General features: G+C 55.0%; 4 protein-coding genes across 7 annotated transcripts; 1 reads left to right on the top strand and 3 right to left on the bottom strand.

Moving 5' to 3' along the window:
- The first annotated feature begins 9,501 nt into the window (after positions 1-9,501).
- MYLK2 (myosin light chain kinase 2) lies at positions 9,502-22,980 on the top strand. Its single transcript, XM_043602627.1, has 13 exons — positions 9,502-9,622; positions 9,719-9,818; positions 10,289-10,817; positions 11,737-12,038; positions 13,596-13,701; positions 14,291-14,384; positions 16,639-16,748; positions 16,833-16,974; positions 19,492-19,562; positions 19,703-19,831; positions 20,625-20,777; positions 20,960-21,092; positions 22,015-22,980. Exons 2-13 carry the CDS (start codon positions 9,767-9,769, stop codon positions 22,093-22,095), a joined length of 1,902 nt encoding a protein of 633 aa, XP_043458562.1. The 5' UTR covers positions 9,502-9,622; positions 9,719-9,766; the 3' UTR covers positions 22,096-22,980.
- An 8,750-nt stretch (positions 22,981-31,730) lies between these two features.
- On the bottom strand, positions 31,731-34,629 carry FOXS1 (forkhead box S1). Its single transcript, XM_043602623.1, has one exon. It carries the CDS (start codon positions 32,986-32,988, stop codon positions 31,996-31,998), a length of 993 nt encoding a protein of 330 aa, XP_043458558.1. The 5' UTR covers positions 32,989-34,629; the 3' UTR covers positions 31,731-31,995.
- A 112-nt stretch (positions 34,630-34,741) lies between these two features.
- LOC122496400 (interferon regulatory factor 4-like) lies at positions 34,742-47,513 on the bottom strand. 3 transcript variants are annotated; one of them, XM_043602622.1, is made up of 8 exons: positions 44,945-47,506; positions 40,381-40,570; positions 39,967-40,067; positions 38,343-38,448; positions 38,159-38,224; positions 36,970-37,338; positions 36,259-36,377; positions 34,742-35,779 (listed from the first exon to the last, which is right to left on the bottom strand). In XM_043602622.1, the coding sequence occupies exons 1-8, from the start codon at positions 45,173-45,175 to the stop codon at positions 35,645-35,647; spliced, it is 1,317 nt and encodes a 438-aa protein (XP_043458557.1). In that variant the 5' UTR covers positions 45,176-47,506; the 3' UTR covers positions 34,742-35,644. The 3 variants fall into 3 exon arrangements, 2 of the variants coding, with proteins under 2 accessions (XP_043458557.1, XP_043458556.1); XR_006300794.1 differs by having other exon boundaries at positions 35,669-35,779; positions 36,259-36,357; positions 44,945-47,513; XM_043602621.1 differs by lacking the exons at positions 34,742-35,779; positions 36,259-36,377; positions 36,970-37,338; positions 38,159-38,224; positions 38,343-38,448 and having other exon boundaries at positions 38,459-40,067; positions 44,945-47,508.
- Positions 47,514-47,570: 57 nt separating this feature from the next.
- On the bottom strand, positions 47,571-56,331 carry DUSP15 (dual specificity phosphatase 15). 2 transcript variants are annotated; one of them, XM_043602625.1, is made up of 7 exons: positions 56,198-56,331; positions 55,183-55,216; positions 53,501-53,583; positions 51,124-51,173; positions 50,314-50,388; positions 48,998-49,169; positions 47,571-48,139 (listed from the first exon to the last, which is right to left on the bottom strand). In XM_043602625.1, the coding sequence occupies exons 1-7, from the start codon at positions 56,207-56,209 to the stop codon at positions 47,867-47,869; spliced, it is 699 nt and encodes a 232-aa protein (XP_043458560.1). In that variant the 5' UTR covers positions 56,210-56,331; the 3' UTR covers positions 47,571-47,866. The 2 variants fall into 2 exon arrangements, with proteins under 2 accessions (XP_043458560.1, XP_043458559.1); XM_043602624.1 differs by lacking the exon at positions 56,198-56,331 and adding an exon at positions 55,939-56,123.
- Between the last annotated feature and the right edge of the window lie 6,741 nt (positions 56,332-63,072).

Below are 63,072 nucleotides of genomic sequence, written 5' to 3'. Positions count from 1 at the left end.
AATCTTACTTCTGTTGTTGACATGCTGGGTGATTTGTAATAAGTCACTCTCCTTTTCTGGACTTCAGTTTCCACATCTGTCAAAGGCGGAGATTGAACTGGAAAGATCAGTTAAGGCTCTTTCAGCTTGAGTATTTTCAGAATTTTTAACAGGCTGTCTGTTTTAACCACACCAGACCTACTTTCATATTCATATTTTTCTATAGCCACCTGCTCAACCACTGCAAAAGGGCACCTCTAGTGAGCTCTCCTGCCCCTGGATTGCCATTTGAACTTCAATGAAGTATGTTGGAGACCTGTGTGCTATCTTGTTGAGGACTTTCCAAGGGTTGTTCTGGAAGCGGAAATCTAGCCCAGATCACTCCAGGGGACTAATCCCTGAATAATGTCCTCTGACACACACACATATTTTCTGATGTTTCTCTTGACCTTGGAACTGGTTAAAGACTGCACAGAATGTTCACTGAATTCTTACAGACTACTGCGAGGAAGTCCCTCCCATCCTAGGCTTTTCCAAGATGTGAGGATAGCCAGTAGTGGTTTTTCTATTGAGGCAGTTTAAGGACATCACAGTGAAACCAATGATCTTGCCTTGCTGCTCTTCTGTTTCTCTCCACCATAATTCAGTTTTCACAGTGTTCGTGGTCAAGGGGATTTGGATTGTTTTGGGATAATTGTCACAGGCTTCAGGAAGAACACAAAATTATTTAGTGGAAAAAGTCCTAGATTAGGAATTGGGAGAGTGGCTTCTGGCTTTCTGACCTTGAGCATGTCATTTGAATTCTCTAGGCTCAATCTCCTCATCATAGAAGTTAGAATGATGTTTCTAGAAAGGACTTTCCTCCAGCTTTTCAGATGACAGTTTGCTCCCAGTTTTAACGTGACCCAAAGGCACTCTGAGCAGCAATGGTGACTGTCACATTGGGCACTTATTCATCCCTGTTGGCCAGTGTGACTCAGTGTGACCATGCAGGAGTCATATGCTCAGTATTAATTATCAGTGGGTATGTGTCACCAGGGGTTGCCAGAAGCCCCTGCTGTTTACCCAAAGCTAACAACCTGACAGGACAGGGCTAGCAGCTGCTGGTTAACAGCCAGCAAAGGGAGCAGGGAGACCTCTCAGGAGAGACTCCATGGGAGTTTGTGCAGGCAAGAAAGGAGAGGGGTTTGAGCTGAGCCTGTAGAAATCACCCTCACTGGCTGGAGGTTGATGTCTGCACTGTAGGCTCACTGATTCTCATTTGCCCATTAGCCTTTTTTCTCGTGGTGATTTGTTACTGCAGCGATAGAAAACCTGGCACAAGCGTCAGAAGGGGCTGCCGGTACCCACTGCCCTTCACTAAACAGCTTTGCCTTTTGTGCAGCTCCCTCCCTTGCAACATTCGCTGTACTGACAACTGGGTCTGAGCCTTTCTGCGTTTTCCTCACACACACACAGAACACTTCTATTACTCGGAGGCCTCATGAAAATGGGTAAGAATTAGGCCGGAAGCTCAGCAACTTGGGCTGGGGGACTTGTCCCCGGGATAGTGGTCCTCAGGGTGTGGTCTGTGGACCACAGACTGGCCTCATCAGGACTAGACGTGTGAATTCTCTAGCCGTTCTGCAGACGTCCTGAGTCAGACTCTGGATGTGGGGCCCCTCCGGGGGACTGAGGCACTCCCAGGCGGGAGGACAAGTGCCGGGAGAGAGACCTGTAGGTCCTGATAGACAACAGGTTTCCCAACTCAAAGGTCCCTATGGGCCAAGGAGCCAGTAGCCATTCTCTCCCGTGACCCTCAGTGCTGAGGCCAAACAAGAGGGGATCTGGAAGGCAAGAACACTCTTCCCCTCTGGATGCAACTTGGGGCGACACGTTTGTGAAATCCGTTCGTGTGACATAGGGGAGCTGCTGAGTTTGTTGAGTAGGTATTTATCTCCTTAGCCAAGGCTCCATTACCAGAATAAAGGAGAGCAGAAGGCTTGTCCACAGGGCCTTCCAACAAGTCATTTGACAGATGAGGAAACTGAGGCTCCAAGTTTAAGTTGGAGTGTCCCCAAAGTCACACTGCTAGTAGGTGGCAGTGTGGATCCGGGTCTGTCTGCCCCCGGGTGCTCTCTGCACCACCCCGGTTGCATCCCTTGAGTAGAGCCAGCTGCAGAGGATGGACATTCTCAGGAGCTCCTGGCTCTTTTTGGAACCGGGTGACACTTGACCAGACCCCCCTGGGTGAAGAAGAGATTGTGTCTGTCAACCTCCAGGGCCAGCAACTTCACTTAGGACCTGGGAGCAAGTGTCTTATGAAGGCTGCAGCTCGGGCCGGAGCCCTCACTCAGCTCTCGCACTTGACGCAGGAACCTCCAGCTAAGCATCCCAGAGGCCGGAGGCAGGCGCCCCCTCCTCGCTTTCACCCAGCAGGCATCTTCTCAGACCGTGCTGGATGCTTGGGTTCCCGTCAGGGAGGTGGCAGCTGCCAGTCAATTAAGTCACAAGCCTTAGCAGGACAGAATGGTGGCCAGGGTGGTCAAACTGCCAAGTGACCGCTGCCAGGAGGTGCTTTGCCCTGGCCCACTCCCCATCCTTCGTCTGGACCCCCCCTCACCATCCCAGGCAGGGCCCTCTTCTCACAGCGGTCGCTCAGAGCTTGCCAAGCACCCCCTGGATCTTATGGGAACCCAGTTTAGCAAATGGACCTCGAGTTTTATAAATAGCACAATGGTAGGCCGGGAAGCCATCCTGTGCAACGGGACAGAACATGCATTCCCCGCTTTTTGAGCCATTTCCTGGGATCATGTGGTGGGAGTGACTTCCTGTGCAAAGTTGAATTACTTTCAACTCCCAGGTCTGTACTCCGTACTTGGGTCTCGCTTCTACTCTTTTAGGTGTCTGCAATTGTCCCCCACCCCCACTGGCCCTGCCTTCCTGAAGTGGTGCTTCCAACTCTGCTCCTGGGACGTTTCCTGTTCTTGGAACAGCTGCACCAGCCTGGGGTACCCTCCTGCTACTTGATCCTATAGGGAGGTGTCCAGTGGCCCTGGGTAATTTTCAGATGACCTTGTTCCTCTGACGTCATTACATGGCTATTTTTGGCTTTGCTGTTTATTGCTGCAGAGTTGGGCTGAGATGGGGGAGAGCGAGAAAGTGAAGGTTTCCCATTGTCCCAGGGCCCCACCAAAGTGGGAACATTTACTCTTCAACACTTACCGAGCACCTACCGAATGTCAGGCCCTGGGCTACCAACCTGATGACATAGTCCAAACATTCTTCACTCACTCACTCACAAATTCTTTGTTCTGTGGGCATTTAGTGATACGGGTAGGAATTAAGCATGGGGGCCCTGGAGCCGTATGGCTTGGGTTTAAATTTCAGCACCACTGGAACACTGTCTCCGATACCTTGGGCAAATTACTCTTCTGTGCCTCAAGTTTCCTCTTGGAAATGGGAGTGATAGTAGTATCTACTTCATAAAGTTGCTATGAAGATCAAAGGAATTAATACGGCACATGGTAAATATACAATAAATATTCGTGGCTATTACTATTAACAATGGCACCACTTTTTGTACCAGATCCTTGGGATACAAAGTTGACTGACCTGAGCTGGATCTGGATCCAGACCCCCAGAGCCCCAGTTACTGGGACAGGGGGCACCGTGCATACAAGTCAGAAGGGAACGCCTGCCGTGTGCGCCATTGTATCCGAAGCTGTGTGTCTTTTAAGTTTATTTATTTTGAGAGAAAGTGCACAAGAGCAGGGGAGGGGCAGAGACAAAGGGAGAGCGAGAGGGATTCCCAAGCAGGCTCCACGCCTGGCGCGGAGGAACCCAACACGGGGCTCGATCTCATGACCGTGAGATCATGACCTGAGCTGAAATCAAGAGTCGGATGCTCAACCAACTGAGCCACCCAGGTGCCCCTGTACCCTAACTTGTAACGGCATTTCAAGGAAACGAGGTGAAGTTCTTGTCCTGGGAGAGCCTCAAAGCAATGGTTCTTAACCCTGACTGCACATCAGAATATTCTGGGGAGATTTAAAAAAAATACCAACATTCTGGGCTGCACCTCCCCAATATTATGATTTAATTGACCTGAACTCAGGAGGGGCTCAGGCTTCGGGAACTGTAAAAGCCCTCCAGATGCTTCCCACTTGCATCAGCGCTGAGAAGCATGGCCCAGGCTCTAGAGGCCTCTGAGAGCTCATCAGCTACACCAGTGGCGTTCTCTCAGGAGCGCCTCAAAGCGGGTCCTCTGACTTGGGGGTTCTCGGACTTGGGTGTGCATGCTGGTTATAGAGACAGAGCCCCGGGGCTCCCTGCTAAGGTGGCTTCGTCTAAAACCAACTCTGGAGCCTGGGTACTGAAAGCCTGTTGGAGCCAGGCCTTCAACTGAGAAGCCTTCCCTGACCATCAGTCCCAATCTGTGTTGTCTTTTTATCTCATATACAGCTCATACCCCTTTCTGTCTTGAATTGTAGAAACCCGTGTCCATATTGATATGTTTCAAATTATTTATTAAGCTGTTTAGAGTCACCAATGGTCACTTCGAAAAAAACTTGGAAAATCCCAAGAATGAAAACCATCTCTACTCCTATACCTATTAAATATGTATACTTACATCCCTCTAGACATTTTGCCATTTTATTTTTTTTAATTTTTTTAATGTTTTATTTATTTTTGACAGAGAGAGAGAGAGAGAGAAAGAGACAGAGCATGAGCAGGGGAGAGGCAGAGAGAAAGGGAGACACAGAATCCAAAGCAGGCTCCAGGCTCCGAGCTGTCAGCACAGAGCCCGACGCGGGGCTCGAACCCACAGACCACGAGATCATGACCTGAGCCGAAGTTGGACGCTCAACCGACTGAGCCACCCAGGCGCCCCTGCCATTTTCTTAATAAATGTTTTTAACAACAAAAAAGGATCCTACTTCATGAATGACTTTGCAATCAGTTTTCACTAAAAATGTGCTATGTGGTGATTCTATAGCTACTCTTCAACATCTGTGTTCCCAAAGTGGCCACTTTGGTCTTTGCCACAGAGTAGAGCATTCAGTATGTAATCTTAGCAATGAAACTACGGTTTTGAGATGGATCAGTGTGTCATTGGAGCTTCCAGAGGGATCTCTGTTCAGTCTGCCACACAGAGTGGCCATAGATGCTGCTTATCAGCCTCAGAAGGAAGAACAGAGTCTGCTGTAAGGACAGCCTCACCCAGGCCTCTCCCAGAGGCCTGAGAGGTACTCTCAGAGTGCCAGGCTTAGGGGCCCGAGGTGGGAGAGGGCAGGAGAAAACCGCCCTGAGAGGCTCCCATGTCAGGACCACAGGAAAGTTGGAGGGGAATTGGCCGTTCTCTTTGGAGTCAGAAAGGTTACTCAACTCCCTGGATTTTCCATCACAGCCAGGCAGGGAGAGGGTCAGGCTGGGAAACGTCTTCTCTGAGCAGGGCCTTTTAAAGCCTCTTGGCTGGGTCAATTTCCTTCCAGGAGCCAGGGGAGCAGTGCCCGGGTGAAGTTAACCCCTCGACTCCCAAGCAATTCTCCCAGGGATGGGTGAGCCTCGGAGCCCAGGCTTCTGGAATGCAGAGCCATCCAGGGCAAGAGGCCTAAGGAGCCGTGAACTCTGGCTGGAGAAACCTTCCTTCTGGCCTTGTTAAATCCAACAGGCATAATTGCATCCTGCTGACCTTAATTCCCCTGGCGGGTTTAATTGGTCCTGGCATTGCCCCACTTCCTGCCCTGCCCCTGTAGAGGCAGAGAGGGCGGCAGCCCAGCTGGTGCAGGCCAGGAAAGCCCCTTCTTAAGGGTGGGCAGGGTCTCTGGCAGCCCCCCGCTGGGCTGGGAGGCTTCCCCGCACCCCTCCCCTGTGCCTGCAAGAGAGCAAATGAGAAGAAGCCCGGGGACTCCCAGGGCGCAGCTGGCGGAGCTGAGCTTAACCCTGGGCGAGCTGCAGGCAATCCCGCGGACCCGGAACCAGGCCAGCCTCTCATCCCAGCGGGGGAAGGACTGTGGAGGAGCCTGTGGAGGAGCCGCAGGGACAGCTGAGCCATCTACCTGGGGCGTCCACAACATTATCACGCTGCCAGCACTGTGCCAAGTGCTCTACATATACCGTGTGCTCCCTAAAGCTCCCAGCCACCCTGGGAGAGGCAATGGGGCAGAGGGGTGATGCGCTGAGCCTTGGCTTAGATGGTTCAAACCCAACTCTGTGAGTCTGCCCTGTGACTCAGTTTTCCCGTCACATCTGTGAAATGGGGATAGAAGAACTGACATTTATACAGCACTTAGAATGTCTCCTCCCCGTGTTCTACAGGCTGTATATACCTCCCCCTATGAGGGAGGTGCTCAAACGCGACTGCCTTTGTCCAAGCCTCAGTGGCTGATCTCAGAGCTCCTAACCCTTGCCCTGGAGATGTGTTGTCACAAAGTTGCTTACCCCGGGGCCTCACCCTCTTACCAAGAGTTTAAGAGAGGCCAGTTATTTGGGAAGCATAACAGTAACAAATGTAGCAAATAAAGCCGCTTATGTTGTCCCAGCTCGGATTTTGGTCTCGACAGGAGGTGGTGCTGGATTCAAATTTGAACAGTTTGCAGCTACTCAATGGCTGTGTGACTTTTGGGAAGAGTCCCTTACCTTCTCTCGGCATCAGCTTCTGCATCTTTTTTTTTTTTTTTTTTTTTACGTTTATTTCGAGAGAGCCAGCGTGAGTGGGGGAGGGGCAGAGAGAGGGAGAGGGAGACAGAGAATCCCAAGCAGGTTCTCCGCGCTGTCAGCACAGAGCCCAGCGTGGGGCTCCAAACCACGAACCGTGAGATCGTGACCTGAGCGGAAACCAAGAGTCAGACGCTTAACCTACGGAGTCACGCAGGCGCCCCCCAGCTTTCGCACCTTTAAAATGGCCTGATCCTTGGCCCTGGAGTCCTTTGTGAGGATCCAGTGAGCTGCATAAAGCCCTTGGCAGAGTCAGGCCTGGCACTTAGTGTGCACCGACTCAGTAACTGATCAGTACCGACAACCAGTTAGTAACACGGGAATGTCAGCAAGGGCCATCATACTAGAGAGATCCCACAGACCCTGTCCAGAGCTCTGCTAGTCAGTCACTTACCAAACACTGACTTGGCAAGTACACTTTGTGCTGGGGACACACGTGAGCACCATAAAGCCCCTGCCCTCGGGGGGCTCCCAGAGACTATCAATGGTGGGATCAGCCTGGAGCTGAAGGAGGCCAAAGCAGGAGCGTCCAGCGTTTCAAGCTAAACCAGAACATGCGGTGGGAACGACCGAGTAGGGTGCCAGGGGCTCCCAATAACACACATGGAGAGGAAGCATTTCGGGGGCGCCTGGGTGGCTCAGTCGGTGAAGCGTCCGACTTCAGCTCGGGTCACGATCTCACGGTTCGTGAGTTCGGGCCCCGCGTCGGGCTCTGTGCTGACAGCCCAGAGCCTGGAGCCTGCTTCGGATTCTGTGTCTCCCTCTCTCTCTGCCCCTTTTCCTCTCTCTCTCTCTCTCTCAAAAATAAATAAACATTAAAAAAAAATTAAAAGGAAGCATTTCAACCTTCAGGACGCCATCAGACCACAAAGGGGATACCTGGCAGGGAGAGGAGGGCAAGACACAGGCTGGGGAAGTTTTAGGGAAGAAAGAGGACTTTGGGCTTTAAGGAAGGACATTTCTGGCTCCACTCCTTGCAGAGTGACTTTGGGCAAGTTACTCTTTTGATCCCCGTCTTCTATTCTAGGAAATAGGATGGAAGTGCCCCACAGAGTGATTACGAAGATGAAGTTTTCAGACAACATGGAGACAGCTAACCGCAGGCCCTCAAAAAAAAAAAAAAAAAAAAAAAAAGAGAGAGAGAGAGAGAGAGCTCCTTTCCTGGGTTCAGATCCTAATGCAGCCCCTGACAAGCCATATGGCTTTGGATAAGCGACTTCACTGCTCCGTGCCTCAGTTTCCCCATCTGAAGAGTACCTAGCTCATTGGGTTGTTGTGAATATCACACGAGTGGATCTTTATAAGAGCACTGGGAACAAGGCCGTGGGACACTGTTGAGTACTAGACAGGCGTTCGTGAGGATTTTTGCTTCCCAGAAGAGGCAGACTTTCACCTGGACCTCGAAGGAGGGAAACGGAGGACAGGTGGGCCAGGAAGGGCAAAAGTCACCAAGACTGGAGGAGGAACTCCAACTTCGGTCTTTATTAGTTTCTGCCAACAACCCCAACATTTGCTCGCTTAAAAAAAAAAAAATCACTCATTTTGACTGGTATTCCGTTCACATACTTCACGGTCCAAATAGAAAAAGTGAAAGGGTGTGCAGTGATGTCTCCCTCCTACCTCTGATCCCCCGTTTCTTCCTTACGGCCCCAAAGACATTCTTACCTGAATACAGTGAAAGTTTGTGTGTTATCACAGAGATCACCCTCTTTTGCCCCGATGATAGCATATTCTGCACATGGCTTTAATCGCGCCCCCCACCCCCATTTTGGAGATGGCTTCGTATCATTTCGTTCACAGCATCCTCCATCTTTTTCACCGCTCCGTGATCTCCCCCTTGCTTAGACGTGCTGCTTGCTTCGGTCATTTCCGCCCCCTTCCCTCCAAGGGCAGGGGTGGTTTCCTCCACGTGGGAGAGCACGGGTGGAGGGACAGGATGGTCGCCACAGCGAGGACCTGAACCCAGACGCCCACTCCAGGGCTATTTCCGGGACACTCAGCTCAGCCAGTTCTCAAGGTCCCCCTCAGAGACAGGCTCTGGGCAGGCAGCCCCTGGATGATGGAAGGCTCTTTGGATACCTCTCCTCATCCCATCTCAGCTTGATTACCTCGGGCCTGAGTGGCCCCCAGGTCACCACCGCACTGGAGGACCCTTGCAAAAGGCTCTCCTGCAGCCTCCTCCTTCCAAACAGGCTTCGGGGGAGAACGAATCTGCTTGGTGGGGTGGCCCTGAGCACTGACCGTCTCCCACTGCTGCTTGGGGCAGCCTCTGTCTCTCGGGGAGCCCAAGAAAAACATATCTTCAAAAGAAAAGGCTTTTAGGCCCATGGGCATATTGAACAAATGTCCCCGAGACAATTTCTTACTCAAAGATGCCCCAAGTAGGTCTGGATGCCAGGGGCAGGGATCATGGGCGCAGAGCTGGGCAGGGGGGTCAGGGTGAATAGCCCCAGGCCTGCATGGCTCTAACCAGCTTCTGGGAAACCCCAGGAGACGTGGCACGCAGGTGGGCAGAGCCAGGGCCCGACCTGAGCATAGCCTTGTCCTCCAGCCCCGCCCGAGACCCCCTGGTGTGCCAGGCCCCCTTCCTGATCCTGTCCAAGCCGGTGACACCAGGCAAGGCCTGGGAAAAGGCTGCTCCCTCAGGGCCCCAGATGCCCCCCTCCCTTTTCTCTTCCTGCTTCTCCCAACACTACTCTCCCCCCAGTCGGTCTGTGGGAAGAATGCCGTGTCCTCTGAACGGGGGCCAAGAGTGACAGGTGGTGGCAGTCCGAGCTGCATGGCCCCTGGTGTAAGAGATCCTCTCCTCCGTCCCCGCCTCCCCTGCCCGCGCCCCTGCCTCCGCCTCTGCCCACCCAGCCCAATCCCTTACAACTGCCCCAGGACTGCTTCTGGGCAGCCGCTGCAAGTCAGACGGCCCTCAAGTTGCCCCTCTCTGCTCCAGGTACCTTTCTCCCCTCAGTCAGCTGGCCCTGGCTCCTCTCAGCCAGACAAGAGGAGGAATCTGACAGCCTGACACACCTCACTCTTCTTTCTGCAGCTAGAAAGACTTGAGTTAGACAAGCAGAAGCACACGCCTCCCTACCTCATGGCGACAGCAAACGGAGCAGTCGAGCTGGGAATCCAGAGCCCATCGACAGGTGCCAAGCTGGGGCAGGAGACAGAGGGAGGAGCCTGGGAAGGGGCGTTTGAATCCAGGGCTGGGCCCGTTCCTCAGTGGGAGTTCTGTGCCCCAGGCCTTTTTGTATGGCGTATGAAAGACCCAGAAATTACAACTATCTCTGGGTGATGTTGGGCTGGGTTGAGGGCCCGCATGAAGCCCTCCCTGGAAAGAACGGGAAAATGGGAAGCCCCCATGCATGGCATCTAAACATCCTGGGCAAGCGACGGTGGGGGCATCAAGGCGCATTAGAGGACCAGAAGTCTCCCAAAAGGGCCTCCCAGATCCCAGCAGCCCATTTCTAGAGCCCATCAGATGGCCCCAGAGGCTCAGTGGGACCAGCATTTGCAAATCGCTGCCTAGGTAGGGACCTGGGCCCAGAGCTGGTCTCTGGCCAGCCTGGCTGGGGGTGGTGGGTGGATCCTGACTGGTGTCTCACTTCCTTTGCAGACAAGGCACCTAAAGGTACAGCAGGTGAGGGACCCCCGGCTACGGAGAAAGAGCCTGGTCCACCAGATCCAAAGAAAGGTCCTGGGCCGCCAGATGGGAAGAAAGAACCTGGCCCCTCAAACCCAAAGGAAGAAACCGGTCCCCCGGATGCAAAGAAAAAACCTGGGCCCCCAGACCCAAAGAAAGAACCTGTTCCACCCACCCTGAAGAAAGACGCCAAAGCCGATGCTCTAGAGAAAGGGGACGGGTCCCCGGCCCAACCCTCAACGAGCAGCCAGGGCCCCGAGGGAGAAGGCGACCTGGGTGGGGGCCCCGCGGAAGGCAGCGCTGGGCAGGCAGCAGCCCTGCCCCAGCAGACCGAGACAGCGGAGGCCAGTGTCAAGAAGCCCAAGGCCAAGCAGGAGACCTCAGGCAGCCAGGGCCCCGGAGAGCCCAAGGTACACAAGAAGGCAGCCGAGGGCCAAGCAGGGGCCAGGAGGGGCTCCCCCGCCTTTCTGCACAGCCCGAGCTGTCCTGCCATCATCTCCAGGTGAATGCCCCCTGTCTGGCAGTGGGGACGGGTCTGAGGCTCTGGCCCCAGAGGTCATGCGTAGCTCCTCTGTTTTGGGCTTTGTTGCCACCATGTTCAGCGCTAGATTGGGCGGTTCTGAGACAGTCTAGCATCTGTCCTGGGCATTGGCTCTACTACCTTGTGCCCCTGCAGAAACCAGGACGTGGTGAGCGTTCATAGACACCAGGAATGTCAACACAGAGAGGTCCTCAAAGACCTCTTCTCAAGCATCTGGAGTCCAGAGTTCCCCTTCCTCCATGAACTTGGTTCTAGCCAAGGGCAAGACTGAGATATCGGGGCGGGGGTGGGTGGGTGGGGAAGATAACTTACCTTCTTACTATAATGCGAAAAGATGACTAATAATCGGATTGATAGATCATTACTAATACTTTCATAAGCATGACATAGCACCAGTCTTAGGCAATCTCTGTTAGACTTACCTGAATGCTAACCACATGAATGATATTAGAGATGTATTGTAAACCACAGTAGTAACACCGTATCAGTCAGAATTATATATTAATATCAGTTAATACCTTGATATCATTGATACGTGATCTATTGAATTACCACGGTCTTTGTGAATCAAGAGCCACACACTGTCTCTAATTGTAGCCACATAACAATTAACCAAAACAACAATCCTATTAGTCGATATTAATGATCTGTTAGTGCATTGATAGTCAAGATAGTGACCACAGACATTTATGGTATTATTAATGTCCCTTGACTTCATTCAAAGTGAATTTGGATGCATCACCCCATGCATTTGAGGGAGCGGTGGGGGGTTGTATTGGCTCCAGATTGCAGAAGAGGCTCTGGAAGCATCGAGACCTCCCGGAGGCCAAAGCACAGCTCTGACTGCTAAAGGCATCATCTCTGCATCGTCATGTTCTAGGCCCGAGAAGCTGCCAGCTGAGAAACCCCCAAATGAGGCATCAGAGCTCATCTTTGAAGGGGTGCCTGTGACCCCCGGCCCCGCGGATCCCGGGCCAGCCACGGTGGCAGAAGGAGGGAAGGACATCCCGGCAGGCAGCCAGAAGGAAGCAGGAGAGAAGGCTCCAGGCCAGGATGGCCAGGCTAAGGTGCAAGGGGACACCTCAAGGGGGATCGAGTTCCAGGCTGTTCCCTCGGAGAAATCGGAGGTGGGGCAGGCCCTTGGTCCCACAGCCAAGGAAGAGGACTGCTTCCAGATTTTGGGTAGGCCAGGGGCAGGTTGGGGACTGGGGAGGGAGAGGGGCTCCCCAGATGGCCCCACGTCTCCCAGTTTGGAGCACTGAGTGTCGTATAACTCTAAGAAGTACAAGTTCCTGGTCCCTTCGGATGGAGAAACCGAGGCTTGGGGAAGGGGAAACGTAGCGAGTGCCCCAAATCCACAGCCAGGACAGGATCTGTGCCTGTCCAAACAGCCCCACTCCAGAGCTCACTTCTTGCACTCTCTTCTACTTTGTCTACAATGGGGTTGCGGGGCGGGGGGGGGGGGGGGGGGGAATTAGGCAGGTTTTGGAGCAGCACCAACTCTCTGGACAGTGGAATTTAAAGTCAGTCTGTAGAAGAGCTCAAAGGCCAAGCTTTGGTAGTTCAACTGCATCCTGGAGGGGGTAGGGAGGGTCATGAGAGCCATAGAGGGTTCATGAACTGAGGAGCACAGGTGTATGTGTATGGGAGCAGTGACCAAGGAAGCTGGGCACGTGAGATGGGGCAGGACCGTGGAGTGGCCTTAACTGATGGTCAGACAAGGAGCTGGGGGTTAGTGGTCTATTAAGGAGGAGACATAGAGCATGAGTGGGCTTGGGGATCAGCTGAGTAGGGAAAAGGCTTGGGCAGGGGTGCAGCAGGGGTGGGGGTGGGGTGAGATGGGGTCAGGAGAGCCCAGAGTGTCCTGACACCCCCCTCCTCCAGGCTGAGGTGCCATGGAAGCCCAGTCAGCCCGCCTGGTCAGCGGCACAGTGCCACCCAGACAGGGTGGGAGGGCCTGGCGGCTGGGCAGCGGCCAGGAGCACTGCCTCCTCCCCCAAGCAGCAGCAGAGCCTCTGCCCCGCCCCCTTCAGAAATCACATCCTCAGGGTGACGGGACCTGAACAACCTCCAAGGGCCGTCAAATGTATCACCAGCCCGGCTTCCCTGCTGCCTCTTGCTATTTATAAAGAGGTTTCCATTCCCGATGACTCAGCCTGTGGGCCGCCAGGGCCCGCTGTTCCCCGTCGTCACCGCTAGGTGGCAGCCTCTCCCTACCAAACACCGCCTTCCCTGTCTCCTCCCGCCCTCGCCCTGCCCTTGGGCGGTGCCCAGCTCGGGGCAGCTTGTGGTGTTATTAGAGGGGATGGTAGGCAGGTCCAATCACCTACCCCATCATTCAGACATAGTAACGCTGATCTGGCGCTCCGCCATTATCGTCCCCACCCCACCCCGCCTTTTTTTTTCTTTTCTTTAATGGAAATGCAGATAGCTTGGGATGGAGACTTCCTACTTTATAATGTGGGAGGGCCCAAGAAATCCAATCAGCTGGTCCCATTGTTGTGCCAGGAGAAGCTGAGCCCCCTCTGACAGAGTCCCAAGGCCATTTTGTGTGTTGGTGGCAGAGCTGAAACTGGAAACTGGGCCCCCTAGCCCCTATCCTGGAGCCAGCTGTCCCCCAGGTATCATCACTTGGTGAACTTTGCTGGATGGGGCCCAGGCCAGGCAGGAGGGGGTGGTGCGGGGGTACATCCTCAGCAGCTCCTGCCACCGACTGATGGCTCTGTTCTGCCTCCCCAGATGACTGTCCGCCACCCCCAGCCCCCTTTCCCCACCGCATCGTGGAGCTGAGGCCTGGGAACATCCACAGTCAATTCAGCCTGAACTCCAAGGAGGCGCTGGGCGGGTGAGAGCTGGGACCCGGAGCCCCTGGCCCACAGGCAGGAGCACATCGAGCACCCAGGGCCTCACGTCTTTCATGTACAAGGCCCCCACACACCCCGATTGGACATGATCTCTGTGGACACAATTACTTCTACGTGGTTAATAACCCCCATCGTACGCAAGCTGTCACATGCACTCACGCCCCCGTCTCTCACACAGATACACCATCGGCCATTCAGTGTTGCCCATAGGAGATGAATGGTATTTTCCTGGCTGTTTCAGTTTTAGGCACCACCCTGACCCCCGCAAGGTGCTTCATAAAAAAACCCGCAGGTGACTTGCCCAGGGCCCCAGGACCCATGCTTACCACAAGCCTGTGAGCTGTCACGCCAGGGGCCATCCTCTGGATGAGCCAAACTGTCCTGTGCCCGTGGTTTTTGTGGCTCAGCTACTGTCCCTGCAGTGGAGCTCATAGCTTCCGAACGGAGCCAGGCTGGCTGGGACAAGCGTACCGTCACAGAGGGGGATCCAGACGGGAACGGAACACAAGCCCCCTACCTCAGCCCAGTGTCCCCGGGAACCCCTTCACTCCCAACCTCTTCTCTCTTCAGCGGCAAGTTTGGAGCAGTCTGTACCTGCACGGAGAAAGCCACAGGCCTCAAGCTGGCAGCCAAGGTCATCAAGAAACAGACGCCCAAAGACAAGGTAGTAGGGGCTGGCTGCATGGGAGTGTGAGGGGGTCCTTGGAGTGGGGAGTGGGTACCTCTCACCTCCCTCTACCCGTATGTCTGCACCAGGGGTTTGCTGTGTGGACCTTGATGTAGCTGAAGGGGCCACTCAGATAGACAGATGGACAGGCAAACAACCCTGCCACAGGGCCTGAAGCCCCTACCCGTAAACAAGACGCCTCAGTTAGTGAACTTATCCTTGCGACTTCCCCTTCTAGGCACAGGACATTCAGGCCTTCTGTTTGGTTCAATTCAGCAAACACTCATGAGTGTGGGCTCTGGGCCAGGCCCTGTGCTGGGCCCTGGGGGTCCCCAAGGGAAGTGAATGTGGTTTCTGCCTTCAGGGAATGCCGAGGTAATCAGGCCCTGTCTAGAGCTGTGCCTCCACACCCAGCCCGGCCCGGTTCAGAGGAGGCCGAGGGCAGTGTTTATTTAAGGAATGAGTGAATGAGTGGATGAATGAATGAATGAATGAGTGAATGTGGGCAGAGGCTCACGTGAAGTGAGGGAGGGAGTCAGGTGTGTGAGGAGGTGATGACCGTCTAGCAACCTGTTGTGGTGAGGGCTAGAACTCACGTAAGCTAGGGCGGGGGGTCAGGAAGGGGCTGTGGAGAAGGCTCCTGATTCAGCTGGCGGGTCTCTCTAGAACAAAGGCTTGAAGCAGAAGCTGAATCCGGTGGCGGGGCAGGGGAGAGAGTTTCAACCAGAGGGGAACCGTGAGGGGGAAGGCCTGAAGGCCAGAAATGGCAGAGACCTGCTGGGGACCCTTGGGTTGAGGCAGGGGAGCCAAGAAGTGAGCTGGTGGGCATTCGAGGCAGAGACCCAGCACCTGCAGAGGCCTGGAGCCTGGGAAGAGCATGAGAAGGAGCCCCAGAGGCCTGCAGCCCTGCCCCTCTGTCACGGCTCTAGGCACGCTGGGAAGGCGTGTAGTTTCTCCCTGACTCTGCCTTTCTCCAACTCCCCTACTCGACTGCCGGGTCTCCAGGCCTCTGTCATAGACCCGGCTCGGCCTGGACGCTCAAGACACATGTGCTGTGGACATTAATTGGAGTCAGCTCTTGACTGCTTTCTTCCTGAGTGCTTTTTCTGTGCCATTCGCTGTGCCAGGTGCCAGGGACACGGTGGTGAAGTCCGTGGGTCCCTGTCCTCATGGGCTGACAAGCTAGAGAGGAGGAGCAGACAACTAAAAACAAGCACAAAGCATGGCGTCCGGCACTGAGACGCGCTAGCAGGAAAAGTAAAGCGAGACAGGGTACAGGGAGTGGGGGGCCAAGGGGGCCATAAAGACAGGGTGGCGAGGTCAAGGCCTCTCTGGGGAAGTGACGAGCGCGGTGAGATACGAATGAAGGAGTAGAATCGCAAGGAAAATGGGAAAAATGTGGGCAGTGACGTGACGCTGGGGGGCAAGGGGGCGGGCAGGGGGAGAGGCTTGATTTGTGGCATCTGGCAATTTCCCTGGTGTCAATACTCCTACCATGGCTGATATCAGGCTACCGGTGTGACAGGTGGCTTTCAGCCTCTCTGAAAGTGACAGTTTAGCAGCCTCGACTAGGAAGGCAGTGATGGAGCAGGCGAGGAGGCACTGACTGGGTTTGTAATCCAAGAGGGTTTCCTGATGGCGGGTGTGAGGGAGTAAGAACGCGGGGAAATCTGAGATAGCCTCTAACTTTCTGTCCTGCGCACCTGGGCCAGGGGTCATGCCCTGTTGCTAACAGGCAAGCTGAGGGCAGCTCAGTTGTGGGGAGGGGGCCACATCGAGGGTTTCATTTGGACCTGAGAGACTCCGCATGTCACTTGGACATCCAAGGGGAATGGCAGTTAGGCATTTGCAGCTGTTGGTGCCTGGAGTTCAAGGGTGCAGTCAGAGGTGGAAGTACGTATTTGGGGATCAATTACATTTGGATAGAACGGCAGGTACTGGGGCTTGAGGAGGATGCCCGGGGAGAGTGGTGAGCGTAGGACTGGCCCTCGGGCACCCCCGTGTTCAGGCGGGAGGAGAAGGGGAAGATCTGGCAAAGGAATGGTGTCCCAGCAGGAATGACCAGGGTTAAGGACACAGTCTCGGGAGTGGGGAGAGATAGGAGGCAGGGAGGCCAGCAGGGAGGAGGCCGGGCAGTGGTCCGGACCTGACTGGTCCAGCCTGACAGGTCCAGCCAAGGGCAGAGGGGTGGAGGGTGGAGGACAGGGAGTGGTGACACTCAGGTGGGGCCCCTGGCTTCCCTGGTCCCCAGGAAATGGTGATGCTTGAGATCGAGGTTATGAACCAGCTGAATCACCGCAACCTGATCCAGCTCTACGCGGCCATTGAGACCTCGCACGAGATCGTCCTGTTCATGGAGTAGTGAGTGCTGGCAGTGGGGCAGGGGACCGGGTGGGGGTGCCAGCCGGCCCGGAAGCAAGCTTGTAGAGGGGTCTGTGCACACAGCATCGAGGGCGGCGAGCTCTTCGAGAGGATTGTGGATGAGGACTATCAGCTGACTGAGGTGGACACCATGGTGTTTGTCAGGCAGATCTGTGATGGAATCCTCTTCATGCACAAGATGCGGGTTCTGCACCTGGACCTCAAGGTACTGGAGCTGGGGCCTCCTGGGAGGGGTCAGGAGCAGCATCCGACCACCTGAAACCTGGTGGCAACCAGCTATCCCTCCGCCCCTCCCGTGGGTCCTTCTCTTCCTCCCTCCATCCTTGTATCTATACATCCCGAAGGGTTTATTGAGTCTTCACTAAGTACCAGGAGCCAGGGCTACAAGACAGAGTGAAGAGACTTGGTCCTAGCTCTCAGGGCGTCTAGTCTAGTGCTAAGTACACATCTCTTACAGTCCTGGGAGCCCCAAGCGCACGGTCTCACGCAATGAACTTGCTAAGTGTTGCTAATGCGTCCGCCTCAGTGCTGGCCCCTTGTAGGCGCCGCGAGTGTTTATTGATTCATCCCACAAGTATTTGTGGAGGGCCTACTCTCTGCCAGGCAGTGTTCTAGGTGGTGGAGATCAGGAGTGAACAAAGCAGATAAAAACGCCTGCCCTCCGGGAACTTATGTTCCAGAAGGGGAGTCAGAAAAACAAATCAATTACATATAGCATCAGCACAGCAACACGCACGTGATAGGCACTAACAAAAACGTTCAGTGAGAGGATATTCACATCCCTCGTCTGACCCTGCTCAGTAACTTGCAGGTAGGGGGGTCAGGGACAGAGCGAATCGGGTTTATGCATCACTCCAGCTGTGGTCAACTGGAGCTCGGCGATGCCGGCCGTGGTGCAGAGTAAGCAGGGGCAGCGTTAGTGCTGGGTGTCACGTTTGCAGGATAATCGGCAGGGCTGGTGGAGAATACGGAGCATGACCACTGCGGTGGGTTAGCACCCGCTGGCCTCGTGGATAGTCCTTTCGCTCATTCACTCGACAAATATGTATCGAGTACCTGTGCCGTGCTAGGCTGCTTCTGTGCTGCTGTGCACGGTGCTGGGCACGGGCGTTACCATAGGGATGGCGAAGGACACGCCCCTTTCCCCCCGGGAGCCTACAGGTTAGTGGGGGAAACGGACCTTCCTCAAATAGATCATCTGAAACCGGAAAAGCGTTGTGAAAAGTACATGAGAGTAACGGGGAGACGTACGAGGTGAACTTGGAGGAGCATGCAAAGGCCAGAGCAGGCCCGGGGCTGGCCAGCACCTGTACCGCGGGCTCACTTGGGGTCAGAGCTGTTTGGGGAGTATGCGCCTTCCGACAGCCTGCGGGGCGGTGTGCTGTGAGCATCCGCCCTGACAAGTGAAGCCAGGAGAGTAAGGAGATGGGTTCCAACAAGCCAACGTGGCGGCAGGGAATCTGAAGGGTGGTTGTAATGACCAAGGGCCCAGAGGGTGGCGGCTGGGACCAGTGGCAGGGATGGAAGGTGGCCAGATGGTGGCTACATTCTGAAGCTAGAGCCAGTCTGATTTGCTGAGGGTTTGGATGTGGGAGGGGGCAGAGGGCAGGGAGAGGAAAGAGCAGGGTGACTCCTGAGTTTCTGGCCAGCACTGGTGCCTGCACGTGGCATTGGAGGCCTCCCGTTCCCCCCCGTGAAAGCCACTGCCTCTGGGGTAGAGCAGGGTCCCCAGTTAAAATGAAGTGCCCTGGGAAGAAGCTCATTCTGAAGCCTCTCTATCCTGAAATGTGTTTTTTCAGGAGAGCAGTAAGTTTCTCCTCGAAGAGGGGTTTCGTGGTCAAGTAAGCTGGGTGACCCATGGCCCGACGGCCCTTCCCAGGGCTCCTCGGGAACTCTCAGACCAGGAGGAGGTCTGAGTCTGTGTCACTTCCCCCAAAAGATCGCACCCTGGGAGCTTTCTTTTCTTTCTCTGTTTTGTTCGAACACCAGGTGAGCGGGTGTCATTAGTGTCCTGCTCTGAGCAGATGCCTCGGTTCAGAAAGCGCCTTCAGAAAGCATGCTGTCAGGGTGCTCTAGTCAAACGCCACAGAGCCCAGATGTGTAACAGGGGCCAGGCCAGGGCTGTGAAGGTCCCCGGGGAACCAGGGGACTGACTAGCACCCATCGGGGATCACTGACAACTCACCCTGAGCGGTGTGTGGCCATGAGGCGAGGGCTTCTGTTGTTTCGGGAGGTGCAGAAGATCTGGAAAGCAGGGTTTTTGTGTGAAGTCTCCTGCCTTTGAACCATTGTTAACTACCAAAAATGTTTCTGCCTTGCAATCTCAGATTAGCCCCGTGTCCTCGGGTTACAGGAGGAGAAAATGGAGGCCCAGAGCAGGGAGGGACCGGTCTCACAGGAACTTCACTCACACACTCGCCTGTGCCGGGGCCACAGGATTCCCAGGAGCCTTGGCTGAGCACCTACCCGGTGCCTTAGTTAGACATTGGTGGGGGGAACAGGGAGGCAGGGAGGGGACAGTCCCTGCCCTGGGAAAGTCCCTCTCTGGGCTGCGGGATCCTCATCTGTGCCTGGAACAGGCAGGCCCGGGGGGTCACTGATCGGCCGCCCACACTGGCAGCCTGGGGCTCTGCTCCAGAGAGCCCGAGACATGGGTGGACCTGGGTGGGGACGAAGGGTGAGCCAGGTCAGAGGTCAATCCGGGCCACCCCCTTCTCCTCAGCCAGAGAACATCCTGTGTGTCAACACCACGGGCCATTTGGTGAAGATCATTGACTTTGGCCTGGCACGGAGGTACCACCTCAGTGGGGGCGCGGGGGGGAGAGGGGAAGGGCAGGGCAAGCCTCTGAGGTGGGTAGGGGGCAGGGGAGGAGCGGAGGGTGCCGGCACGCGGGCCGGGGTCTGCACTCTGAGCTCTTGCTCTCGCCCCCAAGGTATAATCCCAACGAGAAGCTGAAGGTGAATTTTGGGACCCCAGAGTTTCTGTCACCTGAGGTGGTGAATTATGACCAAATCTCCGATAAGACAGACATGTGGAGTATGGGGGTCATCACCTACATGCTGTGAGTCCTGAGAGAATGTGGTGTCTGTGGGACTGGGCATGTGGGTGGGCAGCTGGGGCCAAACTTGGCCCTGGGGTCCTGGTGGGGTAGGTCCCATCTCTCCACTCCCTCAGGAAGGGGGTTGCTGGGGTTGGGAGTGCTAGGGAGAACCAAGAGAAGGGAACTTTGTACCCATTTTATAGATGGAGAAATGAAGGCCCCTAAAGGCATAGTGTCCTAGCCTAAGGCTCTGGACAGCACACCTTTATGACTCAGGGTGGGGGCAGAGGGGCAGCAGACATCTTTTATGCACTCATCATTCCTCTTCTCCATTGTAACCTGGGAAGCTGGGATGATTGTGCCCATTTTACAGATGAGAAGAGTGAGGCTCAGAGAGGGGAAGTGACTTGCCCAAGGTCACCCAGCCAGTCAAACCCAGGTCTGTCCCACTCAAGAAGCTGGGGGTCGGGGCACCTGGGTGGCTCAGTCGGTTGAGTGCCCGACTTTGGCTCGGGTCATGATCTCACAGTTCGTGAGTTCGAGCCCCGCGTCGGGCTCTGTGCTGCCAGCTCAGAGCCTGGAGCCTGCTTTGGATTCTGTGTCTCCCTCTCTCTCTGCTCCTCCCCTGCTCACATGCTATTTCTCTCTCAAAAATAAATAAAGATTAAAAAAAAAATTTTTTTTTTAAAGAAGCTGGGAGTCTTTTCAGCTCATGGTGCTGCCTTCTAGGATCTGCCTCCATCCCCTGAGCCCCCAAAGGTGACTCAGGGTCCCCAATTTCATCTCCCTGCTCCCTGACATCCCCTCTCTCCAGGCTGAGTGGCCTCTCCCCCTTCCTGGGAGACGATGACACAGAGACCCTAAACAACGTTCTTTCTGCCAACTGGTACTTTGACGAGGAGACCTTTGAGGCCGTGTCTGATGAGGCCAAAGACTTTGTCTCCAACCTCATTGTCAAGGACCAGAGGTGAGGCTCACCCCAGGACACAAACCCCGTGTGTGCAAGCCCAGTGCGTGCGTGCCTGCATGTGTGTGTGTGTGTGTGTGTGTGTGCGTGCACTGCAGGGCAGGAAGAGGGCCGGGCAGCGGCTGGGCTCTGGTGTTTCGCAGGCATTCCGCCCATCCTCACCGCACTGCCCCCTCCCATAGAGCCCGGATGAGCGCTGCCCAGTGCCTCGCCCACCCCTGGCTCAACAACCTGGCAGAGAAAGCCAAGCGCTGTAACCGCCGCCTCAAGTCCCAGATCTTGCTTAAGAAATACCTCATGAAGAGGCGCTGGAAGGTACCACTGGACACGGTGGGGAGGAGGGAGGGGCTGCAGGCGGGAAGAGCTCCTGGCACCAGATCCCAGGCCCCACCAGCCCTGCCTTGGCAGTTTCTATCGACCAGGCCTAGCCCTGTCTGGAAAACAGGGTTGGCTTTTCTCTCTCTGTCCCGGGCTGGTTCCTCTCCTGGAGTAGTGACCCTCCACCCACCCCCTAGAAGCGTCTATCACTTCTAGGCATGGGGAACACACCAGTGGACAAAAGAGACAAGGATTTTAATTTTTATGGACTTACTTTGGGTAGGCGGGGGGGGGGGTGGGTATTAAATGAGGTTAAGGAAGGGCTCTAGAGAAGAATGAGGATGCTCAGGAGTGCCAGGGGAGAGGTTGCATTTCCTAATAGGGTGGTCAGGAAAGGCCCACTGTGAGAGAGCATGTGAACAAAACACCTGAAAGCAGTGAGGAGTAAGCCATGCTGGTACTGGGGAGAAGAATGTTCCAGGAAGAGGGAATAGCCGGTGCAAAGGCCCTGAGGCAGAAGCGTGGTTGGCAAGTGTGAGGAACAGGTGGGGTGGGCAGTAAGGCTGGAGGGGAGTAGGCAAGGGGTTAGGGAGATGAAATCAGAGATGGATGGGAGGCAGGGGGTGGAGGGACTTGTTGGCCATAGCAAAGGGCTTATGTTTTACTTGGAGCAAAATAGGAGCCACTGAAGCATCTAGAACAGAGAGGTACTCAGGTTTGGCTGCCATACCTGTTGAATAAAGGACGGCGTCCTGGAAGATACGGTATCACGGCACCTCCTGTGGCCACTCTGGGTACTGCACCCTCCCTCCACCTGGCCTTTGGGGAATGAAGGAGACCTACTTAGGGGACGCTCTGCTGGACCACAGCTTCTCCTTTGCCCCGAGGCTGACTGGGACATTTCTCCCTCATCCCTCAGAAAAACTTCATTGCCGTCAGTGCTGCAAACCGCTTCAAGAAGATCAGCAGCTCGGGGGCACTCATGGCTCTGGGGGTCTGAGCCCCGGGAGCGCCTGAGGCCTGGACGCAGCTGCACAGTGGCCGGGGCTGAGGCCACACAGCCCAGAAGGCCAGAGAAGACGGGCCAGATCCCCAGGGTGGGCTGGCTAGGACAAGGCTGCGCCAGGCCGGGAGGCTCGGGGCTCCCCACGACCCCGCGCAGCGACTGCTTCCCCGACGTGAGCCGCCTCAGATGTGGCCTGAATCGATCCTGCTAACGCCTCCCCAGACAGGGCCCTCCCCGGCCCGTCTGTCACAGCCCAGATGCCACAGGCCCTGTTGTCCCCTCCCTGGCTCCCCCTCTTGGAATTGCTACGCCGGTGACCCCTGCTTGGCCTCACCTGGGGCATCCCTGGCCGGGGCTTGCTCCTAGCTGGAACGGGAAGGCTGGGGGTCCCAGCACGTGGGGCTTCTGCGGTTGTGGATGGGAGGCCCTTGGTGGGGCAGGAAGGCAGCGAGGCCAATTCCTGAGGCCCAGCTGCCAGGGGAACAGAGCAGGCTTTGTGAAAGAGGACCTCCATGCCCCCGCCCGCCTCCCCGCTCCCAACAGATAAGGCCTAGTACACACCATCTGGCCCGGCCCGGCCCGGCCCCCGCCCACCTTCCTTACGACCACCAACACACAGGAACTCCGTGTGAGAGAAGGGCGCCCAGCCCAGGCCTGGCGGAGGGGGAGGGGAGAGGCCTGGGGGACAGGGAGACCACCCCCAAGCGTGCCTGAGGGCCAGGCTGGCCCAACCCAGCCACTCTGGACCCTCATCCCAAGGGTCATCCACGGCTTCAGATGATGGGGTCAGCAGGCCCAGGAGGAGGGGGAAAGCCATTGGGCAGTCCCCAACCTGCTCTCAGCTTGTGCCTTGTAAATAAATGTACAGGTTGGATGTGGCTCCCTTCCCTGCGTGTGTGTGTCTGTGTGCCCGCACTCGGGTGAGGTCAGAGAGGACTATTGTCCATTGAACGCTGCCACGTGCCGGGCGCTCTAGTGGCACTTGAGTGCATGGCCGGGTGGTCACCGGTGCAGCCCCGGGAGCCACACTGCCCAGCCCGCGATCGGGGCCAGTGGCTTCCCTACTTTGTGCCTCGGTTTGCTCATCTGTCACAGCACCATTATTGGATGCTTACTGTGTGCCAGGCTCCAGTCAAGTGCTTGTGTGGATGTCAACTCATTTCTCTCTCACTGTAAGCTTATGAGGTAGATATTCTTATTATTTCTTTAAAAAAATTTTTTTAATGTTTATTTTTGACAGAGAGAGAGAGAGACAGAGCATGAGTGGGGGAGGGGCAGAGAGCGAGGGAGACACAGAATGCGAAGCAGGCTCCAGGCTCTGAGATGTTAGCCCCGAGCCCAACGTGGGGCTCGAACTCACAGACCGCGAGATCACGACCCGAGCCGAAGTGGGGCTCTCAACCGACTGAGCCACCCAGGGGCCCCAATATTCTTATTATTTCTATTTTACAGAGGAGAAAACTGAGGCTTAGAGAGGGGAAGGAACTTGAAGGCTATTCAACAGGTCAGAAGCTGGAGCATGAAATGAACTCTTCTGTCCCCCAGAGCAAGGCTCTGCCCATGCGCACACCCTGCTTCTCGCCAGAACAAGGTGTGAGCAGAAAACAGAGGCTCCGGGTGGCATCAGAAGTTCGGGCAGGACTGTGGTGACTTCGCTGGAGCTGCACGGACGGGGGTCTCCCCAGAGGCCTGCGGGGGGGGGGGGGGGGGGGATGAGGGGGAGGAGAGAGCTGTTCTCTACTCTTCCCCATGGGCCAATGGGCCACAGCCTGCTCCTCCCCAGGCCTGCATACAATGCAGGGGAGGGGGCTCCATCTGCTGGAGAGGGCAGCCCAGGGGGCAAGAGAGCTTAACACTAATAGGGCATAGCCTTTCCGACTGTGAGGACAGCTGAGTCAGAGGTGGGACTGGCCTACGTGGGACAGTGGGTCTGCCTGCTTGGGGTGAACTGGTTCCAGCAGGAATGGTAGGGACAGCAGTTCGCACGCATTGAGCCCTGCTGGGTACCAGCCCTGGTCCAGCTCTAGGTGTTCATGATCGCACTGATTACTCATGGTGAGCCCGCATGGCAGGCACTGTGTTGTGTCCATTTCTCAGATGGGGAAACCAAGCCTCAGGGAGGTTAAGCCACTTTCTCAGGGTCACACAGCTCGTCGATGGCAGAGCCAGGGTTTGTACCCGGACCATGGGGCCCAGAGCCCCTGCTCTTAACCGTTACACTGCCTACCTTTTGAGAAATCTTGGACTTGCCCACCTACCGAGACCTTGACAGTTCACCCCTACCTCCCCTGCCTCCGTGAATATTGGCCTGGAGGGCAAGGCCAGGGTTTTCACCCCCTACCCTGGCCCTGTACCAGCAGGTGAGTGCAGCTTCCCACGGCAGCAGGTGCCACACGGGCGGGGTGTGGCAGACTTTGGGGACTAAGCCTGGGGGTCTTGCACTCAGGGTTTGAGAAGCCTGGGGAGCCTGGCTTGAGCTCTTGATGGGACTCGTGCTTATGGGCAAGGCCCCCAGGGCTGTAGATCCCTGCCGGCCTGCCTGCCTGCCTGCTCACCACCTGCCAGCTGGGCCAGGCCTGTGGTTTCCTCTGAGTTCTCTCAGTCGCTGGCCCCCACCCAGGCTGAGCCTCGGCCACACAGCGTGATGATGAGGGATGAGTCACAGCCGTGGGGCGGGGGGTGAGGAAATGAGGTCCGGCCACAGCAGAGATCCAGGGCCTGGATCCAGCTGGGGAAACCGAGGCCAAAACAAGGAAGGCCCCTTAGCAGAGAACCCAGGCCCCTGGACTCTGGGTGCAAGTCTCAGTTTCCTCTTCTACGGTATGCAAACGACAGCCTCAGCTCTGCTCCCCACTGCTACTCCTAGGGGCATTGTGACAGTCGCAAGATGGGATAGGGTGCCCATTTACCATATTTCACAGATGAGGAAACAGGTTCAGAGAGGGCAGGTGACTTGCCCAAGACCACACAGTAAATGAACATGTCCTAGGAAGGAAGCCCACCCAGAACTGTGGAACAGGGCTGATCACTGCTTCTGTCCCTATCACCTCCTAGGAACGCATCTTGGAAAGCTCTTTCTGATTTATCAGGGGTCCTCCTTTGTGCCTCCCCTGGTCTCTGGAGGTAAAGGATATAGACTCAACAATATGGATGGGGAAATGAGGGTTCAGAGAGATTTTGTCCCCTCCAAGGGCCACAGGGCACACTCAGAAAAAAAGCTACGGTGGCAGCCTTCAGTGTGGGGCTGAGTTTCTGCCTCTGGGCAGGCCTGGGCCCCAGCCCCATTACCACCACTAGAACCCCCATCCCCAGCAGCCTCGCAGGAAAAAGCTTCTCACCCTAGGGGCCATCCTGGTGGAGAGAGTGAATCCATGGCTCTTTGGGGCCTGCCAGCTGGAGCCAGGGCCAGGGCCAAGGCTCTGGTCTGTGATTCTTCAAGTCCCGGGTGCCAGCTGTGAGTATCCCCTAGCTGGTTGTGCCCTACCGTAGTGCCTGGTTGTGGGTCGGTTTCTCAGGCACGGGGCCCGTTACAATGCTGACGCTGTGATCTTCCCTGCAAGGTGCTTCCTGGGGCCACAGGGCCATGAGCTTCCCCTCCCTGCTCGGGGTCCTGGGCACCCCCTTGTGGGCTAAGAAGGGTTAACACCCTCAATGGAACAGCTCCTCCTGGCTGATTCCAGCCCAGAAAGCGTTCCTCCAAGACTATTTCCTGCCTCTGGGCCTTGGCCAGGCCCACAGTGACCACCCCCATGGGTCTGAGGCCGCATCTGGTTTGGATTACACCAGGCCTGGTGACGCTGCCTCTTCCTGTCTGCGTCCAGTGGCCTTGAATTCCACTGGCCACCTTGGACCCAACGGGGCAGTGGTGGGAAAAGATTCAGCCAGTGACAGGGTTGCCCGAGGGTGTGAAGCGGCCAGCGTTGGCCTGAAGGAGGTGCCTACCTGCGCCGAGCTCCCATTCGTGCAGCTGCCCACACACCTGTTCCTTTCGGCACGTTAACGCTGCGATGTACTGAGCGCCAGGCACAGTACTGAGTGATTTCCATTTATGAACTCATTTCATCCTCACCCTGTGAGTGGGTATTTTCCTTAGGTATTTCATTCAGATGAGGCAGCTGAGGTTCAGGGAGTTTGTGGACAGGTCTCTGGGTTCCCAGCCAGTAAACAGTGGGGTCACGATGCAAAGCAGACAGTCCTACATCTGACACATCCAATCATGTCACAGCTGTTTGTTGAGTCCCTTCTCTGGGCCTGGCCCCAAGCTAGAACCCAGAGGTGAACTGTGGGCACGGTCCCCACCCTCAGGGGACCCACCCTCAGCTCACAATGTCTGGAACCCTACCAGGATGGTAGGTTGGGGGTCAGGGCGAAGCTGGAGGGCCTCAGAAGAAGACACTAACCCCCATTCTCTTCTTTTCAATGGCGGCAAGTGACATCCAAGCTGAGGGCAAATAAGGGGCAGGCCTTTTCCAGATGGCATGAGGTGGGTGTTCCAGGCAGAGGAGATCACATGTCCAAAGACCTGTAGCTAAGGGCAAGCTTGTCTTGGAGCATTCCAGTATGGCAATAGGGAGACATGGAGGGGTTTTGAGCAAAGGAGGCACAGGGCCAGATCTGTGGTTTACAAGGATCTCTGAAGCCAGGGAGGTTGGTGAGTGAGAGAGGGAGACTGGAGGCAGGGAGGCCAGAAGGAGGCTGGGCCAGGTCGGCCTGAGAGGTTAAAGAGAACTGTCGGGGACCGGAGGCAGACACAGGTCTCATGAGCCTCTAGGGAGATAGGCTGATGGCAGGGAGACTGCACTCGGGTCACACAGAATGGGGTTCAAATCTACTTATTTGCCCTCTCTGAGCCTCAGTTGCCTGTCTGTAAAATGGGGTAATAATAGCACCTGCCCCCCAGAGACAGTGCATTACATGGGGTGTGTGGATAGAGCAGGTGGCATAGGCTGCTGAGCTTACTTGTTCCACAACTATTTCTTCAGCCCCTACAGTGTTCCAGACAGTGTTCTAGGTCTGGAACAGCCAGGAGACACAAATCTCTGGCCTTGGGGAACTTTATTCTAGGTGGGAGAATTCTGACCGGCAGTAGTGAATTTGGAATGCGTTGATGGGGTGGGTGGGGGCAGTGTCTGGGAAGGCTTCTCTGAGGACGTTTGAACACAGATCGAAGGGTATTCAGGGCATATTAGTGGAGACTGTTCCCAGCAGAAGGAAGAGCAGGTACAAAGGCTGTTTGGAGTGAGAACAGGGCTGGCAGGGGCAGAGCCAGACGGCACGGGCCCATGGGACATGGGCTTTTGCTCTGAATGGGTCAGGGAGCCCCTGGGGGCTCCTCTGAGATTTAATCCAGGGCGAATGGATGAATGGGCGGGTGGCCATGACTCCATTTCTCCACTCAGCAAACCTTTATTGAGGGCCTGCTGTGTGCTAGTCACCGGACTAGGGAAGTAGGTAAGATGAATAAGGCAGACCCAACCCCTCCTCCCTGAAGCTTACATTCTAAAGCAGAGACACAATAAAAAGTGAATACGCATAGAAATGCATAAATCCACGTTGCAACAGGTGCCTGGTGGAGGACACAAATAGGATGCAGAGATGGAGAATAATCTAGGGGAGTCTAATCAGGGGGGTGAGGGGAGGCTTCTCTGAGAAGGTGATATTTAACTTGGCCTCTGGATGTTGAGAGGTCAGCCCGTGGGGAGTGAGTGTGCCAGGTGGAGGGGACGGCCAGCGTAAGGGCCTAGAAGTGGAAACGACACTCACCAGTGAGTTGGCTGTCTTCAGGAGCAGGAGGCAGGAGGGTCAGCCTCTCATTTGTATCCAAAACAGATCAGGGCTCCCTGAGGGCTGTGGTCAGGAGGAGGCAGCCCTTGGCTTTCCAGGGGCCACCACGCAGGATTCTGGCTGTGTGACTAAATGGCCTGTTTTTAGCCTGGAACCACTTCCTTTGGCCCCACCAGCTGCCTCCCTGTCACCACCCAGTTAACCAGTGGGGAGGGAGTAGGGATTAGGCACCTCCGGATGTCGGGGGACAGAAGTTTGCCCTCCCCCCCCCCCCCCCCCCGGCAAAGGAAGGGGCAGACAGACCGGGCTGAGGCCGCCAGGCCCTTCAGTGGGGCTGTCTTAACTTCTGATGTCATTCTTGTTGGCTGAATTGTAATCATGGTATATGTAAGATGAGGCTTTGCACATACCAGTCCTGGGGGCTGAAATCATTACCCCCAGGTTACGAATGAACAAAGTGGTTCTCAGAGAGGCAAGTCCACTTGCTCAAAGTTGCACAGCAAGGAAGTGACAGAGCTGGGATGTGAACCCAGCCAGTTGGGCTCCAGAGCTCCTGCTTTTAGCCTCTGGCAGCCTGGCCTTCGGGAGTGATGGGAGCCCGTGTTGGGACAGCCTGTTTTGGCTGAAGACTGGATCGCAAGGTTCCGTATACTCGCTGCAGGCAGACATGACAGGCTGGCCGGCCCAGCCTCCCCCTTTGTCCTCATCAATGTGGCAGCCTCAGAGTGGCCCGCCCTCATCAGGACAGGGTCTCCGGGCCCCTGGCTCAGGCACTGTCTGGGGTGTGGGGAGCGTTGAGCTCTGGACAGTGGAAAGCCATAAACCGGGGAAGGAAGCGGGTGGGCGAAAGAGCGGCGGGGAGATAAAATGTGGAGGGTGGAGGAGTCTGAGGAAGGCCCGGCCCTGCGGGTGGGGGTGGCGGGCTTCCCTGGGGGCAGGGAGAACAGAGACCGGAGGACCAGCAGGTGAAGAACTTCCTGAAAGCCCCTCAGAGCTGCCAGACTTGGGCGGGAAGGGGTGGCCTCTGAAGGCAGTGGGCTCCCCTTTCCTGGAACCCCACGTGACATGCACTTCTTGGTATAGAAGGGATTCAGAAATTGGGCAGGACACGCCCTTTCAGCACTGATATTCCAAGAATCTAAGCTGCTGTGATTAAAAGCTCTGGAATATTCTTAAATACCACTGATTCTACCATTTCAGAATTTGATTTAGCCTGCCTCTGCAAGGCAACTGGGCTCCCTTCCCCACTCTGACCTGCTGGGGAAGAGGGGAAGGGGTCGGGATCCCCTTCTGGAGACAGACAAGCCTCCAGGAAGGAGGGTCCCTTAAGCAGAGTCACATGGGACGGCCCCTGTCCGCCAAGAGCTATACAGTTAAGGCAGCAGAGGGGTTACCTGCTCCTGCTTTGCTGCGTGGCCCTGGGCACATCACTTGCCTTCTCTGGCCTGGGTCTGGGCCATCTGTACTGAGGTGCTCTCTCTGGGTTGGCCCCCGCGTAGGCATTCTGGATCTCTGCTAAGCACTGTCCGCTCCTCCAGGTGGGGGTGGCCAGGCAGGAGCACAGGGCGTCTGTTGGTCATGGAAAGAATGTGAGGGCAGGAGGCCCAGTGGGTGGGGTCCTCCGGCTGGGCAGCAAGCAGAGGGCAACATGAGATCATGGTGTCTGGGCCTCCTGGTCCAACACCTCTGGAGATGGGATCCCTTCCAGCCAGTCTCCCATGTCGGACCCTCCCCTGGGACGCAGACTCAGAGTCAGGCTGCCCTTCCTCCAGCCCCCGCTGGGCAAAGGAAGTAAAATCAGGACCCAGAGCGATGGGCACGCTTCCAGAATCATAGAGGGAGTCCAAGGCAGGCACTGAGCCCCGGGTCCTGCTTGGGGATTGGAGCAGAGGGGCCTGTCTTCACTTCTTGACTATGTTGGGGGTCAGAGAGGGACGTGGAGAGAGGGCTCGTGCCCCTAGCGGATTTGTGCACCAGGGTGTGGTTGAGCCTTTTTTGCATGTTCTCCCCAGGCACACCCCCCGCCCCCGACCCCAGTTCAGATGCTAACCTCCTCAGAGGATGGCTGGAGCAGGATGCAGAGGCCGGGGCTCCCCGCCGTCGGGCCAGCCTCCCCATCTTCCTACTAGTTCAGGACACAAGCTGGGAAGGGACTGGGGTCACCAGGTCTCCACAGGAATGCACCACAGGGAACAGTGCCCGGCAGAGGCCTCTTTCCCTGACCCAACTGAAAAAGAACTCTTACCCCCCTGAATCTGTTTGTCCCTGTCTCTGTAACTGTTTGCGCATTACACACACACACACACACACACACACACACACACACCTCAGAACAAACCCACACAAGCGCCTCCTTCCCCTCTCCTCACCCATGCCTTGCACACCCAGGACTTCCCCCTACTCCTCACCCATGAGGCTGCCTAGACGTGACGAGACAGAACAAACCCTCTCTCCTTCTCCCCATTGCTAGATGGACTCCAGGCTGGGGTCCCGCGCATGTGGTGGGGAGGGCCTCCACAGCTGGCCAGGCATTTTCCCAACCCCTTCCGGTCACAGTGAGCCCCCACCCTGCAGGTCCCCCCTCCACCCTGGCGGCTCTGGAGTCTGTGGGAACCAGACAGTAGGGACTGTCCAGCCAGGCTCGCTTCCTCCCTGGCCCCAGGGGACCTGCTGAGGGAGGACGGAGCAGCAGAGACTGAAATCAGCATGGCCGCCTGCCCGAGTGAGGGCCTCTGGAGGCACTGTGCCGCCTGCCCGACCAAGGGGTCTCCAGACCCCTGGGTGTCACCTTGTGGGACAGAAGACCCTCAAAGCCCCTACAGCAAATGCCAGAAAGGGGGTTTCCCCAGTATCCCTGGCCTCTCTCTTTTCTCCCTATACCCAGGATCCAGATGGGGCATCGAGGCTCCACAAGGAAGCCCTGTGCCTCAGCAACGCTGGTATTGAAGGGTGTGGGGACACTGAGGTTTCAGGTCCCTGAGTCTGTTCCTCTGATAGGGGCCACGAATATACCCACGTCTTTTGCTTCTGCCGAGGGGGACGGCCAGAGGAGGCCAAAAGTCAGGAATCAGTCACTTCTGATCTGTATCCAGGACAGTCACACTTCCCCCCTAAGAGAAATGCTTTCTTAAAGAGTCATCAGGGGGCCTTGGAGAGCTGGGGGCTCAGGGAGGTCCCCCATTCATGTGGAAAATGCAAAGGGACGGGGGTCTGCCTTTTTGAGCCTTGGGCTCCATGTCTGTGCAAAGGGGCAAGGGTGCCTTGTTGGCGTTGGCATTCCAGGATTCCAGAAAAGCCTCTCCCACCCTGGGGGTCACCACCAGCTCTCCTCCCATGTGCCACCCCTGCTTCCTCACTGCGGGTCAGGGGCTGGGGGCACAGCCACTTATTTGCCATCTGGGGTCGGAGCTAATGAGCCCTGAACTCTCTGAGCCTCAGTTTCCACCACTGGAAAATCCTGAATTGCATAGGGTCTGGGGAAAGGATATACACAAGCCCACGGCAGAATAAATGCCACAAATGGTCACAGTTATTATGACCACTGATAATGGGGGGGGGGTGCTGAGTCACAGAGTTTGGGGCTGGAGAATCAGCCCCTCAGGCCAGCCCATCTTTACCCCCTGCCTGGTATCTCTTGGCCACACTCCTTTTCTCTCTCCCCTATTCCCTGCTCCCCCTTCCTCCACTTTCCTGGGAAACTCCCTGAGAAAGTCCCCAGCAAGAGAAAGCCTCATATGGGACGTTTCCACCCAGGATCCCCTGACTCTGCCCCGCAACCCCACAACCACAGCCACCGCACACAGAGCCAGGCGTCCCAGCCCTCAGTCCCCAACCATCCAGCAGGCTGACCATCATCATACTGCTTTTATTGGCCCTGAGAGCCACAGAGTAAATCCCACGGGGGCCCTGCCTCCCCTCTCCCTCAAGTCTGTCCAGAGGCCCTGGGGCCTGGCTGCGTGTTCGCTACTCCAATCTTGGCTTCCTGTCCCAGCTGTCGTTGGCTTGCCAGGCCCGGGTCCCTTGAGAGTGCCCCAGATCCTAGAGTCAGGCTCACCCTGGAGGGTGCAGTTGGCAGGGGCCCTGCAGGGACTGCCTGAGGCCGGGCTGGCTTCACTCAAAGAAGAACATTCCTGGTGTCCGGTATAGGCAGGGGGTCAGCCCCAATGGGTAGCTGGAACCTCCCTGGACAGAGAAGCTGCCTGCAACCCAAGGTTCCTTGGGGTCAGCTGGCAGGGGCAGCGGGGCCCGGACTGAGGCTGGAGGAGTGGGTGGTGCAGGAGAGGGGGCTGCTGAGGCCAAGAGGTGTTCAAGGCCTGGGTCAGTCCCCATGCAGAAATTCAGTGCCTGCAGCCGGCACTGGTAGCTGCTCCCAATGCCCGCCTCTGGGGTCAAGATGGGTGTAGGGGCCTTACTGAAACCCTCAGCCTCGGAGAAGACAGCAGGAAAGCCATATGCTGGGCACGGGGAAGACGAGGGGGCCACAGGGAGCTCCCCCGGGCCTGCAGGCTTAGGTGCGGGCATCTCTTTGGGCTCCATGGGTGGCCGAGGCCTGGCGTCAGTGGTTGCAGGGCACACGGTAGCTGGCAAGGCCCCCACCAGACCCCCGAAGCTTAGGCCCTTGGGCTCTGGCAGCTCCGGCAGGAACGGGCACTGCCTGCCAGTTGTGGCGTCGGGGACTCCCGGATCCTGGCTGGTCACTCTGAGGGGTCCACGGCGTGCCTTGGCAGGGCCCTTGGCTCCCTCGGCACCTGCTCGCCGGGTGAAGCGTCGGCGTCGGCGCAGGAAGCTGCCGTGCTCAAACATGTCGTGGCAGTCGGGGTCCAGCGTCCAATAGCTGCCCTTGCCTGGCTTGCGGTCATCACGGGGCACCTTGACAAAGCACTCATTGAGTGACAGGTTGTGGCGGATGCTGTTCTGCCAGCCGGGCCGGTTGTGGCGATAGAAGGCGAAGCGGCCCATGATGTAGCGGTAAATGCCGCTGAGTGTGGCCCGCTGTCCTGGGGAGCTCTGGATGGCCATGGCAATCAGAGCTATGTAGCTGTAGGGAGGCTTGGTCGGCTCAGCCGCAGGGGCCAAGGGCCCAGGCAGGGGCTGTTGCTGCATGCTGGCCGGGCTGGCGGCGGCCGGGACCACAGAGGGGCCAGGCACTGCGTCCAAGGCTGGTTAAAAGGCTCACTGGCCCAGCCTCCCAGCCTGGAAAGGCAAAAAGGGGTGGGCCCACCAGGCTGCCCTCCCTTCCTCCCTCACCCCGCTCCCCTAAGGCCCAAGAGGGGCGGGCAGGGAGGCCAGGACTGGGAAACTGCACAGCTGCCAGGGGTGAGGAGATAGGAGGGAAGGGACTGAGACCCTCAGCCCACATGTGCTAGGGGTGGGGGTGGCTGCAAGGGACAGGACATGCAAACCGAGCGAGAGACAGAAACAGAAAGAGACAGAGGCAGTTAAAAACAGAGAGAAAGACACAGAGAGGTAAAGACATAACAAGAGAAACAGTGACGCACACAGCGAGCCAGAGGCAGAGACATACCTAGAGAGACGAAGGTAAGACAGAGACAGAAAGAACAGACAGAGCCAGACACGCACGCGCGCACACACGCTATATGGAGACAGTTAGAGTCACCAAAAACAAATAAAGCTACAGAGACAGAGTGAAAGAGCAAGAGACAGAGACACAGGCACAGACACAAGATGTGTAGGGCAGAGAGACAGAGAGAGATGCACGCTGATGAGAGAGACAGGAGGCAGAATCAAAGGGGCTGATCTAGAGAACTGGGAGTCCTGTGAGAAAAGCCCCAGGGGCCCTCAAGTCCCCGCCTCCAGCTCCCCTTTTCTCCTCTCCTTCTCCTTCCGGGCCTGGGGTCTCCTTTCTCCCTGCCCCAGACCCGCCCCCCTCTCCCGGCAGTGCACAGCCCTTGAGGTCACAATACTGCTGCCCTCCTAGCTCCGGGGTGTGTGAGGGGCGCGGCCCCTTGGAGGCGAGGAGAACCGCCAAACCCAGTATTCTGAGCTCTGGCGCCCTCTAGTGACCGCTGTGGAGAGGACCGCCATCTAGGCAGAGACCTCCCCCCACCACCCCTGCCCACCTCCAAGAGGCATTTCAAGCAAGTCCCTGACCCTGGCTGAGCCTCAGTTTCTCATCTCTAAACTGGAGCTGGCGACTCTTCAGCTGTCCATACTGTGGTGAGGATGTAACACGCCCCCTTACACGGAATTCAGCAGCCTCCAGGAGTTTAGCCCAGAGTCGGGGTTTAGACCTGGCTCAGGAATGTCACTCTGAACTGAGGCTCCCCACCAGCTGCAGCCTTGCGCCAGCAAAGCCTAGAACAGTCAGGATCCAATCTTAAGGATGCTCTCCATGCTCTCCCACCCATAAGTAACCAAGTCAGAGGATACCTACTGTGTGCCACTCTCCAAGTCAGCCTCCTGACAGCTCAACTTCCCTCCTCTGCATTTACTCCTTGCATTTACCAACCTTGCTCCAAAGGCCTTTGTGGCTTCTTTTGAATAGATGGGGAATCTAAGCCTCAGAAAAGTTAAGTGACTTGCCTGAGGTCACACAACTAGTGAATGACAAACCTGAGATCTGAATCCAGGTTTGAATCTAGGATTCTATAACTCCTTAACATGACCCCTTCTATAGAAGAGGAGCAGGGACAGAGGACAGTCACTGGACCCCCCCCCCCCCCGGAAAACAGGCTATGGACCCCAAGAGAGTAGGGACATGCTGTTTTGTCTAGTAATGGCCTGGAACAGAGTAGGTGCTCAACCAACATTTGTCCAATGTATAAAAACCAGTGATCCGGCTGATTTCTGTCCTTTGTCGAAGCATACAGCTCACTCCCTCCATAAAAGTGGCTTATTAATGTATCACTGAAAGAGATTTATTACATTGCCATCTGTAGGAGAATCCCTATAAAGTCAGAAATCAAAAAAGGAAAAAAGGTCTGATATCTGGGGCAGAAAGTGACTTTACTGACAAGGCAGGATCAATTGCCTTTATGGTTGATGGGGTTCCCTCCCAATTCTCAAGGACTGCCTACAAACTGCCATTTGCAAAAATCAGCAGGGCTTGGGGGAGGGACTGGACCCCTGCCTCCAACTTTGCCTTCTGCCTTACTGCTGTGTTTAGGGGTCTGGGTCAGTTTCCCCAAAGATGGTTATCTACTGGTGCCGGTGGTTCAGTCATCAGCCCCCCCCATCCCCACCCCCGCCCCATTCAGGCCAAGTTTTCTGCCGTGGGACCCCTCCCCGGCCACAGAAGAATACAGACCAATGGTAGGTGGGAGGAAGGTTCTGGAAACTCAGAACCTCTCAGAGGCCAGGCAGTTCTGTTACTGTCTGGCTTCATGCTAATCCCTAAGGATCTAACTGGTAATCCCAACTTGAAGCACACTTTCTAATGAATCAGTTGCAGGTAAAACGGGCACTCAAGCAGACCACTGCAGACCTCTTGTGCTCTCAACAAGAAATGAAGTCTTGTTTCTGCCCCGTAACTGCTGTTTCGAGAACCTCAAGGTCGAGTTTGGTTTCCTCCTGATTTCCCAGGCCCAGCTGCTTGCCGTCTGCCCACGCGCCGCGTTCCAGGGCTGCGTCTCTGCGGCGGGGAGGTTGAAGGGCAGGGATCTGCTTCCGCTGTCCCCACCGACCTGGGCGATGAGTGGGGGGCAGTCCCAAGTCCACTGGCTCTTTGGGCAGGTCTGGGATGGGGTCCGCTGGTGGGGAGGTGCTGACTTCGGAGGGGAGGAGGGGAGGAAGTGACCCCTTAGTGCTGACTCAGCTGTGGCAGCAGGTGAGTGATACCATCGGAGATGCGGGGCTGGGGACCCGCCTTGGCCGTGGCACCGTGGTAGTGGCGCTTCCAGTGCAGGAAGAGCTCCCGGGCGAAGACGGGCTCCACCTGCAGGGGGCGGGGGGGGGGGGGGGGGGGGCAATGAGCCAACTGTCTCCGTTAGCGCCCCCTACATTCCGGTGGGAAGTCACAGACCTAGTGTCAGTCCTGACCCCACCGGCATTTTATTATTTTTTTTAGTGTTTATTTTTGAGAGAGACAGGTAGAACGAGCGCGCAAGAGCAAGAGAGGGGCAGAGAGAGAGAGAGAGAGAAAGGGAGACAGAGGATCTGAAGCAGGCTCCACGCAGACAGCAGAGAGCCTGATGTGGGGCTCCAACTCATGAACTGTGAGATCTTGATCTGAGCTGAATTCTATCGCTTTAACCGACAGAGCCGACCTCCGGGCGCCCCACCCCACCGGCATTTTACATGCAGGGTCTTACAGATCAGAGGGTCATCAGGTCAGGAGCTGAGGACTGGAGGAAATCAGTAAGGGGCTGTTTGGAGGCGACTGGAGGGTGTGATTCTTCGCTGGAGGTGACTCACGTGGGCCATGATGAGTCGCTCCTCGGGCTGGTCTGGGGGCCCTGGGTACTCCTCGCCAAAGCACAGACGGATCTGGTACTCAGGTTCCTGGTGGCCATCCTGCAGGTGGGCGCGCAGTTCTACAGGGACCAAGACTGGAGGCTTGGGAATCCCACCTAGTGCCCACCTTGTGCTCATATCTCATGGCCATGTCCTATAAGGCCTCATTCCCATTGTGTGCCCATGCCCTGTGCCCACTTCCTTGTCCCTATACCCGCCTCATGTCCCACGTCTGTGCCCACTTCCAGTGCTCATGCCCTGTGCCTCGTGCTCCTGTGCTCACTGTCACACCTTTATGCCCACCCCATGCCCACTGCCAGTCACCTGTGCTTATCTTGTGCCCAGTGCCCAGCCTATGCTTTGCGCCCTATGCCAATACATGTGCCCAAGTCTTATGCTTATGCCCCACACCCAATGCCCCAAACCGCCCCGTGCCTACATTCCCCATAAGCCTATGTCCACATCTGTGCCCAAGTCCCCCCCCCACCCCGCCTGTAATTCGTTCCCACTCCCAGTGCTTATGTGTCACATCCCTTGTTTCAATGCCCATCCCAAGCCCAGAATCCCATTCGCCTGCGCTCACATCCTGTGTGCCCACTCGCCGCTGTCCACGCCCCTTCTGCCCAGCCACTCTGTCCCAAGCTGCCCGCGGCCCCACCGTCGCGCTCTTACCCTCGAGGAAGCGGCGCGTGTCGAGCAGCTGGCAGGTGCGCTCGCGCTCCAGCTTGTTGGGCTGCGCGCGGTGCGGGGCGAGCGGGCCGCGCCAGTACACGCGGCCCCGGCACAGGCGCTTGGCGAACACACCCTCGGGGGCCACCCACAGCAGCACGCCGCGTTCCAGGTGTCGCAGCAGGCGCTGCAGCACGCGGGCGCCGGGCGGCGGCTCCGGGAAGCCGACCTGCGCGACGCGCGGTGGCGGCCCCAGCAGGCGCTCGGCCGCGTTGACTGCCTCGGGGCTCAGGCGGCAGCCCTCGGCCGTGCGCGAGGTGGCCTCCCGCACCAGCTCCGCGCCGTAGAACAGCCGCACGTGCAGCCAGCAATCTGCGGGGCGGGCAGAGGGGGCGCGCCGGGGCGTTGGAGGCGCCCGGCACCGCACGCCCTACTCCCCTCCCCCTCCCCCGCGCCAACAGGGCAGGGGAGCCCCCCTCCCCCCCCAGGCCCCTCCGGCCCACACCTGGGGAAGTTTTGGTGCTCCCTCCGGATAAATGATGATGATGATTCTAGTAGTAGCAGTAGTAGGACTGGCACCAGTTAAATGGCAGCAGCTTCCAGTATAAATGAACTGGTAGCTCGAGCTCCACGGTCAAAAGCATAGGGGCCATCTCCTGGGGTACAACTACACGGCCATCTACATGGTACACCTGGGGCAATGTACCAGGACACTGGGGCCTTTCCAGTCCTAACCGCTGGTAGTCTAGGAGCTTCTTCCCAGCAAACAGTTTAATGCTGATAGAAACAACAACAAATCAGCACCCTCCATACGAGGGGCCAGTGGGATGCTCAATGGTTAAGGCTGGGGGATCTGCAGCCAGGCCTTTGCATTCTGATCCCCTCACTGTTACTTAGCAGCTGCGACCCCACAGTAACCTTCCCAGGACTCCTCACTGTCTGATTTGGGGCAAGGTTCTTAACCTTGGAGTGCGTTTCTGCATCTGTAGAGTGGGGACGATGGCAGTATCTATCTCACAGGCTGTGGGGAGAGCTTAGAAAGATGCCTGGCATAAACTGAGCCCTCAGCGAACATGAGCTGTTGTTGTTATCCGGGCTGGGTGCTTTGGGTGAAAGGGCCTAGTTGGCCTCACCCCTTGGCCCTCCCCACTTCTGGGCACCTGTCTGAGGGGAAGGCCTTCAGATTCCTTACCGGGGTTGCTGAAGTCCTCAGAGGGTGATGGGCTCCAGCGGTGTGTGGGGTCCTGCGCCAGGTACCCTAGGGAAGGAGGGGAAGCAGCCAGGCACAACTTGCCCTGGGTCCCTCGACCCCTGAATCAAGATCCTGGAGGAGGCCAGGGAGGAAGTAAGGGCAGGCGAGGAGATCCGGTCCTTACTGTGGTCAGCCAGAGGGCCTGGGACAGCTGGTGGCAGGGAGCCCTGCTGGGCCAGCCTGGGGGGGCCCTCCTTGTCCTTATCCTCTGTGGTTGATCTGGAGCCATCCTGGCCATTGGGAGAGAGGGTCATGAGGGTGGGAGAGGAGACTGTGGGTCACCGGAGTTCCCAGACTGTGCTCACTGGGGCAGAGGGAAGTCTGGGCAGACTGAGGCCAGCGGGGTTGATAGAGACTTTGAGGTTTCAGAGCTCAAGACCCTTTCCCTCATAGAAATAAAGAGAGTCGATGGAGGTTATGGGGTCAGAGGTGAAGCTCACCGTGCTAGGGAGAGACATGTGAGGACAGAGTGAGCAGGTAGGGGACAGACGTGATAGAGATGGGGACAGAGGTGGCAAAGATGGGTACAGAAGGGATAGAGATGGGGACAGGCGATAGAGATGGGGACAGAGGTGGCAGAGATTAGAGGATAGACATGATAGAGATGGGGACAGAGGTGACAGAGATGGAGACAGAGGTGATAGACATGGGACAGAGGTGGCAGAGATTAGAGGATAGACATGATAGAGATGGGGACAGAGGTGACAGAGATGGAGACAGAGGTGATAGACATGGGACAGAGGTGGCAGAGATGAGGGGACAGAGGTGACAGAGGTGGGGACAGACATGATGGAGATGGGGACAGAAGTGACAGACATGGAGACATGTGGCAGAGATGAGGGGACAGAGGTGACAGAGATGGGGACAGACATGATAGAGATGGGGACAGAAGCGATAGAGATGGGGACAGAGGTGATAGAGATGGAAACAGAGGTGATAGACATGGGGACAGAGGTGGCAGAGATGAGGGGACAGAGGTGACAGAGGTGGGGACAGAGGTGATAGAGATGGGGACAGAAGTAGCAGAGATTAGAGGACAGAGGAGATAGAGGTGGGGACAGAGGTGATAGACATGGGACAGAGATGGCAGAGATGAGGGGACAGAGGTGACAGAGGTGGGGACAGACATGATAGAGATGGGGAGAGAAGTGATAAAGATGAGGACAGAGGTGACAGACATGGGACAGAGGTGGCAGAGATGAGGGGACAGAGGTGACAGAGGTGGGGACAGAGGTGATAGAGATGGGAAGAGAAGTGATAAAGATGAGGACAGAGGTGACAGACATGGGGATAGAGGTGGCAGAGATGAGGGGACAGAGGTGACAGAGGTGGGGACAGACATGATGGAGATGGGGACAGAAGTGACAGACATGGAGACAGAGGTGATAGGCATGGAGACAGGTGGCAGAGATGAGGGGACAGAGGTGACAGAGGTGGGGACAGAGGTGATGGAGATGGGGACAGAGGCGAGAGTGATGACAGGGGCGAGGGATGAATTTGGAGGAAACAGGGCGGATGCAGCCGGCGGTGGAGCCGCAGCCGTTGGAGGCGAAGGGAAGGGGCCGGTGGGGCTGAGGGTGGAAGTAGAGGTGGAGCAGAGGTAAGAAGAGGTCGAGCTGGCAGGAGAGACAGGGATGGTGATGAGGCAGCAGCTGGAGAAGAGGACAGGACAGACGACAGTGCCAGAGAGCACCGAGGGCAGAGGTGACTGAGCTGGCAAGGCTGCAGGGGCTGGCAGGACAACTGGCCTGGTCTGTCCCGTGGGCCACCAGCTCCGTCACATCTCCAGGGGGCTCCTGCCGGCTCCGGAGGATGTTCTTCTTCCCAGGCGGGGCGCAAGTCCTGGCCACTGGATAGAGCAAGAACAGCCTGTTGTTTCCCGGGCCTCAAGGGGAGCCCCCAACAGAGGAGCTCCCACACAAGAGTACCCCAGCTCATGGCATGATCCCAGGCAGGGCCCACTTCTCTCCAGGCCTCAGTTTCCTCCTAATCCCTTCTAATGGGAAGATAAACCAAGAAGGTCTATGGGTCCTTCTGCGTTTACCAACCCATGAGTTTAAGCTCCATAAGCCCACTGTTTCCCAGTTTACAGATGGGCAGGGTAGGGTCCTTATTGCCCAGAGAGCCATCCTTGGTCACTACCTCCAGGGGCAGGATCATACCTGGGCCATGGGCACTGCCGGACACAATCCGGTAGACCTTGTAGGGGTCGGAGATGTCCAGCTGGCTGCGCTCACGCACCTCACAGAAGTCAGCACTCTTGTTGAGGGCACAGCGGAGCCGGGTCTTCCATGTGGGGGGGTCCTCCTTGTCAATGCCCTCTAGGTGCCTGCCCTTGTGTATGGCCCAGGCCTGGGAACGAGCAGGGGCACGTGGGGAGGAATAGCCTGGAAGAGGGGGCTGCTGCCGTGCGGATGAATGAGGGTGTACCGTGCCTCTCACCCTTCTCTCTCTCCCTCCAAGCCTCTGTCTCTCTGCCCCTTCATCCTTTTCACTGTTCTTCCCCCCCCTCCCTCCAACACATATTCCTCGAGCTCCTACTGTGCGCCAGGCCTGAGCCAGGAGCTGGAGACCAAATGGGGAACCAGACTGACGTGGTCCCTGCTCTCCAGGAACTCAAGTCTAATGAGAGAAAACAGCTTCAGACAGCCAAGCAGGAATCATTATATTTCAAGTGATGGATTATGATCAATTTTTAAAAATAGGATGATGGGATACAAAATAATGGCAGTGATGTGCTACCTGGAAAACCAGAAAACTAAATCCTTACCTCTTGCGACATACAGAGTGGACGCCAGATGGTTAGAAAACCAAAGGTTAGAGGAGAAACTGGGAGCTCGTGGAAGATAATGTGGGAGAAACTCTTGTAGGGGCAGAGAATAGCATCCTCAACAATTTCAAAGGCGGGGACCAGAAGGCAAAACATTTACAATGTCTGAAACCGGCAAGGGGCTAATTTTAGAATATACAAGGAACTTTGCAAACCAACAGGAAACAGAGAGCATCCCCTAAAGAAAAAGTTCTTATCAAAGGGCAAGCCCGGGTGGTTTAGGGAGGAGGAAACCAGAAGCCTGTGAGCATATGAGAATGTACTTAAACTCATTAGTGTCACAGAGATGCGAATAGAAATGTGAGCTATCACCCACAAGCCGACAAAATTTAGTGAGTTGGATAATGCCAGAAGGTGGTGGGGATACAGAAGGTGGTGGGCCTGGGATAGTGCAGAACTTCTGGATGGTAATCAGGCATGCCTAGTCAAATGAAGTCTAAATATACCCTGTGAGCAGAATTTCTGATTCCAAAGGAATGCTCACAGAGGCTCATGAGGAGACCCGGGCAAGGATATTCACGACAGCGTTGACTCTGGTCCTGGAAAGCAAACTCATATCCACCCTTGGGAAAGCGGGCTGGGGGTGTGTGTCATGGTACCCAACAGGGAGTCTGTGCAGCATCTAGAAGCATCTAGGAGCAATAAATTAGATGCACAGGGAACAAGAATAAGTCTTCAGCACATGATCCGGAGCAAAAAAAAAAAAAAAAGAGTAAGGCACAGAATGAGATCTATAGACCACATGAAGTGTATATGGTAAGAACACATACAAAACAGCAATGCCCACTCTGCAAGAAACCGTGCAGACCAAAGATATTCATTATACACATTAGAGTGAGTGACTCTTGTGGTGGAGGCATTAAATAAATAAATAAATAAATAAATAAATGAGGGGTTACTTTAGAAGGGTTGTCAGAAATGCCTCCAGAAGGAAGTAGCATTTGAGCTGAAGCCTGAGTGCAAAGGATGGAGTCCGACAAAGAACTGGGGGGAGGGTGGTCTGGGTAGAAGAACAGCAAGTGCAAAGGTCCTGAGGTGGGAAGAGGCTGACAGATGCAAGCAAGGCCGGTGTGGCTGGAGCAGAAGAGCCAAAGGGGAAGGCTGTGGGAGATGTATTACTTGCCCTGGTCACATTCAGGGCTGGGGGGTTTTAACTGATGAATCCCGTTCACTCGTTACCCCCAGAGGTTCCAGGCTTGGTGGGGAAACGGACACCAAACAGAAAAGCCAGTGCGTGTGTTGGTGCCACTTGCCCGTGGGGAGAGCTTTCAGGCTTGATTTTGTTGTCGGCAAACGGTGCCCAGAATACCTAACCTCGTGTGGTTGTGAGGGGTATAGAATGAGTGGTCTACGTAAGGTGCTTTGCACGGTGCCTGGCACACAGTCCGTGCTTATTTATTGCAGTTTTGTTTTTCATTCTATTAAGGACATAACTGAAAGTTGGCCTGGGCACAGGGCACAGAGTGCTATCACCACGATGAAAGAGGGGCCTTTGTTGTGTTCGCTGTTGTGACCCCCACACCTGGAGCGACCTTGTTCGGCCTCGGCTGGGAACGTGCGTGTCTGGGGGCTCAAATGTTTCACCATTCTGCACATGCCTGTGGGCCACAGAAGTGCCTTGAGTATTGATTTTGGCCTTGCCAATACATGTTAACGAATAAGCCAACTGGCAAATGCGGAATCCATGACTAATGAGGATCAACGGGCCCGTGGTGGGGAAAGGGGAAGAGGAACTAAGAAAGAAGAGACAGATTGAAGCTGGAGCACGGAGATTCTCAAAGGCCAAACTTTATCCCCTGCGCTTAGGGACACAGGAAGGTGTGAAGCCAGGGGATCCCTTGTGTGGGTCAGCGGTGGATTGAGGGAAGGGGAGGGCAGCCCTCAGAATCTCTCTCCTCTCCAGGGCCCCTGGGTGGCTCAGTTGGTTGAGCGACCAACTCTTGGTTTCGGCTCAGGTCACGATCTCGCGTTTCATGGGTTCGAGCCACACATGCATCAGCGGAGCCTGCTTGGGATTTCTCTCTCTCTCTCTCTCTCTGCCCCTCCCCCCGCTCTCTCTCTCTCTGTCTCTCTGAAAATGAATAAATAAACTTAAAAATTAAAAAAAAAAAAGAATCTCCCTTCTCTCAACAGCCCATGTAACCACCTGTTCAACAGCTCTGTGGGCCAGTCACTGTACTCAGTGTCATTCCCCTTGAGTAGCTGGAGGCAGTCCGCTAGAGAAGACAGACTCATACAAGGCACTTATGATGCACAGGGAAAGTTCCTCCAGTGGAGGAAGCAGAAGGAATCAGAGATGGCTGGGGGAAACCATTGAGCTGGATAGATGCATTCAACAGACGAATGTATCAGGGAACGTTCTGGAGGGGATGTTTAAGCTGAGCACATGGGAGTTGGCCGGGAGTAGGGGGAGAGGAGAGGGTGTTCCAGGCAGGAGCAACAGCAAGTGCAAAGGTCTAATAGTGAGAGAGACATGAAGCATTTAGAAACTGAAAGAACTGTCAGGCCAGGCCTAAAGCTGGGGAGGGCGGGGTGGGGAGAGATGAGGTCAGGGAGGAGCAGTTCATGCGGTGCTTTGAAGCCTCCGTAAGGAGTTGGGACTTTATCACAAGAGCAATGGGGAGCTATGGCAGGATTCTGAGTAGGGGAGTGTCAAGGCAAGATTTACATTTAGGAAGATCTCTCTGGATGGCTGAGGGGAGAGCTGAGAGGCAGGGGGAAGCAGGGAGCTCTGTGAGGTCACCCCACAATGGTCCTGCTGAGAGACGGTGGGAATGGGTCCAAGCAGACAATTGCAGAGAAGCTTTTGTAGGAAGATCCAGCAGACCTGGTGATGGAGTGCAATGAGATTGGAAGAAAGGGGAAAGGCCAGGGTCAGGTGCCTGGTTCTGGGGTCTGGGTGACAATCGGGGCCATCTTCCACTTGGGGAAACACCGAAGTTTGTCGAGGCGAGCTGACAAGTGTGGTACTGAGGATACGCTGAGTTTGAGAGTTCTGGGGGCCATTAGACCAGCACACCTGGGGCTTGGAGGGGAGGCTGGAAACTGTAGGGCTTGTGCTAAGGCTGTGTGGAGGGGGAGAGGGGGATGAGCAGGGAGGTCCTGGAGCCAGGGCTGAGAGCACCAAAAGATGAGGGGGTGGGTGGATGCTGAGGAAGGGGAGTGGCAAGGTCGGAGGAGGAAAATGGAGCAGGGGGTTGATGGGGGCAGATTCTGGAAACCAAGTGCCACCGTTTCAAGGAAGAAGGGTCCACCAGGCCCAAACTCACCCAGGCATCAAAGATGACGGTGATGGCATCCTTGGATTTGGCAACTAGTGACGTTAGCAAGAGTGGGGGGGAGCCAGACGAGGTGGGGGGGGGGATGGGGAGCTATGAGTGAGGGAGTTGATGACCAGGAACTTCTTTCCAGGCCCTTCATCCTATGAAAGGGGAGGGGAGGCCTGAGAATTGGGAGCTGCAGGTGGCTGTGGGGGTTGGGGTGGCGGCGGCTCTTGCTTATTGCTCAGGAGAGAGATCCCAGAGTTGAAATGTTGATAGGAAGGAGGCAGTTTGGAGGAAGTTAATGATGACTGAAGCAAGTGAGGGAGGGCATCCCTGGAGGAGGTCACTGGGGTGGGGAAGCACAGAAAATATCCTCAGGCTGCTGGGATTGGTTTGGGGGGGGGGGGAGTTGGAATCCCCTTGGGTGGCATCTAACTTCCCCCTGGAGAGGGAGGAGAGCTCTCCCTGGGGGAGGTGGGGACGGGGCAGGTCTTGCAGCTCTGGCTGATTCTGTTTTAAGAGGGCGTCAGAGGGTCTCTCGTATATGCTGAACTCTACCGCAACCTAGAAACCGCTGCGCATAAGGGGAGCGAGTGGCTCCAGGTCGGCGTCCCGCGGTTCCCGCCCCCTTACCCTGAAGAGCGCCGCGTCCTGCTGCGCCTGGTAGCCTTGCTGGGCCGCGTGTTTCCAGGGGATGCGGAAGAGGGTCTTGCCTGCGTCCTCCCAGCGCAACCCCGCATAGCGCCCGCTCTCGATCTGCGCCACCAGCCAGTCGCGGAGGCGCTGGGGACCCCCGGCCCCCGCCATCGGTCGCCTGCCGTCGGGGACCTGCCTCTCCTCCCTCCGCCAGGGGTCGCCGGCCATCCGAGCCGCCGTGCGCCGGAGGGGCCAGGTCCCGGGCAGAGCGGGACCCCGGCGCGACAGTGGATCGCGAAGCCACCTGGGTGGCGCGCGGAGGCGGCGAAAGTGAAAGTTCTGGAAAGACGAGTTTCGCTTTCCTTTCTGCCCCCCTCACCCGGGAAGCCTTATCCTTTCGCCCCTCCCTGTGGCAGCCTGGCGGCGCCGAGGGGGCAGAGGCACGGTGAGACGCCAAGATCCATTGGAAGGTAGGGGGTGGGTAGCCTGGGATATGTCCGTCCCCAGAGTGGACGGGGACCCAGAGGTGTCCCTTGCCCCGCCCGTGCACCTGTTTTCTGTTCTTCCCAGATTCTGTTCTACCTAGATTGTAGAGGTTGTAAAGCCACAGTGCTTCTTAGACAAACTCCAATCAGAATTGAGAGGCAGAGACTGGTTTGCAATGTACACTCTTGCCTCCATCCCAGACCCGCAGAATCAGGCTTTCTGGGCAAGAAGCCCAGTAATCTGCATTTAACGAGTTCTCCCAGGGGATTCTGATCCAGGTGGTCCAAGGGTCACCCTTGGAGAAATAGCTCCTTGAATATTGGAAGTCCTCATCTGCTGATGCCTCCCTACAGTGTTGGCCAGGCTAAAGCCTTTCCTGCAGGGTCTCAGTTGGTTCTCACAACGGCATGGTGAGGTGATAATTACGCATTTTATGATTAAGAAGAATAAGGCTCAGAGAGGTGAAAGCCCTCTGGGTTCTATAACAGGGTCTTAGAACTAGTATGCGGGGGCAGTCAGGATCTGAACCTGTGTCTCTGTGTCCCCAGAGCCCAGGAACCTAAACAGTTCCCCACACTGCCTTCCAACAGCTTACGCCTGGGGTTTATGGACACCCCCACCCAACCCCGCAGAAAGTGTATGCAAATTTTTTCATGCCTATGCATTTTCCAGGGCTTGTGTCTTTCATTCAATTGCCAAAGGGGGGTTGTGATTTGAAAGAGGTCAGGCAGTGCAGCCTTTGCTGTGCACATGGGGAAACTCAACCCCGAGGGAGCACAGAGCTGGATGCCCAGTCAGCATTGACCAGAGGCTGGTAGCACTGTCCTTCATGGGCGCCTTGAGGGTCAGGGGGGCCTTCTTTATGCTCCTCACCCCTTTGTTCTCACATGCCAACAGCCACTCAGTTCTGACACCTCTATGGGTGTGGCCAGGATTCAGACTCACTGTAGGGCTCCAGTGGGGGCCCAAAGCATTTCATAGGATTGAGTCCAAGGGTAATGACGACATCTAAGTGTGAAGCTGAAGTGTGTCAGACAGTCTCTTCATATTTCTGGGTGGCAGAATCATAGTAACTAGGAGAATGGCGTGCCCTCAACTTCCCAGCCTGACTGCTTGGATTCAAATCCCAGCCCCACCACTTGCTAGCTGGTGACCTTGGACACCAACCTGTTTCCTGAGGAGCAGGTTGGGCAGCAGGTGAGGATTATTTCATCCATCCTCGAACTCCCAGTACTGGCATCTGGGCCTCCCCCACAGCTCTGAACACAGTCTTGGTGCATAGTCTCTGAACAGTGCTTGGTGCATAACAGGAACCCCATACAAGTGGCTATTAGGTCAGGGTTTTTTCAGACCCCTCTCAACCCCAGTTGAAAGTAACCTTTAGGTTAGGAAAACTCAGCTCGGATGACGTCTGTGTACCCTTGGGGTCAGTTTGCTGCTTTCTTGGGCTGCCCTGAAGCCTTCTCTCCTCAGTGGCTGCCCTGGGGCTTTCAGCTCTAGGTGGGCAGGCTCTTAGTGGGAGAAGGTATTTGCAAATGATCTATCCAAAAAGGAGTTAATATCCGAAATATATAAAGAACATATTCAAGTTACCACCAAAAAGTCCCAAATAATCCAAATAAAATGGGCACTAAGGAACTGCTTCTTAACAACCACCACAGGGCACAGACTGCCCAGGTTCAAATCCAGCCTCCCCTACTCTAGCTGTCCTCAGGCAAGCTGCCTACCCTTTTTGAGCCTCAGTTTCCTCCCGAGGATTAAGTGCACTCATGCATGTAAACAGGCAGGCATGAAAAAGGCACTCCCCTATGGCTTACTAGCTAGGATCTGTAAATAGGGAAGAGGAGGGAGCAGAAGGGCTCAGAAGAAGAAAGAGGTTCAGGGAGAAGGAGGGGTTCAGGGGCCTTTTCAGGAGGCCAGGGCTCCGGGGACGGGTGGGGGTGGGGGGTCAGGGCAGCGCATGGAGTCTCGGAGTTCAGCCCTGCCCACTGCAACTTATGCGAGGTGGCAGGCTCCAGCCCCCGGCAGAGTTCTGCACCCCCGCCCTTGCGGAATGATTAGGAGGAGCTCAGACGGACAGCTTCTGTGTCTCTTTAATATCCTCCAGGCCCACCTAACCCCCACCCACCCACCCACTCCCACTCCCGCTGCCTTTAAGGGTGGAGGCCCGGGTGCCCCCTCCCCCCGGCCCAAGGACTAAGGCACCAGGCGGCTGCAGCAGGCCGGCCCAGACACAGAGACAGACGCGCAGAGTTGGAGGACACACAGACTGCGGACGCGGACGAGCAGGGCGGGCATGGGGGCGGGGCTCAGGCCGCCGCGGGGGCTCCCACAGGCTCTGGGCCCGTCCTGGAGGCCGTGGGCGGCCCAGACAGCCCCGAAGGGGACCAGTCGAGTCGGGAGGAAGAGGGGCGCGACGGCGGGCCGGGATCCTCACTTGCCGCCCTTGCGGGACAGACACCGCGGGAGGCAAGAGAAAGTCTGCTTGACGCGCGCCAGCAGCGGCAGCGGCCGGTGGGCCTCCCGGGGCGGCCGCGGCACCAGGCGCTGCAGGGTTCCCTCGGAGGCCGCCGCGTGCGGTGCGGGGGACGCGGCCGCGGGCGCAGAGCCCTGCCGGCAGCGCTTGCACAGCGGCAGCAGCGCGCGCACCTCCTCCTCGTCGCGGAAAGGGCTTTCTCCGAAGCGCTCCTCCAGCTGCCGGCGGAGCTGGGGGAAGGGAGGGGGGTGGGGACGAGACGGGGATCGGTGCCAGGCCGCCGGCGGGTCCCCGCACCCCAGCCCTCGTCGCTTCCGCCGGCCCGAGAGCTCCCCACCCCTCTCTGGGCCCCTCCCCTTCCTGAGCATCCTCCCATCTCGCCCTAGACGAGCCTCCTCCTCCCTATCTTCTCCGGACCCCCCCCCCCTTCCCCTTTGCCACCCCGTCTTCCGACCCGCTAAAGCGACGCCCACCCGCCCCCAGCGCAGGGGAGACCCTCTTCTCTGCGCATCAACTCCACCCACGCCGGCCTCTTCTTTGCCCGCCTCTTTCCTAACGCGGCCTTGCACATCAGCCTCTGAGAACCAGCCTGCCACCCCGGAGAGAGCCTTCCTGCGGCTGCTTCTCTTGTGTCTCTCATCCCTTGTTCCGAGGGAGGCCTCGGGGGTTCCTGCCATCCCCGTGTGCCCTCTGCCCAGTGGGCCTAAGAGAAGGAACTGATTTGGCCTCACCAGGGACCCAGGGGTGGATTAGGGAAATGGCATTTCTCCCCAAAGGGGTCAAACATTCAAATGCCTTCAGGTTCCAGGCAGGTAGAGCAGGCAGTGCTGGGACCTGGTAAAATTGAAGGGTCCATAGTCTGGCCCAAAGGCAACCCAATTCTAAACTAAAAAAGACAAGGGAACATCTGGCTGACCGAACAAAATACACCTAGGGGCTAGATTAGCTCAAGGGTCATGAGTTCAAGACCCGAGCAAAATCTCCTGCCAGGTCTGAAGCACAGGCTAAATTCTTTGCAGTCGGTGCTCAACTCAAGCAGGAAGAGTCTCCTAGCCCTGCCCAGCTCCTGCTTCTGCCCGAGCCCCTACCTTCCGGGAACTGCCCCAGCCAAACTCTTCAAGCTGCTGCCTAAAGCCTGGGTTGGGGTTGGCGATGGGCCGGGTGGCCTTGATGGCTTCAAGCACGTCCCGCCAGCCAAGCCCCGTCACAGTCATCACATATGCCGTCACGATGGTGGTGCTGCGGGAGATGCCTGCAAAGCTGGGAGACCCCCCACCCACCCACCCACCAGGCTTCAGGGAAGGTCCGATCTCCTCCATGCCCTACCCCCAGGCACCCGGTCTCCACCTCAGCTCTCCCACCCTCTCCTCCTGAGCTCCCATCACAAAGAACCCACTAGGACCTGTTTTCCTATTTCCTTTGCCCGTGCTGTTCCTTCTGCCTGGAGTATCCCCCTGGCACTCTCCCACATCAAAGGTCCGAGTGAAACATCACTTCATCCATTCAACACACATTTCCTGACCATCTGTTATTTTTCAGGAACTGGGGACATGGCGGGGAATTAATAGACATTGTCTCTGCCATCCTAGGGCTTACAGTATGGTTGGGGGAGACAGACGCTAACCAGGGAAACAATTCAAGGGTGATAACTGCTCTGAAGATGAGTCCAGGAGCTAGGAGATCCTATAGGAAAAGGTATTAATCTAGTTAATGGAGAGGGATTAGGGAAGGTAGTGCCAGCAAGCTGAGTCCTGAAAGATGGGTAAGCGTCAGTCAAGAACATTCTGGGCAGTGTATGAAGCCCATGAGGTGGGAGCTGGTGGATTTGAAGTGTGGGGAGTTGGCCAAGGCGGCTGGAGTGCGGGAAAGGGGGACAGAGGGTGACAGGTTGGAGGAGCTGCTCCTATGATTTGGGCTCTGGCAGGGCGGCCTTGAGTCCAGTGTAGGGTAGGTGCTCAGTGGGAAGTTAAGGGATGAATGACATCAACTGATCCAGGGGCCATGGGAGGACTCAGGGGTCCTGTCTCCCAGCCCAGGGTTCCTGCTCTGCCCTATTTCCTCAAAAACCTCAAGGGGAGGACAGGGAGCCAGAACTGTTGGAGAGTGTCGAGCTACCTTCCTATCCCTCCTCGTAGCCCAGCAGGTCAACATTCTTTTCCCTATTTTACAGATGAGGAAATGGAGCCTCGGGGAGAAACTGCTCTTTGGCCTTGGCCACACAGCTGGTAAGGCACAGAGCCCTGGTTGGAGCCCCTGATCAGCCTCCATGAGAGGACTGATGGACTGTCATATATGGCAACAGGCTGGAGAAGGTGCCTCCCAGGTTCCCCATTCCCCATAGGGCGAGTGTGTGTTTGGGAGGGCAGTTCCCCTACTTCCTGCCCTCATTCCTCTCTTAACTCACCAATGCACAAGGCAGTTCCCCCCATTGAGGCGGCAACAGTGGATGAAGTTGATACATTCTTTGAAGTGCTTTTTGCTAGAGAAGAAAGCAATAGGGTAGGGAGCACTGGGGGGCAGGTCTCCTGGGAGTTGTCTCCCTCCCCACTGATGGGATGTCAAGAGCCCTGGGTCCTCAGGTCAGCCAGCCCATGCAGCGAATAAGGGCTAGGACTATAGTACAAGTGGAGGTGTGTGTGAAGCAACAATGGTGGCATTTTAGCCAGTGAAAGAGGCCAATAATGAGAAATCCTACCACAGAGGCAGGAGCACCTCTCCAGTGGGTCCCACGGATCCTATTGTCATAGAGGGTTTATCTTGATCTTTCAAGGCAACGAGTGGGAGGAGACAGAGGAGTCCCACTCCTCTGGGGTCTGCAATCTGATCTTTGATCCCTCTCAGAGAGGGAAAGCAATTCGTGCAAGGTTACACAGCTAGTAAATGGCAAAGCCTGGCTGGAGCCCAGACATCTTAACTCCAGGGCCAGGAACTGGCTGAGCCTTCAGATCTGCTGGGGCATCTGGTCCTGAGACAGGACAGTCTCTCCATTTCTTCAGCTGAAGACACCGGGCTCTGGGAGATTAAGAGTCTTGGCCAGGGGCATTGGCCAGGGCATGGCTGAGACAGACATAGGTCTGAGTGACCACTGGTGTGAGGGTCCCCAGGACAGCTTTCTGGTGTGAGTCCTCTCTGTCCTCCCCCAGGCCCCCCCCCCCCCGGCATCACCACAGACGGCAGCTGTCTGTCCATCTGTTGGTGTATCCAGAGAACTTACATGGGTACCTCAGGGGTGTCTGCCACAGGGATGCGAAGGTAGGTTATGTCCTGCAAGTACAAAACACACATGGGCAGTGGGGGGCCCTTGGCTGCAGCCCCGACCCTGGCCTGGGCTGCCCAAGCACCTCATGATCCCGGGCCAGTTCCCACCCCTCTCCGAGCCACTGTTGCCCTCTCTATCTGAAGAGGGTAGATAGCATGCGTGAGTGCCTCCCAGCTCTATCCAGAACCTTCTGAGAAGATGGTATCCTAAACTCATAAGGTGACTTGGGCATGAGGACTTGATAAAAAGGATCCAGGGACCTTTAAGAGGTGGGAAAGTGCCACAGCAGTAACTCTCCTCCAAATGAGGATTACAAAACTATAGCATAAAAAGGGCAAAACAGGGGGTGCCTGGCTGGCTCAGTAGAGCATGCAACTCTTGATCTCAGGGTTGTGAGTTTGAGCCCCATGTTGAGCACAGAGATTACTTTTTTAAAAAGAGCATGGGCGCCTGGGTGGCTCAGTCAGTTGAGCATCTTGATTTCAGCTCAGGTCATGATCCCAGGGTTGTGAAATCAAGCCCCGTGTTGGGCTCTGCGCTGAGTGTGGAGCCTGCTTGGGATTCTCTCTCTCTCTCTGTCTCTCTCTCTCTCTCTCGCTCTCTCTCTCTCTCTCCCTCTGCCCTTCTCCCCCCGTGTGTGCTCTCTCTCTAAAAAAATTTGAAGAATATAATAAAAAATAAAATTTAAAAAAGGGCAAAACATTTTATTACCTTGAAAAGAAACAAAGCCATGAAAATAAGTTTATATGGCTCATTAGTTATGGTTATCAAACTATGTGCTAATTATTAAAATAATCAAGGAATGCATTGCCGGTAATTTCTCCAACAAACTTGCTATAATATCCTCTACTTCATGCTTAACCTTCACACAAGATCATAAAGATGATTTGTGCTCAAGAATCACTTTTCTCAAGGACCTCTTTTAATTCTTTGATATTCAAATGACTCTTTTCAAGTGCCTGGCCCACCCTCAGCCACAAGCTAAGGGACCCCAAGCCAGATCCTCATTTGTTAATGGCCTTGGGTGAGATTCCAGCCCTTCTCTGACTCACTTTTCCCAAGGTCACACCATCCTGCATCTTTTGCAAGGTTTGCAATTTCACTTTGCAACACATTTGGCCTTGGGATTGCTTGCCATTATCAAACCCTGGCTGGTAAATAGACGGGGAGGCAGGGCTGCCTGTGGGAAGAGGGGAAGGCGGTTGGAGTGGGGACTCGTTTGGCAAGCAGTCACTTCATTAGTCAATCTATTCACGACTTGACAACCTTCCCTGTGCAATCTAGTGACTGCATACTCCAAATACTCCAAAACAAGCCTGCCCTATAAAGCAAAGTCAGACTCCATTGACCTGGAAATTTCTTGTTTGAATGACACTGAGCACCACAGATTATTGGAAGTTGCTCTTAGAGACCGTCAAATCTGACACAGGGGGAAACTCAGGCCCAGAGACTGAGAGGAACCTGTCCAAGATCACACAGCAAATCTGTGAACCTGGTTTAGAGCTCAGATCTCCAGAGCCCTTTGCTGCCCACTGTTCTTCCCCTTTAGTGGGTGACACAGACTCTAACAGATTAGGAGGAGCGGGCTGTCTTTATGAGATAAGAATATGACTAGCTTTGTTATATCACCTGTAAGTTGTTGGCTGTTTTGCAGCTGTTAACAACTCAGTGAGGTAGGTGCAACTGAGGCTTAGAGAGATGAAGTCCTGTGCCCAAGATTACAGAATAAGTGGTCTGGATTTCCTACTTTTCTCTTCTGGTTTATAACACCCATACCCCCTCTTTTCCAGGACTCCAGAAAACCGGTACCAACCCTTCCGGTGGGGGCTGTGCTTTACAATGTGCAAAGCATCTTCACCGTCCTGCAGCCCCTCTGCCTCCTCACAACAGCCTCTCTGGGGGCAGACAGGACTGAGGGATCAGAGGCCCAGAGAGGTGAAGTCACAGCTCAAGATTACGTGGCAAGACACAGAACCCAGAATCATCCATTTGTAGCCATCCATTCAGCTGGGCAACGGGAAGCCCATGTAGGGTCCTCTTTAAGATTCAGGGTGAGGCCTCTGGGGTCAGATGGTCAAATCTTAGCTCCTCAGCTTCCTCAATGTGTGACCTCAGGCAAGTTACTTGACCTCTCTGGGCCCTAGTGGCCAAATAGGGATCAAATAGGGTTGCTAATGTAAAACAAATCAGTTTTTAATGGAATGACCTAGTATAGGTCAGGAAGACAGTATAGGACCTGGCGCATGGTAAGTCCTTGATAAATGGGTGCCACTGGGGGTCGGAAGCCCCCTTCCCCACCTACACACAGCCCAAAGATGGGGGTAGAGAGTACCTGCAGCAGAGGCTGGGGTGACTCGTGGATGGAGATGATGTGTGTGATCTTATTCCGGCCCAGCTGGTCCGGGTCTTTGGCATCTGAAAAGAGACAGGATGCCTGAGCCAATCTGGTGGGTGCAGCTTACGTGTCCCTGTTGGCCACGAAGGGTGGGAGCTCATTGCCCAGCTCCCCTCCCCACCTCTCCCTCTCCACTCTGGCCCACCCTCTGCCAGCTCCCTGCTCCTTGGCCACTTCCTGTCACGCTCCTGCCGTGACAGGTTCTACCACACCCCAACGCTTCAGTCTTGTCGCGGGGGCACCCATAAGTAACAGCCCAGCCTCTTCCTGGTCTTGCCCAGGCTGTTCCCTTCCATGGCAAACACCCTTCCCTGGCATATCCTTGATCCAGCAACTCTTATTTCCAGGAATCCTGTCTACAGAGGGGTTTGCTCACACAGAAAGCTGGGTGTAGAGGATGAAGTTCTCTGCGGTTCTGCTTATAACAGCAGACACACCAGAAATAGTTAAAAAATGGGGGCAACCTACACGTCCGCCGTAAGAGAACTGGATAAATAAGTATAGTCATCCTTGAATAGTGTGCTGCCCATTGAAAAGACCTCTATATGCTGATGAGCCAGCGTGTCCACAATATATTATTAAATAGGAAACAGGTTGCAGGAAAGGTTCCCATTTGTATTTTACATATTATATCTGTATCTACAAAGATTTATGTAAACTGACCCAGGGATGAACCTCATGCTTCCATCAGTGGCTATTTCTAGGAGCTGGAATCCCAGTGTGTGCAGATTTTTTATCATTAGAATAAATAACACTCCTCCCCTCCTTCTCCAAATGTCTACTTCATTCAACACATTTACTGAGTGCTTACTAGGTGCAGCCTTGGCTGGGTATGAGGGTGTGGGGCAGTTTCGTGGCCCCTACCCTCATGGGGCTACGGACTTAAAAAGGATTCAGAGCTTACTTAGCCTAATACTCCGAAATCAAGTGGCATGAACTGCCGAGGGGCCTTCCAGGGAGGAGATCAGATTTATGAGTGGAGCATCTAAGCCGGTCGGGTGGGAGAGGCGCAGGCGTGGTGGGGAAAACCCTGCCCCTCGCACAGATGCCCCTCCCTCTCTGAAGTTTTCTCTGACTGCACATGGAAATGTGTGGACTCTCAGGCTCAGCCTGTCTCTTAGCACAGGCCTGGGACAGATAGAGTGCCATGGCCTTGGGAAAGAGGGGACAGTGCTCACTACCAAGTTTCTGAGGTAGAGTCTAGTCTCCAGAGACCGCCCCTCTGTGTAGAAGGTTGTGGTGGGGTGGGGAAGGCTCCCAGTTTCCCAGCTAGAAGCAGCACCCCCAAACAGACCTCAACTTAGAACCTCAGGGCTGTAAGAGCCCTTAGAGGTGAGTGGACCTTGTGCTGAGGGAGAGGCTGGGGCTCAGAGCAGGTGCAGACTTGCCTGGCATCTGGCAGAAAGGGCGGTTCTGAGCCCTCTGCACTGAGGACATTCCCCGCCCACATAGCCCTTAGTCCTCATGAGCTCCCTCTCCCTCCCAGCCTGGCATTGCTTCCCTGCCCCCGGCCCCATTCCTGAGCGCTTCCAAGGTGCGTGGGCTGGAGCGTGAATGGTGGACACAGGCCTGGGACAGGCAGAGTGCCACAGCCTTGGGACAGTGTGGGCAGTGCTCACCAATGAAGTTTCCGAGGTAGAGTCCAGGAAGTACCTACAGGAGAGACAGGCTGTGGTCAGTGGGGTAGGGGTGCACGCCCTGCCCACCTGGCAGCTGGAGGGCCCACAGCCCATGTCTGTCCCATGTGAGGTGTCTGGACCTCAGGACTGAGGGAGCCATCTCCTCTCCCTCTTGGGCCTGGACTGTGAGAGGGGCCGGGGATGGCAGGAGAGGGGCACCAGGGGAAGCTAGCTTGGGCAGGGATGAGAAGAGAGGGGAGGAGGATCACAGAGGAGTGGGGCAAGGGGAGAGGTGGACTTACCAGGTGCTGGGTGGGGGGGTCTGAAGAGGGAGGTGGGAAGGCAGGGACAGGTGGAGGGTCAAGCAGAGGCAGAGGGGGAAGGATGAAGAAACAGAGTCCAAGGAGTCAGAGACAAGGGACACAGAGACACCTGGAGACAGGGAAAGGGACCCAGAGAGATAGAGTGTGGGAGTGATAGCCACAGAAAGACCCAGCAAGAAATAGAGTCACAGAAACAGGCAGAGAGACAGAGGCACAGGGAGAACAGACCAGAGAGACACAGGAAGACCGAGACGTAAGCAGAAGACACAGGGACGCAGGGTCAGAGAGTCACCGGGAGATAGAGATCTGGACACACAGAGCGTCAGAGAGAGGGCCAGAAGGTCAGAGGCGGGCACAGCGACCGGGGCAGAGCCTGCGCCGCGGCGACACTGGGGGCGGCCAGGTGCGAGCTGCGCGATCCCCGACCCCCTACCTTGGTCATGCCATTCCCCATGATCACGGGGACGGGGGTCCGGGCGCACCCCCAGCTCGCCGCCCGGAGAGCGCTCGGGTCACAGCTGCCCTGCTGGCCCACGCCCGGCGCCTGCAGCCTGGCGGGGAACAGGGGCCCCTGCCCGGCCGCCGCCGCCGCCGCCGCCGCCACCACCGCCCGCCGACCCCCGGCCAGGGAGGGAAATGGTGGTGGAGCCGCCGCCGCCGCCGCCGCCACCGCCGCCGCAGGCTCCTCCTACCCCCTCGGTCATGTGGGGCCCCCCCCACCGTGGGTCGCGGCGGGGGGCTGGACAAAGCCCCAGTGTGCCGGGCCCAGGGCCCGCGGGACAACGGCAGCTTGTTGGGCCGCGTGGGGCCGCCACCTCCGGAGGTGGGGGCGGGGGCTCCCCCCCCACCTGGCACCGTCTGGCGCGGGCGGGGTGGGCGCGGGGGCGGGAAGAGCCCCCGGCCGGTGGCGCAGCCGCTCAGATCACAGCTCGGGCTCTGCCCGGACCTCCCTGCGGGCCCTGGGGCAGCACGCCCAGCTCCCTGGGCCTGGCCGCGGTTTCCTAGCAGAAACGTGACGGGGGCCTGAACTTGGATCGCTGTGGGTCCCCCCATATTCAGACACTGTGTGGGTAATTCCTACTTTCGGTCCATCCCCACTCCTGCCCCGCCCCATGCGGGCCTCCTACCAGCCAGCCATCCTCGTCTCCAATTCATGCAGCCATCTGCCCTCCCATCCTCCAGTCCACCCATTCATCCCTCCCTCGGTCCGTCCATTCATCCATCCATCCATCCATCCAGTCTCCCTTTCTCTCATCCTTTCCTCCCTTCTGCTTTGGGTCAGCATCTGCTGAGACCAGTCATAACCATCCTTAGAGGCTTCAAGAAATCAGAGCTAAAATGTGAGGAGAGGGAGGTGAGGGGCGGGGGTTACAGACACCTGGGTCCCTTGGAGTAAAGGAGACTCCAGGAGGATATAGTTAGAGGCAAGAGTCCTGGACCTGATAACGTTCCAGGCCCTCTTCAGCTCTGGCCTGCTGGCTGACCCTGGACAACTTCCTCTGGGGTTCCAGCTACCCTATCTGTGTCTCAGGGAGTTGAAGTGAGCCTTTCTGGCTGCTAGGACCAAAGATGAAGAATGTAAAAATAGTTGAGACCAGGCACCTCCTGGGGGCGGGAAATAGAAGTAGCTGAGCCAGCTTGGCTCCTCCGGCCATCCCCCCCCCCCCCCATCTACATAGTAGGTGACTGGGGTGGGGGGGAATGTTGGTACAGAGCAGGACCGAGAGTTAACTCGGTTTGAAATGCAGTGACTGGAGAGAACCAAAACTCCCTGGCATTTCTTTCTCCCTTGAATTCACACTATACATGGGTCTGCCTGTCTCATCTCTCCCTGTGCACGGGGTTCTCATAAAAACGAACTTATTCAACAAATGCTTACTGAATACCTACTATATGCTAGATATTAGGGACACAGAGGTGGCTAAAGCAGAGACGGTTTCTACCTTCATTGGCTAACAGTGTAGGCCAGCACCACCCAACAGAAATGTAACGTGGGCCACACGCGTAATCTTAAATTTTCTAGCAGCCACATTAAAAAGGTAGAAAGAAACAGGTTGTAAATAAGTTTTTATTTAACCCGATCTATCAAAAATATTATCACTTCAACCCGTAGCCAATATTTTCAAATTATTGAGACATTTTACATCCTTTTTAGTGTATTAAGTCTTCATAATCCAGTGTCTACCTTACACGTACGGCACATCTCAGTTCTCTCTCCAAATAAATAAACTTTAAAAAATTAAATAAAAAAAACAACAACACTTCAGTGTGGTTCATTGTGGTAGGCAAAATAATGATCTCCCCAAAGACGTCCATGCTCTGATTCCTGGGGATTGTGAATATGTTATGTTATATGGGAAGGGGGAATTAAGGCTGTGGATGGAATTAAAGTTGCTCATGAGCTGGCCATCAGATGGAAAGATTGTCCTGGATTATTTGGGTGGGCCCAATGTAATTACCCAGGTTCTTATAAATGAGAGAGGGAGGCAGGAGAATAGAGTCTGGGGGGATATGACGATAGAAACAGAGGTGTTGGCAATGAGAAAGAATGAAATATGGCCTTTTGTAGCAACGTGGATGGAACTGGAGAGGGTTATGCTAAGTGGAATAAGTCATAGAGAGAAAAACAGATACCATATGTTTTCACTCTTATGTGGATCCTGAGAAACTTAACAGAAGACCATGGGGGAGGGGAAGGGGGGGGGGAAAGTTACAGAAAGGGAAGGAGGCAAACCATGACAGACTCTTAAAAACTGAGACTAAACTGAGGGTTGATGGGGGGGATGGGAGGGAGGGGACAGTGGGTGATGGGCACTGAGGAAGGCACCTGTTGGGATGAGCACGGGGTTTGGTATAGACACCAGTTTGACAATAAATTTCAGATTATAAAAGAAAAGAAAAGAAAAGAAAAGAAACAGAGGTCAGAGTGGTAGGATTGGTGGCTTTCAAGATGGAAGGGGGCCATGAACCAAGGAATGCAGGTGGAAAAAACAAACAGATTTTCTCCTAGAGCCTCCTAGGAACCCGGCCCTGCTGACGCCTTAATCTCAGCCTAATGAAATCCACCTCAGACTTCTGACCTCAAAAACTGTAAGCTCAGGGCGCCTGGGTGGCTCCACTTCAGCACAGGTCACGACCTCACGGGTTCATGAGTTGGATCCCAGTGTCAGGCTCAGCACTGAGAGCTCGGAGCCTGGAGTCTGCTTCAGATTCTGTGTCTCCCTCAGTCTCTCTGTGTGTCCTTCCCCTGCTTGTGCACTCTCTCTCTCAAAAGTAATAAACATTTTAAAAAAAACCCTGTAAACTCACGTGTTTGTGTTGCTTTAGGTCACTGAGTTTGTGCTAATTACAGCTACAACAGGAACATCATACACTGGCCAATGCCCTTAGGAAAAAGCTCTATCTCTTTAGCATAGCACACAAGGCCTTGTGGGATCTGGCTTCTGCCTCTGTGACTTGGAGCAAATTTCTTAACTTCTGTGAGTCTTGGTATCATCAGCTGTAACACAGGAAGGAAAAACCTCGATAGGTCTCTAGTGAGATGAGGAGGACATATTTCAAGTACCTCGTAGAGAGACAGGCATATAATACATCTTCATTGTTACCATTGTCATTATGATTTGCCTGGAGCAACTGACAGGGAGTTAGGAAGCCTGGGCTCTGTTCTCCTCACTAGGGCTCTGTTTCCACATTTGTAAAAAAACAACAACAACAAAAAAGGAAACAGCAAAACATACAGGGTTGGCAGCCTCATCTCTCCCCTCTTCCCTAACTCTTTCCTGGTCACTGATCGGCATTCACTTCCACAAACATGCTTCACTCTCTCTGATTTCCAATTTTGCACATGCCATTCCCTCTGTCTGGAATGCTCTTCCCATCCGCTTTACCAGACTAGGTCCCATTTCGTCCCGCCAGTCTGCTGACTCCAATTAAAGATGGTTAGACCCCACAGTTATGCATTCCCAAAGCATCCTAAAATTCTTCCTCTATGGTAGCACTGATATTCCTTTATTATTATGGCAAAAACCAAAAAATAAATCCGGATAAGACTACTTTGGTTAATTGGCTTCAACTGTGTTGCTTAAACAAAACAAAATGTTCCAAATAAACTTAAAGCAGTTGGAGTTTCCTCTCCTCTCCCTTCTTCCTTCACTCTCCCTAGAGGAAACCACTATTGTGAGTTTGGTGTGCATCTTTCTAGTCGTATTTTTAAACTTTGAATGCCAATATATCCGTAAGTATGTAGAATACACTTTTGTATGTTTATAATTAATACAAATTTCAACCTTTAAAAATATTTGTCATCCTGCAAGTCTCTTTTATTCACTCAACAGTAAGTTTGGGGTTACTTTTATGTTGATATAGATCTGGAACATTAATTTTTAGCATTATAGTATTTTTATTAGAATATATTCCATTTTATTAATCCATCTTGCTAGGAGTGGACATTTAGATTGTTTCTAATATTTCTTATGAGTATAAAGAATGTTTTGGGGTGCCCGAGTTGGTTGAACATCCAACTCTTTTTTTAATTTTTTAATGTTTATTTATTTTTGAGAGGGGGGAGGGGAAGAGAGAGAGAGAGAGGGAGACACAGAGTCTGAAGGAGGCTCCAGGCTCTGAGCTGTCAGCACAGTGCCCAGTGCGGCGCTTGAACTTAAGAGCGTGAGAGCATGACCTCAGCCAAAGTCAGATGCTTACCCAACTGAGCCACCCAGTCTCCCTGAGCACCCAACCTTGATTTTGGCTCAGGTCATGACCCCAGGGTTGTGGGATCGAGCCCCACATTGGCCTCTGCACTGAGTGTGGAACCTGCTTGGGATATTCTCTCTCTCTCTCTCTCTCTCTCTCTTTTCTCTCCCTCTGGCCCTCTCCCCGCTTGTGCTCTCTCTCTCTCTTAAAAAAAAAAAAAAGAGGGGCGCCTGGGTGGCTCAGTCGGGTAAGTGTCCGACTTCAGCTCAGGTCACGATCTCGCGGTCCGCGAGTTCGAGCCCCACATCAGGCTCTGGGCTGATGGCTCAGAGCCTGGAGCCTGCTTCCGATTCTGTGTCTCCCTCTCTCTCTGCCCCTCCCCTGTTCATGCTGTGTCTCTCTCTGTCTCAAAAATAAATAAACGTTAAAAAAAAAAAAAAGAATGTTGCAATGAACATCCTTGTACATATAACCTATGAACAAGAATGAGAATTTCTTTAGGGAAGGATGACGTCTTGCCTCAAAGTGATAGTCCCCAGGTTGTGCAGCTGTATTCAGAGAGCTTCTAGAATATATGTCCAGTAGTGGAATCAGGTTGGGAGTTGTGTGCATTTTCAACTTTATGAGATATTGCAAATGGCCTTCCAAAGTGTGACTGTACCAACAGCATATAAAGGTTTGATTTCCACACATCCTTAAAAATACTTGACATTAGGGGTGCCTGGGTGGCTCAGTCAGTTAGGTGTCCAACTTCAGCTCAGGTCATGATCTCACAGTTCATGAGTTCAAGCCCCACATCGGGCTCTGTGCTGACAGTTCGGAGCCTGAAGTCTGCCTACTTCCAATTCTGTGTCTCCCTCTCTCTCTGCCTCTCCCCGCTCATGCTCTGTCTCTCTCTCTCAAAAATAAATAAACGTTAAAAAAATTTTTAAAAATGTTCGTATTTTTATCTAGATGATGTGTTTAAAATAATATTTTATAGGGGCGCCTGGGTGGCGCAGTCGGTTGGGCGTCCGACTTCAGCCAGGTCACGATCTCGCGGTCCGGGAGTTCGAGCCCCGCGTCAGGCTCTGGGCTGATGGCTCAGAGCCTGGAGCCTGTTTCCGATTCTGCGTCTCCCTCTCTCTCTGCCCCTCCCCCATTCATGCTCTGTCTCTCTCTGTCCCAAAAATAGATAAACGTTGAAAAAAAAATTAAAAAAAAATAATATTTTATAATTGTTTTGATTTACATATCTCAATTTGCTTATTGGCTACTTGAGTTTCTTCTGCTGAAAGTTTTCTATTCATGTACTTTGTCCAGTTTTCTTTTGTGAGGTAAGAGTAGTCTTTTTCTTAATAGTTTGTAGTTCTTTGAGTACTGGTCCTTTGTTATATGTGTTGCAGATATTTCCTCCTCATCTGTAGCTTGTCTTTTTTTTAATTTTTTACCTTTATTTATTTATTTTTGAGAGAGAGAGAGAGAGAGAGAGCTAGTGGGGGAGGGGCAGAAAGAGAGGGAGAGAGAGCAAATCCCAAGCAAGCTCTGCACTGTCAGCGCAGAGCCCGACACAGGGGCTTGAACTCATGAAACCGTGAGATCATGACCTGAGCCAAAGTCGGACACTTAACCGACTGAGCCACCCAGGCACCCCTGTAGCTTGTCTTTTAATTGAACTTACAATGTTTTTTTTGTTGTATGGCAGTTTAGAGTTTGAGAGGGTCACAGATTAATTTTTTCTGCTGAGTTGTGCTTTATTAAGAAATCTTTCTCCACCATGACATCATAAAATATTATATATATGTATATTTTCTAATAGCCTGAAGTATTTGTTTGCCATATTTATTCTTTAACCTGCTTGAATTAGGCATCTATTTTTCACTCCTACAGAAAGCCAGTTTCTCAACGCTATATACTGAGCTCCCCATCCTTCCCCCACTGACTTATGATGCCACCTCTATCGCACATCAAGTTAAAACACACACATGCACACACACACACATGCACACAGACACCTGTGTCTGTTTCTAGGATCCCCTTATTATTCCATTGATATTTGCCTCTCTTGGGTTGAGACGGTTTCGCAAAAATCCTGACTGAATCTGGGAAAATACACATCTTTTTGATATTGAGTTTTCCAGTCCATGAACAGGGTATATTCCTTCATTTATTCAGGCCTTCTTTTAAAAAAATTTTTTTTTCAACGTTTATTTATTTTTGGGACAGAGAGAGACAGAGCATGAGCAGGGGAGGGGCAGAGAGAGAGGGAGACACAGAATCGGAAACAGGCTCCAGGCTCCGAGCCATCAGCCCAGAGCGTGAGGCGGGGCTCGAACTCGCGGACCGCGAGATCGTGACCTGGCTGAAGTCGGACGCTTAACCGACTGCGCCACCCAGGCGCCCCTATTCAGGCCTTCTTTAATGTCCTTCAATGTTTTGTAATTTTCCCTGTGAGAACATACACTCCACAAGGGCAGTTGCTTGTTGGTTTTGTTCATTGTTGTATCCTCAGAGTCAAGAATGAGGCATGCCGTAAGACTAGAGGCTTAAAATTAAAAGAAAGACTAGAGGCTTAATAACTTGTTGTTTAATGAAGCATCTTGCATATATTTTATTAGATATATTCTTACATAACTTATATTTTGTTGCTATAAAACAAACAACACATTTTTTTAACAGTTTCTAATCAGTTATGGTTGGTATATAGATCCCAAGACAGTGGAGAAGTGAGGCAGGAAAAGGCAGGGAGTCAATACAGGGTTCAATGGCAAACAAATTGCTACTTCAGGCTATGTGTAGTGTAGAGACACGATGGGATTCGTGTTCTAGAATGCTCTATAGGGGCGCCTGAGTGGCTCAGTGGGTAAAGCGGCCAACTTTGGCTGGGGTCATGAAC

The sequence above is a fragment of the Prionailurus bengalensis genome, chromosome A3 (assembly GCF_016509475.1).
Source record: "Prionailurus bengalensis isolate Pbe53 chromosome A3, Fcat_Pben_1.1_paternal_pri, whole genome shotgun sequence".
NCBI lineage: Eukaryota > Metazoa > Chordata > Mammalia > Carnivora > Felidae > Prionailurus > Prionailurus bengalensis.
The sequence above is the reverse complement of the archived record's forward strand: the minus strand, read 5'-3'. Positions and strand labels throughout refer to the sequence as shown.

Bases quoted from the DNA above. Each gene is read 5' to 3' on its own strand.
- MYLK2 (XM_043602627.1), top strand. From the start codon at position 9,767: ATGGCGACAGCAAACGGAGCAGTCGAGCTGGGAATCCAGAGCCCATCG. The intron at 19,832-20,624 runs GTGAGTCCTGAG...CCCTCTCTCCAG, and splicing joins GGGGTCATCACCTACATGCT to GCTGAGTGGCCTCTCCCCCT. The intron at 20,778-20,959 runs GTGAGGCTCACC...CCCCTCCCATAG, and splicing joins CTCATTGTCAAGGACCAGAG to AGCCCGGATGAGCGCTGCCC.
- FOXS1 (XM_043602623.1), bottom strand. From the start codon at position 32,988: ATGCAGCAACAGCCCCTGCCTGGGCCCTTGGCCCCTGCGGCTGAGCCG.
- LOC122496400 (XM_043602621.1), bottom strand. From the start codon at position 45,175: ATGGCCGGCGACCCCTGGCGGAGGGAGGAGAGGCAGGTCCCCGACGGC. The intron at 40,571-44,944 runs GTAAGGGGGCGG...GCTCGTTCCCAG, and splicing joins AGGACGCGGCGCTCTTCAGG to GCCTGGGCCATACACAAGGG. The intron at 40,068-40,380 runs GTATGATCCTGC...TGCTCTATCCAG, and splicing joins CGGCAGTGCCCATGGCCCAG to TGGCCAGGACTTGCGCCCCG.
- DUSP15 (XM_043602624.1), bottom strand. From the start codon at position 55,959: ATGGGGAATGGCATGACCAAG. The intron at 51,174-53,500 runs GTACTCTCTACC...TTGTACTTGCAG, and splicing joins CACCCCAGCCTCTGCTGCAG to GACATAACCTACCTTCGCAT. The intron at 50,389-51,123 runs GTAAGTTCTCTG...TTTCTTCTCTAG, and splicing joins GACACCCCTGAGGTACCCAT to CAAAAAGCACTTCAAAGAAT.